The following is a 72,089-nucleotide window of genomic DNA, read 5'->3' as shown; positions in this document are numbered from 1 at the left end:
AGCTGAAAAGCGTAAAGACAAGAGGACCATAAAACCATGACGAAAATATGCAACTTCATTACCAAATCGTTAGCAAATACTCTAATTCATTTATGTATGGTAGAATTATGTATAAACACATTGCCAAGCAGTCCTTTTATAACCGATTATTAAATTAGTGTTGATAACAGGCTAATGCAAATCCGCAGATAATAGCATTTGCCGTTTTGTAAAAAAGCAGTTAATTTTGTCATTATAGCGAATAAGTTAACAGACTGGAATAAGGATTATGGCAATAACAGGCACTTTTAAGCGTTTCAAAATATGTACAAGATTTAATTGGTTTGTTAAATTTTAAAGAGTTGTTACCGTGCGATCTACGGTCCAAAGTCATCAGTGTGAAATTAAATGACTTCTTAGATATTATTACAGTATGAAAGATGCATTTAACTTTACATTAATTATTTATTCCTGCAAAATTGCTTTTAAAAGAAGCACGATGTCCCCAGATTTTACAGTAGATACGCATAAACCATAACTTATTGTTGTCTTTTTTAGTTCTGAGAAATTTAGCAATTAGAATATGATATTCATGACTGAGTTAATGTCAATATGTACTCGTATTGTTATTGACTAAAATGATAACAACACTATACAAATGTTATGAATTCGAAGCGCTTTTCTGGAGTTACCTTTATTAGAAACGCCCGAACTCGAATGTTTGAAAGACTAGTTTGTATAAGACGAAGACTAGCTTTATGACAACAAGAGGGATAAAGAAAATAGCAAAATCCATCAAAGGTCTTAATTGCCCGAGGGAGTTGAAAGTTTAGTTTAATTGTAATAAGTTTCGAAAATGTATTTAAATATCTAAATTTTAACAATAACGATAAATTCAAAAATCTTATTTACTGCTTTGTTAATTTAAATCGAATGTCTCTGTCCAAAAGCAAGGCATATCTTCTATGCGTTATTTAGTTTATAGACCTTTATGAGTTTGATTGTCCCTCTTGTATCTTTTGCCCCTCTTTTAAAACCAACCTTCGTGGATACTTAATATTTCATGTATAATCAAACACTACCGGTACTAATTTTTCGGCACTAAATAAGCATTTCGTCAATAAATGTATGTATTGATGCTCAGGGCAAAAATATTTAAAAATAAAATAAAAAGATATATGAAGAGCTTATAAAACAAAACTGACAAAAGTGTATTTTCATAGTTAGAAAAGAAATCAGAACTTTTCGTGTGGGAGACATACTTCTTAATTTAAAACAAAATCCCAAATTCTGTACCATCAAATTGTAATAATACAAAATCAGTATTTTCATACTTATGCTGGAGGTCTTAGTACTTGACTGGTGATACCCTCGAATGCTATGATTTAAGCAGTAGAGGTATTGGTAACTGATAGCCCGTCAGCTCTGATGTTTGGAAATTAAATTCCCCAGGTATTGTTATTTGTGTTGACTCCTATCTTAATTGACAAGGATTGTAGGTTTTCATGCCGAAGGTTGATGGTTGTCAGAGCATCCTATACCTTTCAAAGCCGACATGAAAACTCACGGGCGCGTTAAACACAACATACAAAGAAACAAATTGGTTCCCGGTTTTTGCAATCAGTTAAAAGTTTCGTCTAGTTTGGAATAATTGAAAATAATAGTACTAGCAGGCTATGTTGTTAATAGTACTAGTATTTCCACATCAATTGGGTTTGTTTACCAACCTTAATGTGTTGACTTTATATTCGAGTATAATTCCATTTATTTTTGTCCCTTTATATTTTAACTTTCAGTTGGAGTGAAATTAAAGTCACAACAATACCGAATTCTGAGGAAAATTCAAAATGAAAAGTCCCTTATGTTTGTCGTTTTCTTTTGTAGCCATAGTATTCTTTAATTTGTCAGTTTATATTGGATTTATTGGTTTGAATGTCCTTCTGGTATCTTTTGTCTCTCTTGCAGTATATATGATATAGGGAAATATTTTTTGTTTGAATGCAAGTACCTGACATAACTGATTTAAGGTGAAGTAAAACAATTATTCACTGACTGGACAGTTGTGGCGGTAAATGTTATACAAGTGTAAAAGTTTTCAAGACTAATTAACACATTTGTTCATATTAGTCTATTTTCAATTGGGTTTACATTCTCCTTGATGCATTGTCATATTGGTAACCCGCGAATTCATGGAAGTATATTTGGCACATTATCATTACTTCGTTGCACTTACTTAAATGAAAAATGTTCAGTCTAATATTTTTGCTTATTCGCTTATTCTTTTTATGCATTATACATATACATGTGACTTGCTAATTGTTAAAGCCCATACGATGATGTAGATTTCTAAACACATAAATTTCGCATGATTTGATGGACACTTTTTTCATTGACACTCGCTTTATATTTTGTTTTATGTAATTCTTTTTATTTGTATATTCTGCATATACAAACCATACTGCTGGTGGGAATATTCACATGTTTACTATTTCTCGTTTATAAGTCACAAGCCTCGCATACCTTTTGACTGAATCTTACCCTTTCACAAAACCTATTAGTTAACCAGTATTAAGCATATGCTACTACCTATAATAACTCAGTAAATGAGTTATAAAATTATTCTATTGTCAGGTACTAATTTCATCAACCAAGCGACAAATGTTTCCTGTGTGATATGGATATTTCCCTTTCACCTTTTCAATAATGTACTGAATGAACCCCAATTCAGTACTTATTGCAATTAAAATAAAGTTTTTTCTGTTATAAGTTAATATTATTTCTCATATTTGTCATAAAAAGTCAATCACGAGTATAAATGAACAATTTTCTATAAAAATCGAATTTAGACGAAGTACGGAATAACTTGGCTATATGTCATAACGATGGTATTTAATAATTTGTTGTGTATACTGAAAATTATTACAACGCCACATTTTCAATTAGCATCTTTTGAGTTATATAAAAGATCGTTTGGGAAAATTGTTCGAAGAAAGTTAACCAGTATAGAATGTTTCAATAGAACCAAGGCTTCCGTTTTCATCGAAGGTTGACTTCTTAAAATAACATCATCTCCAAAACACCTTTCTTTGAAACAGGATTACACCATTTCCATCCCATTCTCCAATACCTTAGAACGATACCATTTTTCGCTACATGTTATAGATATCTTACGCTTCACAATTTAAATATTTTTTTTTTTTTATCTTAAATGATATTACTTATTCCTTACAAAGTCCCTCAAGACATCAACTGATCACACAAAAATAAAACATATAGTCATCCAACAGATTCAAAGATTGTTAAATGATTAGGCATACTAAAATCAAAAAGGTAACTATCAATAATTTAAAAGAAAATATTTTCAATAAATGGTTCTTGAAACCATATACCTCATTTTCGCAGATCAATGGCTGTCAAGGTTTGCGAAATTACATAAAACTTGTAATCAATTCCGACATATATAAGTCTTCGACTTTGTACTTTATAACTTTTTTGATCTGAACGTTACTAATGAGTCTTATGTAGACGAAACGCGCGTTTGACGTTTAAATTTATGATCCTGGTACATGTGATAACTATAACGTAGAAGTTTAGATATCAAGTCAAATTGAAGGTTTCTTTCAACAGATCTGTGTTGTTGGTTTTCAACATCTTTATCGATGATATTTGTTTGATTGTTGATTTAAGTACACCTCTCTGTGAGTGAAACACCTATATGTGAATGCATATGTTCGAGCTTAATGTGTCAGTTGCAATACATTACATGTATATTCAGGGGACAAACAGTCAACTCTTTCTTAAGCCTGGGAATCATCATTGTTGTCATTTATTAATTTAGTCAATTGTAGACAAATCCTAGATACATGTATAATGTTGCTGTAAAAGAGAAAATCAAATCGGAATGTCCCTAATCACATGGCAAAATCAAATATTAAAATACATCAAACACGAATTGACCACAACTGTCATATTCCGGACTTGATACAGGCATTTTCAAATGTAAAAAATGGTGGATTAAACCTTGTTTTATAGGGCTAATCATATTTTGTTGATAGTCCCATCAAAATACGTTATATTTACAATGATTTGTGAACTATAAACAGACATAATAAATAAAATAAATAAATATAAAAAAGGAGTTGTGGCTAATCCTCGTATAAGGGACAGTAATGTGGCAGAATTTTGCCGTCTTTACCCATGCAGCTTTAAATTCCGTCAGTATATATTTGTTTACTTGGCGTTTGTTTAAAATCAATAAATTCGTTCTACTATTGCTTTCTTAAGTTCTTTTAACATACATCTGCACTAGAGTTATATGCTTAAATGTTTTGAACAAAAAAGGTTACAGGATTAAGTTTGTTTACTATTCGGAACAAAAGATAACATGAATCATTTATGCAGAAATTGTATACAACGTTTTGGTATGCATAAAGCACCAACCCTTAAATTGAAGATAAAAAAGACCAAGGCCAATGATAAAGTGTAACTTTCACACACAACCTGTTTACTCTACCCTGAACTCTTTGATCGATTCAAAATGATAACTCAAACTCTAATGTTTAATTCATCTAATAGAAAGACGTTTGAGATGCAATAAATATGAGAAGTTCTACTCCCCATTGCCTACAACTTGAATCCATGTTTGAAGTTATAACTGAGTTTTCCGTGTTCAATTTTCTTAATACTATGGATACTCTGATCCCAGGTATAAATAACCTTTGCCGTTTTAGGCACAACTTTGTAGAACTTTGGGTCATCAATGCTTTTCAACTTTGTACTTGTGCGGTTTTCTTTACTATTTTGATCTGATTTTCACTGGTGAGTCTTATGTAGACGAAACGCACGTATGACGTATTAAATGATAAGCCTGGTACATTTGATAACTATTAGCATTTCGAAATGTCCTCCTGTAATGTTTATTTGTGTATTTCTCTGTCCTGATTGTTCTTGCATTTATTTGTACTGTATACCTGTCACGTAATGTTGTCATTTAAGTGTTATATTTAACATTGCCATAAAAGCTCGCTGTTTGGCTAGTCGAAAACCAGGTTCAAACCACCATTTATGTCTTAAAATGCCCTTTACCAAGTTAGGAAAATTGCAGTTGTTATCTTATAGTTCGTTTCTGTGTATACATTGTCGTGTTTTTTGTTACACTTCAGTGTTTCTGTTGTTTCGTTGTTTTCCTCTTATAGTTGATGTGTTTATAAAACCAGGTTTAATCCACCATTTTCTACATTTTAAATTGTATGTACCAAGTCCGGAATATGACAGTTGTGGTCCTTTCGTTTTTTATGTATTTTGTCATTTGATTTTGCCATGTGATTAGGGACTTTCCGATTTGATTTTCCTCTGAGTTCAGTATTTTTGTGATTTTACTTTTTACCTCAGTTTTAGTTTGTAACCCAGATTTGTTTTCTCTCAATCGATTTATGAATGTCGAAAAGCGGTATACTACTGTTGCCTTTATTTAACTTCGTTTGACCCCACCGCCTACCATTGGACTGTATGTATCACGTAGAGCATATTCATTGTTTTAGATTCCTTTGATAGGTCATTGGTGCTGACAGGCAGGAGCAAGGGTTCACAATTGTTAGATTATGTAATCATTTTGAAAATTGACGTAAGCAAAAGGTCACACACGTTATGCGGGAACGTGTTCAGGGTCAACTAACAATAGTATATGAAAATAGTATCTGTTGCAAAGGGTACTTAAATTATCTTACCAAAAAGAAAATCTCTGTGTGAATATTAATGGAAAAGAAATTATTAATCTACATTTCCATTTCATTAGTTCAAATGTTCACCCGCTGCGTCACACATGTCAAAGCACAGGCATTAAATTTTGATTTTTTTTTAACTCCAAATTTGAATAGACTAGTAGAATCGGCAGGTTAAACTTCTCCGTGTGTTAAAGAATCATCAGTTTGTTTTAACTAATTATAAAAAGCAACAGTAGATACCATAAACATTTAAGATCTAGTTTTATAATCTGTTATAATACAATTCAGATTTCTTACAGGGAAAATGTTTCCAAAAACTATAAGATACTGAAGTATGGTAATTATTTAAAATTACATAATACTCATGAATATAATTATTTTCTGTGACTGTATCTTGCATTAATTTGTAGGATCCTTAACTATAGATAATTGAGCTGATCTGTAACAATAACATCTCCATGCCTTATATATCATGTACTGTAGTACGCCGCTAGATTAAAACTGACGAGGAAAGGTAACACACGGCCACTGAAAGCTTTATTTTTGTAGAGCCCAGGTGGTCGTGTGGTCTAGCGGGACGGCTGCAGTGCAGGCGATTTGGTGTCACGATATCACAGTAGCATGGGTTCGAATCCCGGCGAGGGAAGAACAAAAAATTTGCGAAACAAATTTACAGATCTGACATTGTTGGGTTGATGTTTAGACGAGTTGTATATATATAAAATATATATATATTAAAGGCAACCTACTGGTAGTTCAAAGATTTAAAGGGATGGGTGGCATTTGTCTAAACAAGTAGAGATCCGCAAATTACAAATATATCTAGACATTTTAAGGATGTATACCATTATGCAAACGTCTGAACTTGTTTATTCACCAGAAATCCTCATTTATGACAACTTGTAGTTTTCTTTGATTCCCATGTTTAAATTCAGCGAATTAAGTTAATTTAAACTACACTACATTTGTTTGTATTTAACATTTAACATAAATCATAATTTCGCGTGAGAACGCTTCTGTTAATGCAAAAAAGGGTACGACACAGCTGTGCGGATTTCAAATAATTTGATTACTATTTTATTAATTGAATAAAAAATAAATACCCATATCTTGTACATTTAAGTTGTATCTAGTTCCATTAGCATAACAACAAAAGATATTAGAACCTTCGTCAGATATATTAACCTAACAGTTACCCTTACGCATGCTTTCTACTGCTAATTATTTCGTTCTGCATGTCAGAGTCACAATCCATATTAAATACGTAAGAATGAAATAGATAATATTTTTGAAATACATTTAAATAGATATTCATTTATTGTATAGTTTTATATACAGCAAAGATCATGTTTAAATATCTAAAACGATATCAAAAGTCTGAGATGGCTTAACTTCTAAAAGTAAAATTTGTGAACCGTTTCAAAAAGAATTGTTCGGATATATCCATTTCGTTTTTCGATTATATATTTGATAAAGTAATACAAGTTTTTTACACTATGGACACTGTGCTACCGCTGATTTTCACTGTTTGAGTTTTATTTTTCTATTAAGACTCTTTTTGTTCGTCTAAAATTTTAATGAAAATGATACTCTTAATTTATTCATGGACATGAAAACGAAGAGAACGATTTGAAAATTGAAAATCGACGTGAATCGTGTCATTGGAGTTAAATAAACAAATCTTACAAATTTTGGTATAAAATGAGTTTATTTAAGTAATACAACCATTTAAAGTGATTAGCTTCTTCATTGAATCCGTCCATATAATATCTCCATTCACGTCTTACGCTGATACTCGTCACAAAAAGTCGTTTATACCAGTAGAAAGGATTATACAAGTTAATAGACACTGGCATCTTTTGAAGTGTCACTTTAAAGCTGGTATTGACTAGGGTTTTGGTATGGGAAAATCAGATCCTAATTTAGATTAGACAGTTTAATAAGTTGAATGTTGTTATTGGGTGATAACATGTTATGGTGCACGTGCATCTTACAAGATATTATTAGATTGACAGTTGATCTGTTCCGAACGCATTACAGATATACGCACCAGGCTTCATATCTGATAACGGCAGAAATTCAAGACTAATGCTGAAATATGATAAGATTATTACCAAACATAGCTAGGTCGTTTTAATTTGACAGTATTGCTCACTTTATACAGGCATGTAAAGTAATGGCTTTCATAGGTTCAATAAAGTGTAATAATTATCGTATAGACTTCAAATCGAAAAATAAACACGTGCCATGTCTATTTGTCTTACAAATAAATGCTAAGGTTGGGAACAGTTTAAAACCCACCTTTTTTTTCTTAAAATGTCCTGTACCAAGTCAGGAAAATGGCAATTGTTATCTTATAGTTCGTTTCTGAATGTGTTGCATTGTCATTTGTTTTGTTGCACTTCAGTGTTTCTGTTGTTTCGTTGTTTTCCTCTTGTAGTTGATGTGTTTCCCTCAGTTTTAGTTTGTGACCCGGATTTGTTTTTCTCCCAATCGATTTTGACTTTCGAACAGCGGTATACTACTGTTGCCTTTATTTATATCTACCAGAACTATTTTATGTTCCTTACGTCGTAACTACAATCCCCTTCCCTTTCATGAATGTGACCTACCGAATTAGACTATTTACCGGATGTGTAATCACATAAGCAACACGACGGGTGCCACATGTGGAGCAGGATCTGCTTACCCTTCCGGAGCATCTGAGATCACCCCTAGTTTTTGGTGGGGTTCGTGTTGTTTATTCTTTAGTTTTCTATGTTGCGTCATGTGTACTATTGTTTTTCTGTTTGTCTTTTTCATTTTTAGCCATGGCGTTGTCAGTTTGTTTTAGATTTATGAGTTTGACTGTCCCTTTGTTATCTTTTGTCCCTCTTTTATAGCAGTCTCAATAGAACAGATTTCTAGATTCTGGCAGTTCTATTTTAGAACAGCTCTATAGGGTAAAACAGTTCTAACAAATAAAATAAATTGATTCGTTAATTTTGGAAGCTGTTGTGTGTTGTGACATACTTGCTTCTTATTTCATAGATTTGAATGGGAAACTGGAGCCCATAGCATATCAGAACTTTGCAATCTCTTCAATAACGAATATACAGAATTCTGTTTGAACAGAAAAGATATGGGATGATGTACATAAGGCAACAACATCAGGAAAAGCGATTAAACAAATATATCGGAAAAGAGTTTTTTACAGTTAGTACATAACCAGTCTCGACTACTGAATAATTCTACAGTTGAACAGTCACTAGTCTTAAATACTGACTGTCAAAATATGTGAAATGATAGTAGATATTTGAAAAACGTAAAACAAATCCAACACTCAACGATGCAAATTTGATCATAAGACAATTCTTCTGCCAGTAAAGACTTCATACAAATTAAGTACGTTCTTTAATTAAATTCAACCAATTATGTCACATCTACAGCTTTATTTATTTAAACATGTGGGTTCTTTTCATTCTTGATTGGAACAAATGAAACATAAATATATTTTAAATAAAATAAGATAAAAGTATGCACTAATTTACCACCCATTTAGATTCAACATGCCGATGCATATAGTGCATGTTTAAACATAATTAAAATAGTTTTTACAGATGAGAAATATCTACCTAGATTCATATCATAAATAGGTAATTAAAATTGAACCCATATATTATATGTAGGGTAACCGTTTACGTTTCTTAAGCAGGGAAACAAAGTTCTCCTTAGCATACAAATATGTTCATGATTTATATTTTTACGTCTGTATTGTCAAAGACATGTGCAATAAACTGTTTGGGTTTTAGCATTGCAAAGTCAATTAAGGACATTATTGTGATCTATAAAAAAGAAGATGTGGTATGATTGCCAATGAGACAACTGTCCACTAGAGACCAAAATGACACAGACATTAACAACTAAAATAACTTCAATTTTTACAAAAATGATTTCAGTTTTTCAACTTTATGTCCTTTTTAGCTCTTCAATGTTTGTATTAGGTTTTCTATTTTTGAATATTTTGGCCTCGAGCATAAACTTATTTTAAGGGACATTTATTGTCAAAATGCTTGTGTTGTCAAAATGCACATCTGATGCAGTAATATTTTCCGTTTGTACTATATTATCACAGCTTTTATATTCTTTATGTGTTTTTTTTTTTGTAACAGACATCGGGTGCATTGAAAATATTGCAATGAAATGATTGTAAAAGCCATCATTTAGACTCGTTAAATAATTTAATAGAAAAATTATTTCATGTTGAGAACCAACATTCAAATTTAGCTTTGTAAATATCATTCAGAAAAAAATCAATTTGTTACAGAAAGTAAAAGTGATTTCTCTAATCACAGTAGAATATGAATAATTCCAATTTAAAGGCTAAATTATAGAAAAATAGAAATTATATATAAAAGCAAACCATCATAATTAACTACTATGTTTCCGTGTTCATCAATAATTACAGAAAGATTATGTTAATTTTGATGCAGACACTGTATGCGTTTACGTCATGCGTGCACAAATCGTTAGAATTTTGAAGGTCATATGAATATATGCAAGCAAGAACGTCAGAGATATCTTGACTCCTTTGTAATCAATGTATTTTAGTACATATTGGCTAATAGCAAGTAAAAATGTAACAATAAGTTGCATTTAGTGAAAATCTATGAACGATAAAAAACAAATTTACTACAAATGACTGCAATGTCTGTACGACAGATATTTCTGTAACGGTAAACCAAATAATTATGGCATCACTAAAACTTTGGAAAAGATGACATCAACCATTTTCAATAGCTACCTTGTGAAGAGCAACCTTCAAATATACGGAAAACGTGATAGAAATGGCTCTGCACAATAATATCAAGAAAGAGATCAGGAGTAATACATGTTCTGCATGTGTTTACACCTGTCCTATCAGGAATCTGATTTTCAATGTTTGTCGTTTGTTGATGTGGTTTTTCATATTGCCCGCGTCACACTGTCCCGATTTTTATATACGATGGACACCCGAATGCGAAAATTGTAAGTTCGTACGAAGTTGATCCCGATCTCGTTAAAATACCAAAAAGTGACAGAAGCAAGTACGATGAATAACGAAGTCTATACGATGGTGCCGAAATTATATACGATAGCAAAAGATGGACGTACGAAGGTTAACCGAAGACGGGTATTTAAGCTTCATATCTCAGCCGAAGCCTACACGATGGATCACGACGGCTACACGATGGATTACGAAGGCTACATGATGGATTACGATGATGGCGCGATGGCCATACGATGTCTAAAGGTAATGGGTTCGTTGATCCCTTTTATTCAAAAAGAGCTCTTTCCAGGAGAATATCATAATAATATAGACAAAAGGAAGGATGTGGGGAAAGCAACAAATGCGGCAAAATATGACATATAGAAAACAAAATGGTTATGGAGTAAACATTCGTGTGACAACAACTCGGACGATACATAAAAAAATCAGAATAATGAAGAAAAAGTTGGTTTCCTTATATACGTGTACCTGCAGTGTTGGTGTACGAGGCGCGTTTATGATTTTCATTATGTTACTTGATATGAAAAATTGACAAAAAATAATATTTTTCTTGTAAAAGTAAATCCTGAACCTGTAATAGCTGCTCTTCTTATTCCATTTGAATTTATAGAAACAACGCTGTCGCCTTTCTTGTTCTCATAGAATCATATGATATGAGCTCCATGTTTTGTGAACGTCTTTCTTAACTGTCGTATTAGACTGACCAGTGCATATCGCGCATGGCACTTTAAATGTATTTTAGCGCGAAAATTAACTTACATTTAGCTGGATTTATTGCCGTCGGAGTTCCATCTTGTCGCCTTCGTACTTTTATTCGATAGCAACACGGCGGGATTACGAGGTCTTCACGAAGTCGTGTTGCCATCGTAAGACCTTCGGGTAGCTTCGTGATTCATTCGTGTAGACATCGTAATGTCAAAACTGCCCGATGGAAACGATGGAAACACGAATGCAATACGATGTTCAATGATGCATTCCCGGTGACATTACGATGGTGAGGATGGTGATACGAACTCAATACGAACCCTCAACATCGGACGCACCTTCGGGGATTTTTTAACATGTTAAAAAAACTAGAACCCTTCCCGAAGTTGTCCCCGAAGGCTAGAAAAAGTGGCCGATAGTTCTACGATGGATAAAGATGGGACTACGAATAGCCCGATCCGGATACGATCAGTCCCGATTTTTAAAATTTGCATAATCGTGTTGCCATCGGCGTAAAAATCGGGACAGTGTGACGCGGGCATATAGATTAGACCGTTGATTTTCCTGTTTTAATGGTTTTAAAACTACTGATTGTTGAGCTCCTTTATAGTATGTTGTTATGTGTGAACCAAGGCTCCGTGTTGAAGACCGTACTATGACCTATAATGATTTACTTTTTACTAATTATGACTTGGTTGGAGAGTTGTCTCATTGGTACTCAAACTACATTTTTTATATTTATCTTCAATAGTATTTAGAGTTAACAACACCAGTCTTTCTTGTGTATAGTCTTAGTTTGTAATAACAGTATGCCGAATGTATAGTCCGTATCCAATAGTATGTCAATATCACAAAATATCAACCTTTTATAATTTGGCTAAAAACTCGAAAAAGGGCCTTCAACTCCTGTGTGTCATAAACCAAGAAAGGGATAATTTCATGGCGTATTAAATTATAATACTGGTAACTTTGAGGAGTAATTGCTTACAGCAACAGTTTCAAATGGCCACAATAAAAGCTAGTAATAAGTTAATCTGAAATACACTTTTTTCCACTCCTAGATGAACCTCCTCTGTGAAAAGGAGTGTTTGGAAAAAATATTGACGTAGTTCAAATTGACACTTTGTTACTTAATTGAAGCGATATACCACAGGAAGTGTTCGAGCAGCAGTGTAAACTTTTAAGAATGCATGGGCACTGACCAGGAAAATTAATTGGTTTCAAGAAAGACTATTCATAGGGAAAATACGCTTTACATATGGACGAATAACATCATATACTGTTCATTAAAATACGCTTTACATATGGACGAATAACATCATATACTGTTCATTAAAATACGCTTTACATGTAGACGAATAACATCATATACTGTTCATTAAAATTGCTTAAAACAATAAATTTTCTAAAGTATGAGACAATTTGTTTTGTGAGATTATTCACTTTGCGATAAAATGACGATTTGCATATTTGTCTTTCTTTTTCTATGTTGTGTTTTGTACCCTGTTATTGTCTTGTTGGTCTTTTTTCCTTTTTTGCCATGACAATGGCATTATCAGTTTATTTTCAACTTATGAGTTTGAATGTCCTTTTAATATCTTTAGACTCCCTTTGTCAGTATATCAGTATATCAGTATATCGGATCAAATTTGCTACAGAATGTAGTGTAATTTATATAGAGGAACATAACATATAACATTTCTTAAACACTATAAAGACAATAAACTTATATTATTATTTTTTATTATTAAATCGGTACAACATTTTGATACAAATAACTTGGCGAAATAAATCATTGTTTATAATAATCTTTTCAAATAGATATCTTGAATGTTTCTGAACTATCACAGATTTCGACATTTTGCCATGAATCGAGATCTTTGTCATGTCATTTTCGGTAACATTTTGACTTTTGTAATCTTCTGAATAAGAACATAGAAAGCAAGTTCGGTACTTCGTTCTTCTAACTTGATGATGGAGGATACATTCGTGGCATAGATAGTGGACGACTAGGAAAAGACGGCACTTCCGGTCGAAGGTAGTAAGCATCAAGCCCAGTCATTAACCTTGCAGCGTGTTGGTTAAATGACGACCAGTAAGGCCCTCCTTGAAACATCCGGTTGAAGGCAGATAAATTACCAGCTTCTGCTAAAAGTTCTAAACCGACAGCTGTTTGCCTTTTCCATTTTGTTCTGAAAAAAATCAAATATTTCAGGTAAGCGAATTTATAAGGGAGTCACACAATGTTATTTGTATCACCTGATTTTGATATCGGAAATTTTATTAAGAGAGGAAAACAATTTGACTACACCCTTTTCGTCCGGTTAGAACATATTTTTTTTTTGTATTTAAGAAAGCAGTGATTTCGAACATTCCAAAACTAATAGCGTGGACAGAATTATGCAGCAATATTCAAATAAACTGTTTTGAGATATAACTTTTGTACTAGTTAATGCTGGTTTACCTAACGTATTATGCACACGATGGTTAAAAAAACATTTTAGTGCCCCCTTTTTTTTTATATATTTTTACAAATATTTTTTTTTAATCTAAACAGTATAATTAGACTAAAACCAATTTCTAACGTCAAATCTTGAACGACTATAACTTAAATATTTTTATTCTTTGATTTAAATTTTTGATGACATTATTAATAGACGATTCCAGTGGGATTAATTAGATCATTCCATAAAATTTATAAAGCCATTTACTTTGTTATATTAAACGATCAGTGACAAAACAACGGTATCACTTGTAATCACATTTAACATGCCAGGAAATTCGCCATTTAACGATGGTAATTTGTGAAGCATTTGTCGCGCATTTGCTGTGGGAATTCAGAGAATGTCATGTGTCTCCGTGGAATTACACAAATTTACAAACATCATCTTAATTTGCCAAATAATAGGATGTTGTCTCAGCAATTTGCTAGATTCCGGTTAGAGACGAAATCAAGTAAAAACTTGAAACAATTGATTCGCTTTGTTAATCAGTATTCATTAATGCAATTTCCTCTTGTCCTAAGATAATGTTCAAGCCATTTAAGATTTGAGTAATTTTATACTCAACCGGAAAATTTCCAGTTTTAAATGCCGCGGCTTTGTGGAATGAAAATGGTCGTGTTACAAATGATTTGTATTTCTTGCTCGTCAAAATATCAAAACGTCATCAGTTGTTTGTCATCAAATCAAACATTAATTTTTGTATGAATCAGTCAAACAAATAAAAATCACACAACTTAGTCCTTGGCTCGCAGATATTCGGCTATGAGCGATCCTGAAGAATACAAGTCTAGTAACGCGCTTGGGACGCAATAAATTTATACAGTGCTGTCTTTTTTTTTACAGTGTAACAATCCGCTTATCGTATAACGCGACTTTGACAAAAATGTGTCTTTACATATGTCTCATCATGATTATCTATGTGGGTTAAGTGAAATAATTTTGTGAGAGGTTGCTTGATTTAACCCTTTTAATTAAGAGTTATTCTAGATTCTCAAAATTTTTGAGAATCTAGAATAACTCTTAAAAATTTTTATCTGAAGTTTTACATGAAAAACGCGTCTCATTTATATTCTTAGTTCAAGATATTAGAATTTGATATGGGTTTTCCTGTATCAAACCCAATCCGCTCGTAGTCATGAAAGTTACTTTATAAAAAAGAAGATGTGGTATGATTGCCAATGAGACAACTGTCCAAAAGAGACCAAAATGACACAGACATTAACAACTATAGGTCACCGTATGGCCTTCAACAATGAACAAAGCCTATACCGCATAGTCAGCTATAAAAGTTCCCGATAAGACAATGTAAGACAATTCAAACGAGAAAACTAACGGCCCTATTTATATAAAAAAAAATGAACGGAAAACAAATATGTAACACATAAACAAACGACAACCACTGAATTACAGGCTCCTGACTTGGGACAGGCACATACATAAATAATGTGGCGGGGTTAAACATGTTAGCAGGATCCCAACCCGCCCCTTAACCTGGGACAGTGGTATAACAGTACAACATAAGAACGAACTATAAAAATCAGTTGAAAAAGGCTTAACTCATCAGATGGACAAAAATACAAGTGGAAGTTAACCATACAAAATATTTTGAAATATGGTATTTTCTCAAGTTGCTCCATTTCAGTAGAGAATGGAATCGTAGAATGGGTCAAAGAGATTTTCTTGTTATAATTACCTTCTGTTTTGATACCAAGTCTTGACTTGTGTGTCTGTAAGATTCAGTTTTGATGCCAACTCCATTCTGTCTTGAACACTCAAGTATTTCTGTGTTTCAAAATGTTTTTCTAAACTATTTAATTGATGGTCTGTGAATGCAGTTCTCGCTTTACGAGGTTTCCTGTGTTGTTTGGAACACATTGTAGAATTTTCAAAATCACAGTCCATTTTGTCATCTGTATCTGTAATAAGTAAGATACATTTTAGAAATATGATAATATTGTGTTGAACTTTGTTTATGTTTTATGTACAACAGTCATCATCATTTGAATAAAAAGATATGGGAGAAAATGATGCAGATACCCGAAAATTACCATAGAAACTCTTAAGTCAAGAGAAAACGTCCACGCCATGATAAAACTCGAAAGACGACGAATAGACAAACACGTAAACAAAACACTACGAAGAAAACTAAAGACAAAACAAAATGAACCCTACGAAATTTTACTGGCATTAAATAAAGAGACAGGAAACGGAAAATACATATATAGTAATCAAAACAAACCATCAAGACTTCATAACAATTTTGGCGTATACTCTAATGTATGGAAGAAAGTACCCAGAAACCTTTAACAAGTAGAATCGTTAAACTGAGACCAAGACGTAAAAAGACTGTAAAAACAAGACACACGTTCATCAATGTCTTTGACATTTTATAAAATATCTGACATCTTTATTATGACTTTTACAGATTCCAGGTGAAAAATAATTTTTAATGGACTTTGAACTGCAATACATTTGTCCGGAGGCCAGAGATCTACGAGAGAGATAGAGACCAACTAAAGAACCATACGTTGACCATTCGGAAGTTAATCAACCATAGAAAACGACAATTAAGTTTTGGAAATAAGTCCTTTTTTCATTTGATACTCGCCAGGTGAGGGTATGTTCAATAGAAATACACAGAAGGTTAATTTGTTGTTGTTGTAAAAGATATTTCAATTATTATTTTGTAGCAATGTCTGTTTTTCTTCAATTCTAGAATAAAATATTTATATTCATCGGTTTGATTAAGCTGTTGTTAAGTCATTCAAGCGTAGACAAATTCTATTTTTTTCCATTTGATCATTTAACGCATATTTCCTATTGGTAAATAATTTAGCTATTTGCCTTGAAAAATCACCAATTCATCGCATTATTACAATTTTAGAAAACATCGGTTGGACCTGAAAGAATTCATTTCTTATGAATGAGAGAAAGAATGTAGAAATGATTTGATTAAACCACTATACAATCATCAGTAGTCCACTTAGTGCATGTCTATAGATCGACATTTTTTATAAATGTAATCCCACTTTTACAATAGAAACATTAAAGGAATATTCTGGTTGACTTATAATATACAGCCACACCATGTGTTATACAAATAGCCTAGTCAATAATATATTTTATAATAATATTGCACATCTTGTTTTATAATATTTTTCTATCAACTTTGTATTGGTTTTTGGAAAACCCATATTTTAGCAGGGTAATGCCCTTCAATCTAAACGAAATTATTGACACATGTAAAAAATAATTATTTCCTCATACAGTATACCAGTACCAATATTATAATAATAAAAATCCTATGTCCATGAAGGTAATACAGTGATATATAGTTGCTTACAGCCACGCCATTTGACAGACTCTGATGTTGTCTAAGTAGAAATCATACCACATCCTCTTTTTTATATTAAGTCGAATATTAAAGACAGTCAATGTTTCAAAAAGCGGTTTATTGGGTATGATATTCTCATTCTGTATTGAATGAGTAAATGCAGATAATAACGGTTAGACTTTACTTTGTTCATTGTTGAAAGCCGTACGGTGGACTATAGCTGTTAATTTTTATGTCATGTTGTCTCTTTTTGAGATTTGTCTCATTGGCAATCATAGCGCATCTTATTTTTTTATATTTACTTTTGTTTAAGTTTGTCCGTTTCTAGAAGAGTTTGGGAAAACTATAATTTAAGAACTTAAGATAAATTTGCAGAACGACAGAGAGAGCTCAGAGAGCAGTTGTTTATATACATGTATGCCATTATGCCAACACCATTCGAATTAATAAAATGTAGGGGATGATATATTCAAACGTATAATGATATTACTATGACATTGTCTGTAATGGTCAAGAGATACTGAGACTAACGACATAAACAACAAACTAACGTAAAATGAAAGTAAAAAAAGCATATAATAATAAAAACAATAATTCACATTTATTTATGCTGAACATGACATAGTTTTATTAGCTTACACCATCATCCCTTCATTATATGTATTCCGCCAGTTTTCCAAAACAAAATTGATATTTTTTTAAGAAATGAAATCGTGATATAGAATTTTTAAGAAACATTTTTGAGCAGAAAGGGGGAAATTAGACACGGGAAATAGAACAAGGTACAAGGACACATAAAAATAATATTCGAATTCACCGTTATATACTATAGTAGATAATAATCGGTGAGGTAGATCAACTTGCTTGTAAAATAAAAAAAATTAAAAATAAGAAGTATATCATTCAGTGTATAACTAAAACATTCCTTTTTTTTATTTCTACATTTTTGTATTTGTAAACCTTGTTTTGTAAATTTATCTAATCTATTTATTTCTATATTTATGTACTGGTAAAGCTTTTTTAGTAATTTCATTTATTTATCTATCTTTTTATCTATTTTTTTTTTTCATTTCATTTTTTTTTTCATTTTTTCTATTTATTTATATATATTTTTTTTTTTTTTTTGTATTCATTTGTTTGTTTGTTTGTTCTGATATTTATCATCTAATTGAAGTAAAATATTATACATGTATGTATATATTTCGTTTTCTATTTATATTTCATATTGTGCTTAAAAAACAAGATGTTTGTTAAAAAGTATTTAAAGAAACAAATTTGAAAAACGTACCACATTTTTCTTTTGTTTATGAATATGCAAATATATCAAATGTTTAAAATTTCTCATGTACTGCAAATAAAGTTAACATTTCCCTACTTTGCGCAATATACCAGGAATAACAATAAATAAATTGCTCATTCGGTTTTATATATTTATACATGCACACAATTCAAAATTGATGGCAAGTTTAAATATTATTGAGACTTTTATTGTTAAATTATTGTTCAACCTTATGATACAGTTTGATTACAGGATGTATCAATATAGTATATAAATATGTATATCTCAAACATACTTCATTTCTAAAGAAAGCGTTATGACAAAAAAATAAGTTCACATCCTTGAAAAAAATACGTTTTATACCTCCCCATCTTATTGAGTCTAATATCCCCTATCCCAAAAACAAAAACCTGTAGTCTGCATTGGCTTAGATATAATATAATTACCACTGTCATCTCTGTGTTTTGAATATAAGTCTGTATTGTGTGACACTAGCTGTCTGTCTTCACATCTTTTAGGTAAAAAATGTCTTTGATAAATAATAGAGTCTCTGTTACATTCGGCATTGTCCGGTGGCACTCGCGAGTGTGTTTCGGCAAGAATGTCTGTGATAAAAAATGAACATTTAGCTCTGTTTTGTTTAGGAGGCTCTGGTGATGGCGATTTTTCTGAATCAGAACTTTCATGTTCAGTTTCTGGTTTTAATCTGTCCTCACACGAAGAATGCAAACTGTCCTCGCTATCTTCAGTTACACTAATTCGGAAGTCCTCTTTGTCTTCACCTTTACTCATTTTGAATTTTCAGAAATGTACTAAATTGAAAATTTATCACACTTTCGAATTATCAACTCAATGTACTAGCAATAAGGATTACTAGAGTAAAAATACCACAGGTATCAAGGTTTGCTGCGTGATTATAACGACATCAAATTATTTTTCAATAATATCAATGTCCCGTGTACTTGTTTATTTGTGAAAAAATGTTCACACAGCGGGCATTTGTCATTGGTTACAAATTGAGCATCAACCAATGATGTCAACACAGAGGCGTGACTATTCTCCAAATCGATAACGGGCTTCTTTTCAGAATTGATGAAACATCTAATAATGGAAGTGCATTAATATTAAAAGGTTAATTATATGAGCCGTTTGAAATTAACGGTTTTTAATTCTTCAGAAACAAAGAAAATGAGATTTTAATGATTTTAACGAAAACGTGACAGATGCTGGTAAAAGAAAGTTATAAAAATGTACATTTAATAATTATTTCGTTACCAATATTTTATCTGTTTTAAGATTTCACTCTTGATCAATTATACATTTGGTGTTATATTATTTATCAATGTTAAAATTAAGATGGTAATAAAAATAAAGTTCAGCGAAAAAGAAAACATTTTAATGTATAGCGATGCTCAAACAAAAGTTGCATAGTTATATTTGTTGTTAAAGAGTAAATTGTATAATGCTTTTAGAAGTCTTGAATAATAAATCATGATTATTATTATAATTGTTATTATTATACTTATAATTTATAAATTATGATTATCATAAAAATTATTATTTTTATTAGTATGACTATTATTGATATTATTATTATTATAAGTTATTTTTATCCTTTCTATTCTTATAATGATTATTATTATTATTATTATTATTATTGGTTTTTTTTTTATTATTATCATTATCAAACAATATTGAATTCATGATATTGTGTAAATGAGAGAGGAAAGAGTAATTAAGTACATTGCAATGCGTTCAAACATGTTTATATAAAACAAACATAGAGGAAAAAATATATCAAAAAATTACTGCTAGAGTGGTCCTACACATGTTTTGAAAATATATAGACGTGCACATATCTATATTCATAAACAGGAAACATAATATCAGCAGTGTTTTATCATATTTTTTTATTTATTTTTTAATTTAAAAAAAAACTAATTTAACACGTGATTTAAATTTGTAAAAGATTAGAAGTAATCAACTTATTAACAATGATTTTGTGTTTTCACTACAACTGTAAAAGTCAAAAGTAAATTCATTTAGATCATACCAGGAATACAGAAAACCCTTCCAAACAGACATGTTCGGAAAGTCGTATTGACATACATTTTACCGACACCGCCTTAACAAATTGAGGGAGCGTATCAAAATGACGACATTTTCTGAAAGAATATTGATTGAATTTCGACTACAATTTGTCGTCATTCAAAACAGTAATTTTTTTCAAACATTAGATTTTTGGTTGTGCTGGGAAAAGGGGTGGTCATAAAAAATGCTAAATGGTTGCTTCCGTAACTATTTTTTTTAATACTGTCGTTCTTTGTTTTTCCACTCTCTCCCACTAAAAGATAGAAATGTTTGAACCAGAGTTTTGCAGCGTATAAACACACAACGAAAACTTAGTACTGTGTTGTATTATCTTTTTTACTGTATTAAAATTCTATACACTCACTGCTTCTTTCGAATATTTTACTATTTTACTATTTATCTTTTCATTTATTCACAGGATACATTATGAAAATCGGGCAATTTTGTTGTACTGATCAGACAGTTTAATACATTACCTCTCGTCGTATGAACATGTGTATATGTGTAAGGTGTCTATATTGCCTGTTTTCCAAAAATGTCTTAGAATGCAAAGAGCTGTCTATAAATTTCATTATGTTATTCGATAAGGTATTGTGGAATCACATATATATTGCTTAGATTGAATATAGAACTCGCAACTTTCATATTGTTTTAATTCATGACTGTTAAGTGCACCAACATGATATGCCTAATCGTTTATATCTGACTAGATTATTGGTGCTCTTATTATAACATTTGACAATCTAACAATTGTCGTAGGAATTATTATGAAGATACCATACCTTGACGCTTATCTGACTTAGTGTGACATGTTTTGATTCTGTATGTAATATCTTTCAAAATGAAAATAACATAAAAAGACATACATGTACTAATGAGGGCTACAATGTATTCTTCTGTCTGAACGGGATGGATGGATATACAGACACATCTGGTCAGAATAAGGACTTCAAAACCAATGTCTTGTAGAGAGAGTGTAACAACTCTTTGAGTGCTCCTTAGGTTTTATTGTGCGACTAAAAATTTGAACCCTTACCAACACACCATCTCTTTTATTTCACAGTTCAAATTGCCTACCCTTCAAATTGCCGATATATATTACAGAACCTACGCTTTTGATTTATTGTTTTGATTTGTTTTCGTCCTGAATATACACGAAATACAGCGTGCATATCAAAATCCGGTATGTTTATACAATGTATATTTAAGTGATATATAAAATAGTCAATTTTCTCTTTATACATTTTTGCTATACATCAATTAAATGTGGTTTTTTTTTCTCTCAGAAAAGCCTTATTTCACCAATTACATATATGAGAATTAAGATGTGGTAAGAGTGCAAATGAAACAACTCTTCATCCAAGTCACAATTTGTAAAAGTATACCATTAAAGTCAAAGTACGGCCTTCATCATGGTATCTTCTAGAGTTTCTCTTGAACAAAAAAAAGACAACGATAAAACATTAGGTTCTAAACGAAAAAACCAACGCAGTCAATTAGAACCAGTGCAATTTATAATTTAAATTATATTCCAAACACAGTGAATTATAATCTGTCATTTTTCATATAGATATTCCAGAATACGTCAAGTTTTACCTAGTCATTGTTATTATATTTTCCTACTATGTAAATTTTTGCTGCTGGGTACTTCGGACAACCCCGTACTACAGCTTTGTTACCGTACGCAAACGATCATGACGACGATAAACAATTTGACAAGGGCATAACGTTTCGAAATTAGGAATCAAGTTTTTACGTTAAAACCACGACAAGTTTATTAAAATTAGAAGGAAAAAAAACCTTAAGGTGTATAAACGAAACGAAAGACTAATTATGTGCAATAAATACATTATTCTTTTCAGTTTCAGGACATAGATATTATAAAGCATCATTTTATAGACTCAAAATTGAAGTTCTCTGATCGTTCGCCAAGCTCACTGACTAGAAAATCGTTAGATTATGCTCGCTGCTGGTTGTCTTTACTTCCAATTTTTGCATGATGACATACAATTACTTAAGTAATAGAGTTTGGACAACTCATAGGAAATATAAGATGACCATTCAAACCCTTAAGAACAGTAAATACTTAGAATCAATCACCTTTCAGTAATTCACTGTATCAGAATATAAACCCATTAATGATAGTTTCCTTGTGTGTACACAAAACTGAATATAACGTTTTACCATTGGAGGAATATCCATTTGTATGCCGTTGTTGACCATTACGACCTTTTGGTGTACGCTTTTAAAAATATTACCCAAAATGAATTAGATTCTTTAACGATGAATTGTGGGAACACTTCAATCAAGATAAGTCTATTTTCGAAGGTTTTTCGTTTTTTATATATATTTCGTTTTCCTCTCACGCTATTATCGCAACTTGAATAGGGGAGAGATGTTGAGCACCGAAAACGTGTTGTAGCGCAGCACATAGTGTGTAAACTTATAAACTTATGTTTTAAAGCTTGTCGGTATCTATTTATTACTTATTATATATCTAATTTCTAAACTGTTATGCACCCTTTATGTCCATCTGTTAGCTACAAATTAGAGGGAACATTGTTTATTACTACAAGACACAAAATCCATAAACGCCCATAAATATAAAAAAAACAAAGAAAGGTTGCTTAAATTGCTGTTCTAAATCTTAGAGTAACAGTGTGGCCTTCAACTTTGAGTTTATGCTCTCACCTTTTTTTCGAGTTTAAGACAACCCATAAAACCAGTTTGACCTACCATTTGTGGATGAGTACTTTAACAGTTAGATGTACTAAGTTATAATTAGAATTATCCTGGTGCATCAAACGAAAAGAAAACTAATTATAATTTCTGAATAAAATATTAAAAACACCTTATAAATGATTTTACATCCATGGGTAATGTTCTGTATTGATAAAATTAAACATTGCCATGTTTCACCTAGTTTTTTAACTGAGAAATAAGAAAATGTGTTTGAAAAATTAATAGAAGAATGCATTTGGGAATACATAATGTACAGAAAAAATACACCAAAAGGAACTACAGGAGTTAATGTTTTGATCAGTTGAGTTGTCGGGATTGTAATGTAATGTTATTATCACCATAAAGGGTCGACGTTTTAGATCACACCAATACACAAGAGAATACTTAACTTATCACGGAACTTATATCTAAATTGTCCCTGATTTTGTTATGTATGAACATTAGAGGATCCAAATTTGTCAAGACATTAATTTTGACAGTATATAATAAGAAGATATGGTATGCTTGCCAATGAGACAATTATCCACCAGAGATCATGCCGTAGAAGTTTACAACTATGAGTCGCTGTATATATATGTGATGCATTCTGGTAAACTTTGAATGTAAACGTATGGAGATGTGGTATGTTTGCCAATGATACAACTATCCACCAAAATTCAATTGCTGGCACATATAATGTGGCTTCGCTGATAACTTCGCCCACTTTTTGACTGCGCTGATAAGTACCCTGACGTCTCAACGTTGTGATACCGTGACTACCCACATGTAGTGATTACGTAGGCTAATAAAAGCAGAGGGAAGTAGGATACACGAAATAAGTGTTACTTATATGTTTGTCACTAACATAATAAAACTCATACCGTTACTGCAAATGTAAGAAGTTAATCGCCACTATGGTAAATTTGTAAGCGTCGTCCATTTTTCCATTATCTCACTAAATAAAACATTTAGAAAATTCATCAACAGTACAAAAACGAAGTTAATGAGTTTTAAATGAGGCGAAAATTTATTGAAACCCTATCTTTTGTTTCGAGTCTAGTGTAAAATTTGACATTAACATTTCGTTTGATATCGTTTATTCTGCTGTTTACCGATATTATGACAATATTTCCAATATATTTATTTAAGCTCTAATCAAACATTCGGCTACGATATCGTCCTTTGTGACCTTTAATCCTGCTAAGAATTTTGCAATAACTGCTGAATGATAACCAGTATGAATCGTTTAAGGAACAAAACACAGTAAATATATTAAATACAATTTAACGAATGAAGTGAAGAAGGTCCATTATTTATGGAAATTGTCGTCAAGTTTATACATTTCAAACAAATATCCGTGTTAGTATAAACGCAGAGATGAAAAATTGTTGCTACCTGGTCACACAATATTCAAATTTAAAGTGTTTAAGATTTAATATGGTTCCACGGTTTATCCACTCGGTTAATCTGGGTTTTATGATTCATTTATGCAATAAATATATTAAAACGGTGGATAAAGAAACGATTTCCGCATGGTCAGTTCATCACTGGGTGATCGTCAATTCTAGCAATTTAATGAGTCACGAATATGATTTCTATTATTATTTTAATTTTTACTAGTTGACCTTGTTTTTCATACTGCACCGATGTTGAATGCATTATAGTAAATTAATAAATTCATGTGGTTATCAGGTCACTTTTATTAAGTGAATAGAAAAGGGTTTTTAATCCCTCCTATGACCTTCCTCGGTTGCTCCACCTAAATCCCAATTAGCATTTAGTCAGCAAATCTTTTAAGCACATTGACCACCATGCACCGGAAACCGCAGACATTTTGGTTTACTATTCTACATTCACAATGAAGTATTTTTCACTCCGTTTACTGTAACGGGATTATGAATGTAATATATACCGGATGTTTACAACCAGGATCTTTAAGTTTCTGCAATCAAACATGAATATTATTGTTGAAAGCGTTGGACAAATTAATTAATAAAAAAAAATCTTATTCATATTCTTTGTTCGATTGCTGTCTCATAGACATATCCCATACATTTTGTTAAATTCTTAAATGGAGAAGTTTTCCTTCATTTCATTAACTAACTTTTCTTTCTAAAGACCTATACAGACAGACGCGTCCTTTCAAGCAAATTCCAGATTAATCATATCACTTACACTAAGATGGAACTGTGTTAAAACACTATGCTTTTGAAAGTTACTACGAATTAAAAGGATTATTTCCTTTTCTAACGTGATAACTACTGCACAAAATGTTACCGGAAATTGAATGATATTTTTAATGGTTAGGCAGTTTAAGAAATTTTCTGCTTAACGTCGGAAACCGGAAATTGACTATAAAGCAGGACGAACCGCTGGCCGTCATTTAAACTTAAACAATAGTATTTTACACGCTTACGTGGCCATAGATAAGGACATGTTGGCCAATTATGTATTATAGTAATTATTGTGTGTTAACACGATAGGGTAACGAAGCTGTCTATTTCCGGTAGTGTAAGTAGCAAGTACATTCATCCATGTAAATATTGAAAATATCAGGTCTTACGATATTTGGAAAATAACGGAGTACGTTCCCTTATTTTTCATGTTGTGAAATTTCTACTGATAAACCTATAATTAGTCTATTCTAATGAATTATTTGTTTAATGCTGTGGATTTTGAATCCATGCCTACTCTCTGGATTTCCATCTTTGTTTTTTTTTAAATTGCAGTCTGTTTTGGTAAACTCAAATTTTGCCAAGCAAGTTAACATTTGTTGGTTGTTTTACCCTCCCAATAGAAAAATTACAAATTTTTAACGCGAAAAGCTTAAAAACAATTTGGGTAAAAGTCAATGAAACAACAACTTTTAGACAACACAAAAACTAACATTGATTTCTACAGGTCAACTTAAGATCTTTTATAATAGATAAGCGTCCTTGTTGCACTGCATGTACCTCCTGATCTGTCTTGTGCTTCTTCAGCTTATTATTGAAATAAACAGACACTACAAAAGATTAAGTCATTTAAAACATTATTCTTTAAAGTCTAGTCTAGTGTCAAGAATACAGTTTACATAACTCGATATAAATCTGCTTGCTCGATCTTTTATTCAATAAAAAGCACAATTATGACCTATCGCAACCATTTATAAGAAACATATTATAATACAAATTACTTGAATCATTATAAGACAAATGAGTAAATGAAAATAACACATACTAAAACTGTCTCCAAAACGCTTTTCTGGATTAACTTTCAACAACAACGATCAAACCTAAACATATTACTCCTACGACAAGGTAGGTGTTGTTTATTAAAATTTAAAATCAGAATATTTCACAATGTATATCTTTATGAAATGCTAAGGTTTGTCAATACTGAAATATGATTTTGATTTTGTTATAATTTTTAAAACTTATAGGCATTTACAATGATACCCTTCAGATTTTAAAAAACTGCGGTCTCAATTGATCCTATCTGTTTCCATACTTTCCCTTACCTGATATGTTAATGATGCTATATAATGTTTTGATATGTAGATTTCGCCTATATAATGTTTTGATATGTAGATTTGACCTATATAATGTTTTGATATGTAGATTTCACCTATATAATGTTTTGATATGTAGGTTTGTTTAAGGCCGTACATTGACCTATAATGATTTACTGTTATAAATTGTTATTTGAATGGAGAGTTGTCTCATTAGCACTCACACTACATCGTCCTATATCTATTCAATAAAGTTATAGTATCTTGATAAAAAGTAAAATAACAGAAATGCCAGAACTCTGAAGAAATTCCAAACGGAAAGTCCATAATCAAATGGCAAAATCAGAAGCCCAAACACATCAATTAAATGGATAACAACTGTCATATTCCTAACTTGGTAAAGACATTTCCGTATGTAGAAAAGGGGGATTAAACCTGGTTTAATAGCCAGACTAACTGATAGGTGTTTGTATGTTATATGATTCCGGATAAAATAACGCATCGTACATTGTTTGAAGGGTTCAGACTTTTTAATCTACAGAGGTATGACTAATTTTCTATATATTTGTTCTGTAACTTCTTCATATTGGAAAGTTAGTGAAACCTAATGGAATTGTATATATGTACATTAAAAGATAAACTACAACTTCTTTGCAGATGTCAATCAAATTGTTATTCTCAGTTTATCCAAATGTAAAGGAACTTTATGTATCCAATCTATACACAACCAAACTGAAATTATCAGAAGAGTATTCCAATTTAATTTGAAATGATTTATTTAAGTAAGTAAAAAATGCTCAAATTTGCCATTGTTTATTTCAAAATACAGTATGAGTAATATTTAATCATGGGTTATTAAAACATGTAGACAGTTGCACTAGAATTTCACAGAATATGTATTTGACATTCAACGAGACTGCCCATGCAGTAAAAATATTGTTATTATGCTTGACTAGTGATATTTACACCAAATATTATGTTTATAATCATAATTTCAATTATGTATGGAAAGATTGACAGTTCAATAGTAGACAAGCTACCAGAACAAAAAACATAAAAACATAACACTAAAGAGTAGTACAGTGCACAAACGTCAAACAATTAAAGTGAAGGATTCAAAAGATGATTCAATACACATTATATTTTTTTGTGTTTAGGAAATGAGCAATCATTCATACACAGCCAAACCAGAGTTTTAAAATGCAATTGTATTTCATGCATGTCTCTAGTAAGTAAAACGAAACACATTTATTTTCGTTATTTTTTTGTCGTCAACGCTTGGGTCCTTTTTGGTGTAATGAGATATCAGTTCATTCTAAAATATGTACAAAATATAAAAATAAATTGTGATATACTGCCAATGAGACCACTATATACAATTATAGACAAAATGACACAGAAATTAACAACTAAAGGTCACCGTACGACCTTTAACAGGGAACAAAAGGTATTTAGGGCAAACGTAAATGAGTCAACAATCAAACAACAAAACATACCGACAGCTAGTGGGCAAATAGTCTTCGACAAAAATTCAGGTGTCTATATTTCCAGCTGTTTATAGTCCCCAGTCTATGGTAGTTTTGGGTCATAGATCTGCCATCATCACCAATTTGTCAAAAAAAAACCAAAGAGCATCAAATCAACTTTGTCATCATACAAATACTGACGAGTACCTTAAAAGACAACGTATTCTCTCAGCAATTAATTCGGTAACCTATATTTTTTTATCAATGTTTTCGAATAAGCTGTACATAAACTAAATAATTGTAAAATTTAAGCGATTTCTGTAATTTAGTTCTTTTTTATTTCGATTTAACCGCTATTTCTCCTATTAGTTCAACATAAAAAAAGGACATAAACAAAAATGTATGCTTCTTTCGAAGGCAGATTGTGAGCGTAAATGAACGGTGACCCCATTTTTTTTTCATTTTTCTATTAAGTATAAGATATATTTATAGAGAAATACTAGAACACACCCGTGATATCACGGGTCCGTGACTGAATTAAAGTATATAACTATGCGCAAGCCTTATTTTAGTATTAGTATTGTCATCTGATAAAGTCATGTCGATTATAAGATACACAGTTTTTCTCTGCTTTCAAGTCTTTCTGTTTGAACCCGTTGAACTGGAACTTATCAGTTATTGGTAATATTAATTATTTGGAAAACAAAAGGTCTTGGAATGGAGTATTTTTTAATCAACAGCATTGTCCTATATAAGTTATAAATAAAGTTGAATTCTTTGCTTTGCTGTTTTACGTCATGCCCACTAACAAATTGAAAACTGTACCTATACGCCTTATTTTTAGTCCAGATTTTTAGTATTTGTATTGTTATTTTAGAAAGTCTTACTGATTAAAATACTACAATAGGTAACAATTTTACAATTTAGTAGTGTCAACCCTGTGGTTATGACCCGTGTATATCATTCATGTCCAGTGAAGGATGTTTATTCAATATTGTCGACATCGCGATATCTACAATGTTAACACGATATAGTGTCAACATTGTTAACATTGTTTGAACCTTTATATAATGTATACATTGTTGACATCGCGATGTATACAATGTTAAAACGATGTTGTGTCAACATCGTTTACATTGTTTGAACCCTTATATATTGTTTACATCGTTGACATCGTTAACATTGCGATGTATACAATGTAAACACGATGTCGTGTCAACATCGTTGACATTGTTTGAACTCTTATATATTGTTTACATCGTTGACATCGTTAACATCGCGATGTTTACAATGTTAACACGATGTCGTGTCAACATCGTTTACATTGTTTGAACTTTTATATATTGTTTACATCGTTGACATCGTTAACATCGTGATGTTTACAAGGTTAACACGATGTCGTGTGAACATCGTTGACATTGTTTGAACTCTTATATATTGTTTACATCGTTGACATCGTTAACATCGCGATGTACACAATATTAAACCGATATCTAGTCAACTTCGTTAACATTGATTGAACTCTTATATATTGTTTGCATCGTTGACATCGTTAACATAGCGATGTATACATATAAGAAAAAGCGGTATAAGTTCAAATGAGACAAATTTTTATTTAAGTTACATCTTTTATAAGTAAAACTATAGGTTAGTCATTAATACGGAGTTTTAGTTTTTATCGAGTAGCAAGCTATGAAAGGCACAAAAAAACACTAGTGTAAAACTATTTGAACAGGAAAAATAAAGGTATAATGTAAAAAACATGAAACCAGAAACACGTATGAACAATTCAACAAACGACAACTACTGAACGACAGATTCCTGACTAAGGACAGGTGCAAACAAATGCAGTTAGTTTAACGTTTATATACGTACCATAGACTTAATATAAAATATAAACACGATTTTGACACAATATTGTTAGCATTGTTATGTGAACAATTTAAACAGAAAGGTATATATAAAAAAAGAAGTGGTATGATTGCAAATAAGTAAAATTTCCAGTACATACATACTAACTGGCACATCTATAGATAACCGTATGGCCTTTAACATTGAGCAAAGTTTATATGGCATAGTTAACAATAAAAGACGCCGACATGAAAAATGGAAAACAATTTCAATTATATAACTAACTACTTAACTTATTTAAAAAAAAACGAAAAAAAAATGTATATACAACAACAACAAGAACGTTGACACTATATTGTTAACATTACGATGTATACGATGTGAACGATGTAAACAGAAAGGTGTAGACACTATATATACAATATAAACACGATGTTGATACGTTATTGTCAACATCGCGATGTAAACGATGTGAACGATGTAAACAGAAAGGTATAGACTTGATATATATAAATACAATATAAACATGATGTTGACAAAATATTGTCAACATCGCGATGTATACGATGTGTACGATTTAAACGAAAGGTATAGACTCTATATATACAATATAAACACGATGTTGACACAATATTGTCAACATCGCGATGTATACGATGTGAACGATGTAAACAGAAAGCTATAGACTTTACATATATATACAATATAAACACGATGTTGAGACAATATTGTCAACATCGCGATGTATACGATGTGAACGATGTAAACAGAAAGGTATAGGCTTTATATATATATATGTATATATACAATATAAACACGATGTTGACACGATATTGTCAACATCGCGATGTATACGATGTGAACGATGTAAACAGAAAGGTATAGACTTTATATATATATATATATACAATATAAACACGATGTTGATACAATATTGTCAACATCGCGATGTATACGATGTGAACGATGTAAACAGAAAGGCATAGACTCTATATATACAATATAAATACGATGTTGACACAATATTGTCAACATCGCGATGTATACGATGTGAACGATGTAAACAGAAAGGAATAGACTTTATATATATATATACAATACAAACACGATGTTGACACGTTATTGTCAACATCGTGATGCAAACGATGTGAACGATATAAACAGAAAGCTATAGACTCTATATATATACAATATAAACACGATGTCGACACGATATTGTCAACATCCCGATGTATACGATGTGAACGATGTAAACAGAAAGGTATAGAACATATTGATAGGATACAATGTAAACACAATAACGACACTATAAAGTTGACATTGCGATGTTGACAATATCGACAAAACATCGTGCACTGGACATAGTTCGTGTATATAGCATATTAGTCCTGAATACAACATTTGATGGTGCGCCTGTCAGATGCGGAACGTACAGATAAGGTAATAGGTAACAGGTGAATATACTATTGGTATCGGTAGCGGACTCGACCCTGAACTTCTTAAGGGAAAACGGTACTATTTATTCTGCCATTGGCGACAATGTTAACATTTTCTAAATTTACCACTTTTTAAAATAAAAACCTGGATAAAACAGTTATATGTTGTGTTAGTACTTTATTACTCTGTTTTAAAAATTAAAGCCAAATAGTATCATGACCAACTTCCAACGGAGCTTGTTTATGTTATCCATGCCCACCGTCATTTTGTACCAAATTTATGAAATTTTGCAAGTCTTTTCGAATAATTCTCTAGAAAATATTTCAATAGGTTTTAAAATTTATATTGTAAATATACACACTGCAGTTATTCATAGATAAATAAAAAATATATTGTACCCTTACATCCAATCACAGCGCTCCTAATTTGACTTCCTTCACCTGCCTTGGGTACACAAAAGGCCAACCTAATGCTGGGAAAATTAAATACTACCGTTTTCCCTATATTAATTATTGGCAATATTAATTACGTGGAAAACAAAAGGGCCTGGAGTGGTGTAATTTTTAATCTACACCTTTGTACTATATTAGTTATATATAAAGTTGAATTCTGTGATTAGTCGTCTTTACGTGATGACGGCTGACAAATAGGACCTCGTAATTTTAGTATAATTATAGATAGAGAAATCCTATATGAACAATTTCTTTTTATTCTTTGGATAATGTACTAACAAATTACATTGATTGTTTTTTTTTCAATAAATCCCAGATAAATGGTACTATAAAAAACGTATTTCGATGTAAATTACCAAAAGAGAAAGAAAGAAATACAGAATTAAAGATAAGGGGAGTTACACAAAACATATTACGAGACAATTACGGCACTCAAACTTGACAAAAAACTATCACTCTCTCTCTCTCTTTATTCTACCTATCTATTAGTCTTTCTCTAACTATCTCTATTTATCTTTCTCTCTGTGGGTTTGACTTTTCCGATTTAATTAGATATGTACTTTTGAGTTAATCTAATATAAATTGGAAGATATAAATGATAATTGTAATAGTTTCGTACAGATAAAAAGACGTTCCATTATAAAATGACTTTGTTTATCTTGACAGATTTCCATGAATTTAAGACTAAATACCTATTACGAGTCGTCTTCATCATTACTGTTTTGCCCTTTAATCATTGTTTTCCTATTAATTATTCACTTGTTGTAAGAATACAATTAAATTATCAATTATCTTCCTTGGTACGAACACAAGCCTAATCATCTACATTATACAAACCAATGATCTATATCAGTAACCATTAAACTTTTATGTTTAACACTTATCGTATATGTTCCACTGTTCGCTCTTTAGTATTAGCAGTTCTTCAACCGTTTAAAACTTCGTTAACACCACTATGTATAATGTGAAAGAGCATATTAATATTTAACTTCACGTATCTGGTGACATTTTGTGATTTTCCGACTCAGTAATCATTATACGCACAAGGGACTAACGGTTTACGTACTTTTTATGTTTGAGAAAGAAACAAATGTTATGTTATATAAATTATGAAACAGGCTATTAATTTGATTCAAAAGAAAATCGAGAAGTCATTTGATAAACGAACCATATCTAAAGAAAAAGCTAACAGAAATTTGTAGCACTCAAGTTTATAAATTCACAATGTATCATGTTTTGTCAACGGTTATGCTGTTTATTTCAGCAGTGCTTGTCAGAGAAGACTGTTACTCACAAAGGGAGGGTGGACAGCGGGTTGACCAGTGGGGGAGTATTGCAGAGTAGACTGTCACTCACACAGGGAGGGTGGACAGGGGGTTGACTGGTGGGAGAGTATTGTAGAAATCATACAAAACTAAATAAATAGAAAGAAGAGAGAATGAGGAGACGAACATGGAAGTGAGAGAGACGAATAAGAAAATGCTGTGTTATGCTTGCTTGTGATTGCAATTCTAGTTGATTTTCGCAATTTTTTTTTATTGTTCTTGTCCTTTTTTTCAAAAAGGGAAAGACAACATGGGAACAATCAAAAACTGTAAGTTGATTCAAGACAGATATAATACAGAACAAACATTAAAACAACAGTCCACAAAACATTATAAAGAAAACAAAAGATTAACAAACCCGGTAATGTGCTCCGGAAGGGAAATTGTTCCATTAGTACATCCGTCGTGTGTCTAGTGGTTCCAGCGATATCATTAACGCGGAATTCGTGATTAACTCTCAAACAGATATTCTATAAGTCAACAAAAGCTCAAATACTTCAATAATTTAAAAAAAAACATTACTTCAATTTTTATTATAATAAACCCCTTGTTTTCTATTTTATTGTAAGTAGCAATTTTCTATCAAGGTAGCTCCGAAAGGAAAAAAAATCATGTAATAATATATCAACTGCTCTCAATATACATGTACTAAATAAAATATATACATGTTGTGTAATAGGACTTGCTTTATATCGCTTGCAGGTTGATACCTTTAGAGCAGAACACCAAAATGACATAAACAGAACTGTCACCAAAGTCAAAAGTCACTTCAGGCACCAACGTCTAAGGTCAACTTTACTTAATGGAGTATCAACCTTAGTTTTATAACAATTATCTGATTTACAAATTTTTCTATGGTCATATAGCTCTTAACAGAAGGTCGAAAACCAGAGGGACTTTTAAAAGAAGTTAGAACGATACCAGAGGGAAATTCAAACGCATAAACTCAAAATAAACTGACCCCGCCATGACTAAAAAGGGAAAGACAAACAAACTAACAATAAAATGTACAAAACATAACACAGTCAACTAATGACTGAGCGTTAACGTGTCTGTATTTGTAAATACCTGGTTTTCAAATGTTGTGGTTTGAGCGTTCCCGATGAATGTAAATCTAAAATAACTCCCCAGATGAGTTTACCAACACTTAATCGATACAACTGCTGGTAGACCGAGGGTATCATTAATTCAATTGTTAGTGTTTCGGTACTGACATGAATAATAACCTACTGTTTCTTAAAGTCCCTGTTAAGAATTTAAGAGAATCATCAACAAGCTAGGTTCCAACTCCCTCTTCCAAACTTGACTTTAGCTCTTTGTCTAACTTGTTTTTACACCCACCATATTCTGCATAAGAAAATGACTGTACCAAGTTAGGAATATGACAGTTGTTATCCATTCAGTTGATGTGTTGGGTCTTTTGATTTTGCCATTAGATTAGGGGAGTCCCTTTTTGAATTTTCCTCGGAGTTCAGTATTTTTTTGATTTTACATTTTGGTCATATTTGGTTCAACATGTTTCTTCTTATTTATACATTCTGGGCTTTCATATGTTTTGGTTTTGGCGTCCCAAATGAAGGTTAATCAAGAAAAGCACCCATGCAATGTAAGTCTTATTTTCATAAACGGTCGGTCAATGCCACTGCTGCTAGACTGTCAGTTCCGTGTAGAGTGGTCAGCTCTTCGGTACGCACATGTCTTAATTATAAGGCAAAGTTGGCTTCTTCGGGAACGGTGGGTGCGGGAGTTTTTCGCTACATTTAAGACCCATTGGTGGCATTCGGCTGTTGTCTGCTCTATGGTCGAGTTGTTGTTGCTTTGACACATTTTCCATTTACTTTCCCAATGTTAATGTTTGTTTTTATAGCGATTGCGATTATATCATAATGTTGACTGCTGTATCCCTTTTTTTTTGACATTTTCGTCTAGTATGTCTGTTTTGTTCACACTTCGTTGTCAATATTATTGAATAAGATGCGACTGCCATACAAGTGAGAGGTTTAGCTAGGTATAAAACCTAGTTTTAATTTACCATTTTCTACATAAGAAAATGCCTGTACCAAGTCAGGAATATGACAGTTGTTATCCATTCGTTTGAGGTTTTGATTTCACCATTTGGGTGGGGCCTTTTCGTTTCTATTTTTCCTTGGAGTTCGTTTTTATGTTCTTTTACCTTTTGGTTATATAGTTCCTTACGTGTTTTATTATATACAGTCCCAGACTTTTATATGTTTTGGTTTAGCGTCCCTGATGAAGGTGAATCCAAATAGCGGGTACTATTTATTTGGTTTGCTACTACCTCTACTGGTCCATAGAGGGTTAGTAAAATCAATAAGAGGTGAGGCAAAGACCGAATCGCCTATGGATTTTATTCACCTGGTCCGTAGTGAACCGTATAACGTATTTATATTTATCGCAGACGAGACTTTTTCTAATAATACCGAAATAGTTAATTCTAGCTGGGACTGATAATCAGGACCACGTGATAGTAAAATCCCATGGGAACTTGTAATACCAACCACGTGGTAGTTAATTCCCTTGGAAATTGGTTATATCGACTACGTGGTAAAAACGGTCCTTGCAAACTGATTATATCGACTACGTAGTACTTAAAAACACATCACTGTTTTTTTTAGTGGTAGACCTTTTTCTTTTATTTTTAAAGATACATTTTTTTTAAATACAGTAAATTAATGGTATTGAAAAATATAATTCGGAAGACTAAATTGTATCGTTAAGAGAAAATATAAAACAAAGATTAATCAGACAACCTTAAATATTTATAACAAGATGCGTTTGGAATCACATTTTGAAAACGAAATTATAAGGTAATCGTAGTATTTGTTTCGACTTTCGATCTTTTATGTGTAAGATTGTATTGTTCTACTCTATGGGCATTAATTTCACTAATTACTATTTTATCTGAGAGTGAATGATTCATTCGTAATTGTTTAATACTGCATTTTACAGTAATTATATTCTGTTATTTCCTCTTTCCCACATCTTACTCCAAAAGTAAGTGAATTTATTCTGCCAACGTTGAGGAGCCATTCGTTTGCATAATAAAATTTATATAATGGTAGTACAAAATAATAAAATAAAGATATCAAAATAATTTGTCAAAGCGCTTTCCGTGACGTATTTCATCAATGACAATAGCAGACCATTTCAATTCATCTAACTGATTAATTTCCAAAGACCATTTTGATATATTTGGCCGTTAATTCAAAATGATTGATGCTTAGCACAGTGTCTGATGAAAAGCCGAAACGGGGGAATAAACTGTTAATTAAAAGGAGATCGACGGATCCAAACGAGCTAATTATTCATAGCAAACGTATTGAGAAAACTTATGTCGTTTTCATTTTTTAATACAAAAATGGAATAAACATGGCAATTATTTCCTTTGAAACTATAGAAATGAGATTAATCCTTTATTTAAGTTGCCAAGGTGAGATGATTCGGTGGAAAGTTAGACTCGAGGGATCAACAAATGTTTTATAGAAAATGAATCTTGATTAACGCCACGCAACATCATATGGTGTTAAACATTCTCAAAGGACGTTTCCAAAAGTCTTGTCAATTCAATTCTACATTCAGTCGCCATTAACGGAAGTACATAGCACATTTAATTCAGTATTGCTAAAATAAGGAGCGCATTACCAGTATAATAGCCGATTGTGCTCAATCAGTTGATTTGGAAGAGGAAGATCGTGGCAATATATTGGAATATAAACATTTACATGTTTATAAAACACAAAATTTAAATTATGAGGGTACTTAGGGTTAGAAGAACTGTCAAATAATTGGGTAATATTTTCGCGTTTTTTGTTGGGTTTTTTTTTTGTTTGTTTTTTTATGTATTTAATAGTTTAAACAGTATGATAAATATATATAGAATTATATATGATTCACACGTTTGATAAAAATGCTTAGATTGCTACAACTGAAGAAACTTTTGGTATAATTCTGACATTTTTCATAAGTGTCTTTTGATTTGTTTACCATTCAATCCAATGGCTGAAACCTAAACTAAAGATTCAATTATCATGTCCAGATAATACTACATTTTAAGTCTTCATAACGAAATAGATGTATACTTACTGAAATGAAAATTAAAGTCTTGTACTTGAAATCATCATTTGATTTTAAAAAGGGGTGAAAATAAACTGACAACACCATGTCTAACACAGAAAAACACAAACAAACAAATAAAGTACACAAGATACAACATAGAAAACTAAAGACTAAGCAACACGAACACCACCAAAAACTGGGGTGATCTAAAGTGCTCCGGAAGAGTAACCAGATCTTGCTCCTAATGAGAAATGTTTTAAATGCTATGCTTTGATAAACCGCGAGGTCTTAAAGAAGTTTCAATCGTACTTGGTCATCTAAAATATTTTTTTTTTAAATAAAACTTAGTTATAACTTCTACTTTCATATTTTTTTTATGATACCTCATTTCTGCAAATGCTTCAGAATGATAAATCCACAAATAATAAAAAAAAAATATAATGTTAATAGTTATCAAAGGTAGCAAAATTATAATTTAGTAAACCAGACGCGCGTTTCATCTTCAAAAGATCCATCAGTGATGATGATATCAATAGTTATCAAAAGTACCAGGATTATAATTTTATACGCCAGACGCGCGTTTCGTCTACATAAGACTCATCAGTGACGCTCAGATCCAAATAGTTAAAAAGCCAAACAAATACAAAGTTGAAGAGCATGGAGGACCCAAAATTCCAAAAAGTTGTGCCAAATACAGCTAAGGTAATCTACTCCTGGGGTAAGAAAATCCTTAGTTTTTCGAAAAATTCAAAGTTTTGTCAACAGAAAATTTATAAAATGACCATATAATTGATATTTAAAAGCCATACAAGTACACAGTTGAAGAACATTAAGAATAAAAAAATCCAAAATATTGTGCCAAATACGGCTAAGGTAATCTATGCCTGGGATAAGAAAATCCTTAGTTTTTCGAAAAGTTCAAAATTTTGTAAACAGGAAATTTATAAAAAAAATACATCATTATTGCTATTCATGTCAACACCGAAGCGTTGACTACTGGGCTGGTGATACCCCGTGAATCTTGGACAATGTTATCAAACATTTAAACCAAGGAAAAATATAACCTATTTCATACAACTCTAAAAGAAATGATCTTAAATAGAATTTGGTTGTTTGTAAATTTGTTTTACCGTTTTAACATATTGATCACGAGGTCTAGACTATGTCAGATTATTTTTATAACTACATATGCTAGTTACAAAAGCACACACTATATTTAATATTACTGGTTTGTTGTTGGGAAAATTGAAAATGTTTTGCTAGGATAAAATGTTATACATACTGGTTATAAATATTGTTAGTTACTAACAGAATTACCAGAAATAGCTTTTGACTCTATTTTGTATTATTTGTGCATCCGACTTCTGTAAACAATTTATTTTATAGCGAAAATGCATAAAACGACAAGGCTTTCATGAAACCTTGATTTAGACCCATAGCCTTTCGCAAAACCGGAAATACAAGCGTAACAACCGGAACATAACTTGTTACATTGATTCACACACGGAAAGTAGTACTTAATGGCGAATCTTGTTGTCTGATAGATCATCAATTACCGTGGAATAATATTCCTACTGCTGTGATTCCGATATAAAACACAAAATAATCAAAACGGAAATTTCACTGTACATTTAATCTTATCGAGGTCCAGCGCCTGACCCATGACGATGTTTTACAGAATATTCCTGTCTCCATACGTATGAATTACTGAATTATTTGAAAATTGTGTCATGTTTTAGAGAAGAAGGTTACTATTAAACTGTAAATAAATAAAGATAATTAGAAAATGTTTCTACTTCAATGGTTAGTTAAATTAAACTGTAATGTTCATTCTTTAAACCAAAACCCAAGCTCTTAACTTTGCTTTTTATCTGAAATACAATACATAGAGTAATTCGAAAAGCAAAATTTGTTTTATCAAAAAAATAGTTTTGATGCCTTTAATCTGAAATACAATAGAAATCAACAATAAAGCAGTCGTGTGCAACTTTTTTAAATATCAGGTAAAATTGTTTGTAAGAGATTTTATATTGTTTATATATTATATGCTGGTTTCATATAACTTTAATTCATATTTCATGTTCATGCTGCATCAATGTTTTAATTTTCTAATAGGAATTGAAGATCAAAATAGATGTCATAGAATGCTTATGAAATGCATTTCTTAAATACAACAGATATTAAAGTAAATTCAAAACTAAGTCTTGAAAACGGACAAGGTGAGACAATGCATTAAAGCGTTTAAAAAACGAACTGCAAGGAAAATACAAAACGTAAAATTCCTTATCAAATGGCAAAATTAAAAGCTCAACTACATCAAACGAATGAAAAGCAACTATCATAATCCTGCCTCGGTACACCCATTTCCTTATGTAGAAAATGGTGATTTCAACCTGTTTATATAGCTAGCTAAACCTTTCTTTTATGACAGTTGCCGAAAACTACATTATATTGGCGTCAATATTTGATCTAAATAACATACATGATAGGTAAACTTTAAAAAAAAAATATGGGATACAACAATCAACATTGTGTTATAACTTTAATCACCATCAAACAAACAACTATATCAACTGAAACAAAAAAATGGCATATCGACACTATATAGAGACAAAACAAAACACAAAAAGAATACTAAAAATGTCCATAGAACAATAACACAATAGCGGGATATACGAATACCGAGCCACGTGAAAAGCACATTACAAAACATCGATGAAACAGACAAAATACATATGAAAACGAACGATAGAAAGCGTTATTAAGATGATAAACAACGCCAGTATCTGAAAAAAAAAGTAAAAACACAAAAATACTGAACTTTGAGGAAAATTCAAAAAGGAAAGTTCCAAAATCAAATGGCAAAATCACAGTTCAAACACATCAAACGAATGAATAACAACTGTCATATTCCTGACTTGGTACAGGCATTTTCTTATGTAGAAAATGGTGTATTGAACCTGGTTTTATAGCTAGCTGAACCTCTCACTTGTATGGCAGTCGCATCAAATTCCATTATATTGTCAACGCTGCGTAAACAAAGCAAACAGACACAATAGGTAAAAATGTCAAAAACAAAGGTACAGCAGTCAACATTGTGTTATCATCTTAATCACTATAAAATCAACAAATGTAATGAAGAAGCACAAAAAGGCATACATCAAATTTAACATCCACATTTTGCTTATATTATACGATTGTATTTATCTATGTAAAATCCACCCATAAAGGATGGAAGGTTTTAAGTACTGATGTAAAATTGCGCATTTGAAATTCGCACAGGTAGACATAAAAATATTTTTAGTCGTTTAAAGTGTGACGGGATACATACATACAGAGTCACGTAAAGTAGATATGACAAAAATAGACTTAACAGTAAAAGTAATAATAATAAATAAAATAACTGTGTGGTTCAAAGTATGACGGGATACATAAGTACAGAGTACAGAGTCACGTCAAATGTATATCAGAAAAAAACAGACTTAACAGTAAAAGAAGTATTAATAAATAAAATAGTTTTGTCATTCAAAGTATGACAAGATACATAAATAAAAGTAATATTAATAAATAAAATAATCGTGTATTATTTGTGAAGTTGATACGGAATATTAATCAACGAGTTCTTGGTATCTTCCGAGGACATTATTTTAGATAAAGGACGTGACGTTTTTTGACATAGCACTGGTTCATCATCTTTCTGCTCAGACACTTGGGATGTTTATTAGGTCGTGAGAAAGACAGTTCGTGGTTCTGCTGTTAGTTTTTGTGTGCTGTCCTCTGTTTTTTTACGTGTTCTTTTTTATTCTGTGGTTGGTATGTCGAAATGCTCTATTATATTGTTTATTTGTTTATTTGTGTATTTCTTTATCTTGAAAGTCTTGCATTTATTTGTACTGTATTCCTGTCAGGAAATGTTTTCCTATTAGTGTTATATTTAACATTGCCATAAAAGCGCGAGGTTTGGCAAGCCACAACACCAGGTTCAACCCACAATTTTTCTTAAAACATTCTGTGAGGAAAATAGCAGTTGTCATTTTGTGTTTGTTGCATTGTCGATATTTTTTTTGTTGACATCAGTGTTTCTGTTTTTTGGTTGTTTTCCTCGGACTCGGAGTCTATAACCCGGGTTTTCTTTTAACCGATTTATGATTTCAAACAACGGTCTGCTATTGTTACCTTTATTTACAGCTGCATGTTCGTTTGTCTGTTTTAGATTCTGGTCCTGAGATTACCTTTTTGTCAAACTCAGAGTACATGACTGTATAACAATTAGGCGGAGGAGTTCCTAGTTGTGGAGATAAACTCATCATAGATACCAGGACTAAATTTTATATATACGCCAGACGCGCGTTTCGTCTTCAAAAGACTCATCAGTGACGCTCGAATTCAAAAAAGTTAAAAAGGCCAAATAAAGTACGAAGTTAAAGAGCATTGAGGACCAAAATTCTTAAAAGTTTTGCCAAATACAGCTAAGGTAATCTATGCCTGAGGTAGGAGGTTATATGAAAGGGACCTAACCAGAAACTTATCAATATATTTGAATGGGAAATTGATCTGGTTTGTTTGATCTTGTTGCTGTGACAAGTGTATGAAGGAATCACTAATCATTTGAAGTTCGAAAAGGAGAGACGCCCAGTTCTTTCCCAAAGAAATGCCGACAGATAGTTTGAAAACTATACCCCCTAATTCAACAACTATATTGTCAATCAGAGACTCAAGCATACTGATCACTTCTTTCTCGGTGTAGTCTATTTTACATTTTGTTCACTATTAAGTTAACAGTTTCACAGTATTTCATAAGACCCACTTTAACTTCGGACATACATTTTGGCAATCTTATAAATAATTCCTTTCTAGAACATGTACATGGGCCGGCAGTGTACCGCTGTTTTGTACTGAATTATGCGAAGCTTAGGTATTCAGTACCAACAAGGTAAGTCCTCCGATTTGCTGTTGAATGTCATGTCCATTGAAGCCATGAAGGACCTATAATATCATTGACAAACCATTTGTATTTGTACGAGGGTTAACTTGTGTTTCCGTTTATCGCCGAAACAATAAATATCGAAAACTTTAAAATTTCAAAAGGGCTTTTTGATATTTAGTTTCATTCATTTTTTAATGAAAACTTAATACTTTTTTTAAGATCAAAAGCATCTAATTAAATTGATGATATAAAATGAATTACAAAACTATAACAACCATCGAAATATGTTTTTCTTTTTTATATTTAAGAACTGTCTCAACCATTAACTGGTAACAAATAATTATGAAATACTAACTTCATAAATTTCTGCGTGAGTAAAAACAAATCTTTAAGTTCATTAAGAATATTAATTTAAAGTCATATAAAACTTCAAATTGAAAAAAATTGATGAATATGTGTTTTATAACTAAATGGATAGTTTTCATTATAAAAAATCTATGTACATATACTTATTTCTGAAGAAAATTCTTTCATTTGTCGCAAGTTTACTTTTTTTTAATTGCTTGCTTCGAGGAAGCAATTCGCAGACATATTTTCCGTATGAAAAGTGACATTAGCGTGACCCATCTCGTAAAAATCTGGTGATCGCAATACGCATGAATCTGTCATTAAAATAAACTATTATCTGATTAAACATGCTATACGTATGGTCAATATCCATGCTTCTTTGTTGATTGTTTACTATAAGGTGACAATCGGTAAACTCCGACTTCAAACGACGACTAATAATTAGCCGTCATATATTCACATCATAACAGACAGAGAGAAAAGAAATTGACGATTATACGATATTTTTGCGTAAAAATGATAAAATCGTGCACAATAGACTTAATTTACGATAAATACCCGCATTGGTTAAAAAATTGAATAAACATTATTTTTCACCAATCACTCGTTTCATATTACTTTAAAAGTAAAAAATGGAAACGAATTATAAGTTCAATTATTAATCAACAATGGTTCTAACCCCTGCAGGTAATTTTGACTTTCATTTAGGTTCATTCTAGTATAGTTCACTAAAGAATATACATTTTACAATGTTTACCTGTTTTCTTATCATATCTATTGTACATGATTGATGTGTATTTGCCGTTAGTTTCTCTCTGTGTTTCGTGGAAGTTCTTTATTTCGTTACATCTTCTTCTTTTCAATTCAACAAAAACACCAAGTTGGAGATGCACGGTACGGTGTTTGATCTCCGTTCTTCTTAATTACAGATAATTAATAATTCAAATTGAAACCGATTTCATAAACACATATCACTGGCATTGATAGCATCGTAACCCGGAAGGGTACTTTTATTAGTTTCATTGGACATTGAATTTCAAATCCAATGAATTCGAATGACAATTCTAAAGATAAAGATAATGAATTTTAAATCCTCATTTCAAACCTCGTATTTTAAGTCTCGTGTTTCCGATTTGACTTAAGAATGATCCTTTTGGACTTATGTAAAAAGGAAAAAGAACAAAAAAGATCTTGAAAAAACAATAATCACTAAAACACAAAAGTAAGAATAAATAAGATACATTAATAAAGTCCTACAAAGAGCGGTAACTGTGGAAATTAAGCAGCAATAGCGAATTTATTATAATAGCCTATTGTTTCGAATGTGACAACACAATACGACTGTACGAGGACAAAATACAGGTTTAAAACACCCAACCAATTTGATGGGACCTTTATTAACTAATGACTCAAAATAACCACCAAAAACTGGTCAAACAAAAATCTATCACATTTACATCTACTGTAAACGGCTATATCGGCAAATTTCTCCACACGAAGCTGAAATTGCGGTACAATAAAATGTTCTATAAATTTTAATACAAATACAAAACAGAAAACCCCCTTTTCAAATGCCAATATCAAAAGCTCAAAAATATCAAACGAACGGAAAACGAGTGTTAAACTCCTGTCTTGATACAGTCATTTCTCTATAAAATGGAAAACACCGTTTTATCATGATCGTCTTCAAACTTTCATGACCTTCTATAAATACCTGTGTTATATTCAGGTGAAAATAATATCAGATATGTTTACTGTTTATTCCAATGTTATCAAAATGTCCGTGTTGTGATTATACTAATATAAATATTTGTGACTGATTTAGAGATTACAAATCTTGCTATCTCATTCAACAAATGTTCGATAAACTATATACAAGTTAGGTTACTCTTGTGTACCATTCTGCAAGTTTACCAAAAGTTGAAATTTATTTATGTTTATCTTGTTGTATAGTTGTTTCCTCTTAATTTGTACCATTTTGTCCGAACGATGTTAGCTGACTCTTAACTGTTGCTGCATTAGATAGGTCTATAAAATCCTTGCCAGTCATATCGGTAATGTTTGTACAGCTAAATAAATCTTCATTTGAAACCTGTTAATATACGAAAATGTTGTACAATTAATTACATGTTATATAATTACTGGCCAAGTGTTTATAAGGTGAAAAAAATGTACCAATGTGTCCAAAGTGGACGATGCCAAACTATACACGAGAGAAGTGGGTGAATACTTAAATGTTCACAACGATAAAAAAAAAAACAACAAAAAAAAAACAACAAAAAAAACAAAAAAAAAAACAACATCAACAACAACGTAAAACAAAAATAGTAAAATGAACTTTCCTCGCTTCTACTGGTGTTTCAGTGCTCCAACAAGTTCATGTCCTGCGTGCATAGTACACCCGTTAATACATATTAAAATTTATCAAATGGTTATGGTCAAAACGACGCGAAGTCGTTAACCGTTTGTGACATGCTAATTTAAAACGACTGACTATTTTCTGATTTTTGGTTTCCCCTACTCGTAGGAATGATTATGAAGACAGTAATGAGAGTCACTTAAATGGACAGCTGTGATAAAATTAGTTTACTGACATGGGAATGGCAAAGTCTTTATCAGGATTTCTTTTATCTTTTATATGTATCACAGGCTTACAGAAAGAACAACAAAATACAGTCAAAATTGCTTAAGAGACCACCTGTATTAAGCACAAAAAAAAGAGGGACGAAAGATACCAAAGGGACAGTCAAACTCATAAATCCAAAACAAACTGACAACGCCATGGCTAAAAATGAAAAAGACAAACAGAAAAACAATAGTACACACGACACAACATAGAAAACTAAAGAATAAACAACACGAACCCCACCAAAAACTAGGGGTGATCTCAGGTGCTCCGGAAGGGTAAGCAGATCCTGCTCCACATGTGGCACCCGTCGTGTTGCTTATGTGATTACAAATCCGGTAAATAGTCTAATTCGGTAGGCCATATTCATGAAAGGGAAGGGGATTGTAGTTACGACGTAAGGAACATATCCGATATCATTTGTGAAACGGTTATTCCATAACGGTCAACCAACTCGTGATGGCGTCCGTAAAATTTACGAAGGGATGATTTCAACTTCACCATTTGGAACTCTTGGTTTAATAGCTTCCTTGTGAGCAGCAAACCTCTATCAAGAAAATCATGATAGGAAATGCAAGCACGGGAATATCGTATCAACTGGGAGATATATACCCCGTATGCAGGTGCTGCTGGAATGTTGCTACTTGGAAATGGAAAGTTCACAATTGGAAAGCTGAAATCATCTCTTTTGTCGTAAAGTTTTGTTTTCAACCGACCCTCATTGTCAATTTCTAGATGTAAGTCAAGATATGAAGCCGACTTAACTGTATCTGTAGTATCCTTTATCTCTAGTTCGATTGGATAGATGCGTTCCACAACCTGTGTTATAATACCATTTATATAAGATCCCTCTGTTGTGCATTTTGTATAGATATAACCTGTATTAAAAGACCGCTGTCTTATGAGACCACTGTTTTGCTCTCCTATGAGGGGTCTCTTGAAACAGGTTTAACTGTATATATAAGAATAAGGCATTTCAACCAGCGTGATCTTACAATCTATATTAATCAGATGTAGACTATTGGTCATCCTAACGTAGCATTGGCTACATTTATAACCTACAATTAAGAGATTACTGTCTGTAACGAGCATGCAATATGTCTATGCATTCTAACAGACATAGGATAAATATATTTTTTTAGGATCGACAGTTTTAGTATTAATAAATCGTTACAATATTACCTTGCTTATCGGAGAGTACGGCGGATGGTGGTGTTTCTTCGTTGGACTGTTACTTGCCCTATTGTAACATATTGGAAATCCAATGCGGCGTTTGTCACTTGTGTTAATCTCACTCATATGTAGGACATTGCAATGGAAGAAAACGGCATCACCTAGATATGGAGAAAAACATATACAGCTTCGACAATTCTAAATGACTAGGCTATCAAATTATAGGTTTCAAGAGCGCAATTATTTGTTTACATTTTACCGGCAAGTTTTTTACCCCAAGATGGTACTCAGAATAGAATCCTTTACTGCTTCTGATTGGTTGATACAGGATTGGAATTACATTTAATCGAAAGCTTATCCAATTAGGTTTAACAATTGCCGAAAATCATATTCACATTTTACGAAGTATAGAAAATATCTTCCATTTCTGCACGTCGGACCCATTAAAAATATGCCTTTTTCATTAAGCGAAAACAGTAGACGATCTTTTTCAACTGCATTTTAAGTCAATTTGAGCCGCATGACCCTATATATTTTTTTAGTTGTAATGCAACACTGGCATTTCTAGTAACAGGAACTGCTACCCGTTTTTCCCTAATTTGTGTAGTCTTCGAGAGAAAAAAAAATACGGAACACTAGTGGTACCCTATGGAAAATGCATTACGAATAATTGCGCTCTTGTAACCTATAGAGAAATGACACTTTTTTTAAATAAGGCTTGGTACTCAGAATAGAATCCTTTACGGCTTCTGATTGGTTGATACAGGATTGGAATTAAATTTAATCGAAAGCTTATCCAATTAGGTTTAAAAATTGCCGAAAATCATATTCACATTTTACGAAGTATAGAAAATAACTTCCATTTCTGCACGTCGGACCCATTAAAAATATGACTTTTTCATTAAGCGAAAAAAGTAGACGATCTTTTTGAACTGCATTTTAAGTCAATTTGAGCCGCATGACCCTATATATTTTCTGTAGTTGTAATGCAACACTGGCATTTCTAGTAACAGGAACTGCTACCCGTTTTTCCCTAATTTGTGTAGTCTTCGAGAAAAAAAATACGGAACACTAGTGGTACCCTATGGAAAATGCATTACAAATAGTTGCGCTCTTGTAACCTATAGTGCACTATCAAGTCGTTGTTAAACAAATGAAAATAGAATTTATTAAATTGTGTGCGTCCGTGGGGCTTTCGTGTATTTACTTTCACCAGTAATACTCAAAACCAAAATCAACCGACAAAAACTTGAATAGTTGGGAAGCAATATGAACAAAAATGAACCTAAAATAGCAAGATTTGTCTCAAGTCAACTGTACAGAAGGTGAGTTGGCCATTTCTATATAATTTGTATCGTCATGTTATATATTTTTTGATATTATAAGTTAATCAGCTGTTGTGTAGATCAGTCTCTATAGTCGCCGTCACGTAAAATTGGCACCATGTTTTTTGTCAAAATTTTCTTAAATATCGACCGCGTTTACTAAAGATCATGTTTTTCAATTAGCGGAATCAAATATGATTCCAAAAATCAACTACTGTCCTACCTTTTATTGTGTTTGCACTGTATAATCCTGACCTTCACATAATCCAAGATTAATTTGAATGGTGGAATCTGACATTGTTATTACCGGAAGTGTTGCCGTGGAGTTCCACGTGCTCTCCATTTTCTTGCGTCTCTCGGAGCTTTTCGTCATCTTTACGTAAAAAGCGCTGGAAATTGTATCATCAATGACAATGATATTACCGGAGAGTAACGAATGTTATGGAATAAGGGACCCTCATAGAAACCAAGATGGCGGTTATGCAATGTAAATAATCTTGAAAAATGTGAAGGTCAGGATTATACAGTGCAAACACAATAAAAGGTAGGACAGTAGTGGATATTTGGACAGGATTTTACTTCCGCTAAAAGAAAAACACTATCTTGAGTAAACGCGGCTGATATTTAAAAAAAATTTAACAAAAAACATGGTGCCAATTTTACGTGACGGCGACTATAGTATTTTGTTTGTCTAGTTTTCTTTTTTTTTTTTTTACATTTCTTTGGGATACATTTATACATGAAAAGAACACTTTATAAATCTCATTAGTCGGAAGCGTTGTCTTAATAAACCTAAATCAGGAACACTGAAACCCAATAATTTGAAACGTAGAAGCGTTACGATATTATAAGTTATCTACGTTCATATCCGTAGATATGGATATTTTAACACTGAGGCGTAGGGTGTACTGGGGTACTTCAGGGTGTTAAAATATCCATATCTACGGATATGAACGTAGATAACGAATTTATCCCCGGTCTTAGTCCAAATTGGACGAGTTTTATGGAAATTCGGGTACAAAGTGTAACGTGAAAACAACGTTTTTTTTATTATCTAAAAAAGTTTTATTGAAATTTGGAAATTTTACATATTTTTTACGGGGTGTAGGGTTCTATCTTGGTAGAACCCTACAGGTAATCTAATAAAAGACGTTTTTAATACGGTGACAGAGAAACTGGATTGTGTCAAATTTGGCGCTCAATGTTGTGAGAGTTGCGTCATAGATGGTTGGACGTCAACGTGTGTCATTTGCATAGCTAGGTCAGTAGTCCCATTCCTTGAAAATGTGTCAGTCAAGTGATGCATTTAATGAAATGGGGGTAAATGATCGGCATAATAGGATAAAATCGTTAATGAATTAAATATTTAATTACAAACATCATGGATAATCTACAGAATTCAATATTTCACAAGGAGCAATCATGGAACTAAGGAAAACTTGCGTGAAGTTCCCCGGGATAATGGTTAGCAACGTCCGGGGATATGGGTTAGCAACACTCAGGGGCTATGGGTTTTGTACCTACGTGCGTTAACCAATCAAAATCCTAGATATATACTAAGCCGGGGATAAAAGGTATTCTAACAATCATAGCCAAATTATTCATAAGGTCAACCTTGGCTAAGGGAGTTGGAACCTTAGTTTATTATATGAAATTTCACAATTTATCAACCGGTAAGTTTGAGGACAATTATAATATAAATCGTATTGGTTCCAACGAACTCACTTCTGAACTGATAACACCCCTCAGTACTAACAATCCACCGATTGTAGCATCAACCATTTGCTAAGAAACGAATATACCCCTAAATAAATGTTGAGCTTCCAAAACGCTCTTCATCAGGAAAATTCAAACCCGAACATTTAAAAATCCCTTCGTATCGTCAGTTCATGTGCCACAATGTTTTCAACATTGTTTGTTAATCATCACCTATATATTAAGTTTACTAGAAGCAACCGCACAGTGATCAAATGTGTATTATAGAAATATAAAATTTGTTCATATTCTGCTTCTTGTACAATTGCATTTACTAGTAATCAAATAATGATTTACCTGATTTCATTTCTACAACATCCAGAGGAAGTATTTGTTTTAAGAATTCCAATCTTTCATTCGAGGGAGAGAATTGTCCGTCATCTTTAGTGTGGTCCAGTCGTCCACATTTGTGAGATCCACGGAGAAGCTATAAATATATAGTCTGGCATGTGTATATTTAAAATCGTTTCCAGCTTTCTGAGCTTTATGATGTAAAAATGTAGACAAATTGACTATCACCGTCTGACAGTTATACAAGGGTTGGGGTTGTGTTTAATATATAATTGACAACATCTGTGTCATTTTGGTCTCTAGTGGAGAGTTGTCTCATTAGCAATCATACCACATCTTTTTTTTTATATGTTTAAACGTTACATACAATGCCTCGTAGAACTATTACAACAACACAATCAGTAGTCCACCATTATTTTATAAAATATTTTGTACCAAGTCAGGAACAGTTGTTATCTGAAGTCCGTTTCTATGTATGTACGTTTGCTTTTGTTGTATTTCAGTTGTTTATCTTCTATAGTTGATGTGGTTCCCTCTGTTAAAGTTTGTTACTCGGATTTGGTTTTGCTTTATCGAAATATGACTTCTGAACAGCGGTATACTACTGTTGCCTTTATTGTTCAAGACAAAATTCGGCAATTATCAAACATTACCTTATGTTCCATTAAAACCCAAATTTTCCGGTTGATGCAGAAAATTTCAGTTGTAATTCATATTTTAATGTATTATGTATAACACGAGGACAACAAAACTAGATCAATCAAAGACACGAAAACTATTTTTCAAAACATGGAGAACGGGAGACAATTCATATTAGATTTATTTCAGATAAAGTCATACCAGGTACAACATCTAATGTTTCCGTATTTTTTTTATTTTTTGTTTTGTCGAAGTAATTTTGCACAGAACATTTTTCATAAGAGCATTCTTATCTTTCCGTAAAATTTACAAAGCAGTAGTTTTTGGGAATAAAGATCAATTAAATCATCGCAAAGCGTCAGATCTAAAACTAATTCATAAAAGGAACAGCTTAAACTTTCTATGACCTACTTTTTAGAAGGATTTGAAACTTAAAATTAATTAACACAGTATTGGCAAGTGGAACCAAAGCATAGACTACTGTCTGGTCAAAGATACACTTTTGGACTGTTAATCTATCTGCTGATTCGAATGTAGAACGATTGATTGATTGTATTTGCTATCCTCAAGTTGTTTTAATATTTCATACGTATTCAAAATAAGAAAAATCCAATTATAACATTATATATAAAAAAGAACATGTGGTATGACTACCAACGATTCAACTCTCCACAAGAGACCAATGACACAGAAAAACATAACAACTATAGGTCACCGTACGGCCTTTAACAATGAATAAAGCCCATACCGCAAAATCAACTATAAAAGGCCCGAAATGACAATGTAAAACAATTCAAACGAGAAATCTAACGGCCTAAATTATATACAAAAAATTAACAAAAAACAAATATACAACATATAAACAAACGACAACCACTGAATTATAGGCTTCTGACTTGAAACAGGCATATACATATGTATGTTTCATAAGATGACATACTTTCGATAGGCTGATACAATTCGATAGACACTCCAAAATTATAAAAATAACTCGTTAGTTCACGAATGCATAAAATATGTAATTTTAAGAATTAAATGCTTCTTTGTTGTTATTTTATACTGTTATAAACGTGATGAACAGAGTAAATTGGACAAAACAAGATGTGTGTAAAGCATTGCACGTTAAAAATAGTGATATAAATGATGGTTTATAACAGGTCTACAAACAATGAAGATACTAGTAATTCTTAACAGTTATGTTTTTCATACAGAAATTGTGACATTCACCGCAAACGGGACATCATATGTATCGTACCATTCTAAGTGTTTTTAATGGATGTATTTCAGGTGATCCAGGTATGATGCCAATTAAGTTATCTCATTTCCATTCTTAACATCCTGAAATCTTTGTTTTTTTTGCAATCGAGTAATGACTTTTGAACAGTGGTATACCACTGTTGCCTTTATTTAAAGGGTTTTACTTCAATATTTATTTATCTGGATCGTGGAAATTCTATGATGACTTTAGGATACGACCACCATATTAAGCAAGCCTCCCAGGTAGTACGAAATTAAAAAGACCTTACCTGTAAGCATCCATTTTCCACAGTACACTCATCGACTGCCACAAAGAATGTTCCCATATCAGGATACAGATTTCCATAATCATACCAATATCTTTTTAAAAAATCAGAGGATTATAAAAGTCGGAAATTGTCAATATTCTAGTCAAATATGTTTAATAATGTCATTTTTCTATCAGATCATCGATAACCTTAATGTGATTCAAAATATTCAGAACAGCTAAACAGACTTTTCTCTTTTCATATAGTTATAGTTTATTTGGTAAAAGTTTCGTCTATTCTTTGTCATGACAAACTTGTTTCTTATTCAAGTTCTAACATTCAGTCAAGTTCTATGGTTGTACATATTTAACACTGTTTAGGCTGCTGGACCCCAATTATGGTCACATTAATCTATTATGTCTGTTTGGGTTGCTCACTAAAGTTTGTCAATTTAACGAAACCATAAACATCTGTCATACCAGTAAGTGGTTACCTAATAAACATTTTTTTTTCTTCAGAAAATGCCTGTACCTAAATTGCCTTGCAGTTTGGTATATATGTAAAGATAAATGTGCATTTGCCTGACCGATGGTTTGTTGATTTTAATGATGTCTTAGGGTTAAGTAATACTAGTAGTCAATAATCAATCCTATATTGACCGATGTCTAAACGCTTAATATAACTTATAAGTGTATTTTTAGTAGCAACAAGACGCGCGTCGAATGTGAAGTTTTTAATACCCTTCCAGAGTACATGAAGTATACCCCGATTTTTATGCGGGGCTTATGTTGCTCAGTCTTTTTTATATACTGTTGTTTGTATTCTTGTGGGATTTACAACCATGACTATGTCTGTTTGTTTTCTACTTGTAAGTTAATATCCCGTTGGTATATGTTGCTTCTCTGTTATGCATGTGTACTTTGTAAATGTACATAGAAAGATTGTTAAATAGGATCCCCGATTAACAGGTATTTCGGTTTCCCTTTTAGTGACATCAATCTGGGGTTATTGCTTTGAATAAGTTATTATTTACGAATGCTCACTGCAAACGATTTCGTCCATAAAATTTAACTGCGTACAGCGGCACAAATTGAGGACAACCATAATGATTTATATATTCAAAACAACAGTTCATCGACTTGTTGCTTACTTCACTTACCCATAGTCCTGATGCCAATGGAAACCTGCTCCATTCTTGGGCCACTTTATGGTGAACTTCGAATGGTATAAGTACACTTCTCCACCAAGACACTTAAACAAAAGAAATTCCATTGTTCTTTCAACGCAGAAAATTTATTCAAAATTCAAGTTTCCTTTTAATAAACAAAAATTCAGACAAGAGAAACCCGAGCAGATATCTACTAATATAAAATAAGGAGATGTGGTATGATTGCCAATGAGGCGACTATTCAGAAAAGTTCCACCGTAGTAGGTTATTATAAGCAACCATGTGAACTGTAACAACTTTTACCGTATGGTTGGTCATGAAATGCCCCGACATTAAAAATATGAAAAAACTAAATTGAAAAAACTAGCAGCCTTATTCATAGCAAAACAGTTTTCAGAAACAGACATGACCAAACAACAACAACTGAACTACATGGTCCGGAATAAAAGGTGACGTGGTTAAACATAGTTTGCTGGCCAAACTGTTCCCATAACCTTAGACAGTGCTGTAAAAGTACAACATAAGAACAAACTATAAAAATCAATTAAAAAATCTTAACTCATCACATAATACAATGCAGAAAACATCAAACGAAAACTCAGACCGGACTTTGATGCGCACACTCAAAAGACACGTCTAGTAAGTTAAGATTTGAGAGTACTTGCAGCTACTAACAACTATTAATATAAAACATCATGTATCTAAGACCAAAATAATTATTTAGTCCACATACAACATCCAATGTATTTAGTGTCATTAACGTTCAGAGAAAACATGACCTAGTTTAATGCACAATTTATTACAATCATTTTCGTTGGTATTGTGCAAATATTTGACAACTTTGATTCGGTCTGTGTAGTCGTGTTCTTAAAAAAATAAAACTGGACAATCATCCAACTGGTTACATAATTAGAATATGATTATGGACAGCCCACTTTCAGTTATTGGGAATTTTCATAAAATGTTCTTTGCAACAGGTACATTTTGTTGACCCGTATCGTGAAGGAATGATATCGTTTGAACCAGATATATTTTATGCATTCAAAATTTGCAACATGGAGAGACTGAAACTCCGAATCACAATAGTGACGTTGCTATTCTTAAGAAAGCTCGTTTGTCATGTTTTGGAATTGTGTTCAGATTTTAGGAATCCTCCGGTTTTATCCATTTGAATGCCTAATCAAATTTTGCCCGGTGACCCCCCCCCCGACCATTTTTCTTTTTATAATATTTAAATTGACATGCATAATAATTAGCTGTCTACAAAAGTCTTATAAAATTTTATTTATTTTTTAACAGTTTTTGAGAACTTCAACTTGTCAATGATAAAGCTATGAAACGTCAAGAGAGAATATTTTCCCGCCAAAATTTCAATGGTTTATAATATCTCGAAAACAAGCACGGTGACCTATACATTTTTTTGCTCTTTGGATTCCCTTATCAATCCCCTATCAATATAAACTAGTGTTTTGAAAAGTTAATTATTTTGAAACTGAGAAGCGAACTCCCTTAACTTCTGTTGCATTAAGTGAAACGTCGACATAATTACATTTCATGAGTTATGCATTTGTTAAAACTTTGTGGTATCCTGTATGTAGGCCTCTAATGTTCTATCTGAAGATTACATCTAAAGGTACAGTTCTAAAAATATATAGTACCTCTAAAATACAAAAGTTGTCAATTTGTCATAAATTTTTATTCGTTTTTATCGTGGTTTTTTCAAGAAGATCTTAAGTTTAAATGAAGCGGACAATTTTGAAAAAAAAATGTGATCATATCATTTTTCAACACATACCATTTTAACAGATCACAACCTACCTTTTCAACCAGATTTACAACTTTTTCACATCTTGCCATCATACCGCTTACGTCATTTCCAGCTTGGTTCCAAGCTATCATAGATGACACATGACCATCTTTGTCGGGAATCTGATTACATGAAAAGAATGTCATATCAGATATCATTTTATAATAAGAATTGTATTTCAAATATTCAAACAAATGCATTTGTGTACATTATGTTTATATGTGACCATTGAAAGGTTGTATTGATCTAGTTAGAGGGGCGTAAAGGGGTGTATCTGCTTAAATATTTACGTCTTTTTTAATTCAAGGATGGAAAGATAGTTAATCTGACATATTTTTCTATCTTCGCTACTCGTTTAGCTCAAAATGTATTCAAATAGTGTAAGAATTAGTTTATTGGAATACTGTTAATCTGTTTTAGATTAGTTGCTGATTAACAATGTTATCAGCAGAAATTGGTAAATCCATATTTTGGTATGTTAAATTCAGATTCTAGTTTAAAGAACCAATTATTTCATTTTGTTTTCTTGTCCTGAATATTATGGAGAACGTTGTCAATTGAGGTTTAAACTTTTGTACAGTGCATGTGTAAAGGTGGTCTCTACCTGGTAAACCGACCGTGCAAGGGCTGTATCACTGTATCACACCATATAATATAATATATATAATAATATAATATAATTGAAGAACTTATCCGATGAAGACCATAACTAGAAAGTGGTATATTGATTAGATTTATGGGAGTGTTTTGGGCTGTAATGTCAACGAGAAGGGAGAAAATGCAGATTAGGGAACATTTGACAAATATTTACTCGCATCTTTCAAATTATTTGCAATAATAATGTAGACAGTACATGCATGACATAAACAGTATATTTGTTTTCAAATTGATCAGATGTGTGTTAACATACGTCACACTTATACTTAAGCATCTGACCATTGCTCTGTATCATTTCCTTTACTCTATTTATCACGTCAGGCTCAAATAATTTCCTGCAAAATACAACGATTAATTTAATTTTTTTTGTTGCATCTTAGTTATAAAACTTGAAATATATAAAAATCGTGTATGTGTTGCATTTTTTTGCACCTGTCCTAAGTCAATTCAGTACATCGTTGTCGATTTTTGATATGGTGCATCAGTGTTTCTCATTTCTGGTTTTTATATATGATGGACCGTTGTTTTTCCTGTTTGAATTGTTTTACACTGGTCATTTTTGTGTCCATTATAGCTTGTAATTTTGTGTGAGCCGTACTTTGACCTGTAATTGTCGTTAACTTTTAATACATTGTGACTTGGGAGAATAGTTGTCTTATTGGAAATCATATCACATTCTTATTTATAAATAATTATGATGTGTTGGTTAAGCGAAAGAAAAGAGTGTACCTTTAAAAATGCAAATAACGCTCAACGACAAAACACGTTATAACCGAAGAAGTAACACATTTTGTGAATTTAACCATGCATGTTCTTTTTTTTCAATATTCGGTAGCACGACCTTAGCAACAACAACTAACATTTTGGTTTGTTTAGTTTTAAATTTATGAAGTACCTGACTAATATATATCCATATTCATCAAACTTCTGCTTTATTTCATCATTGATCTCAAACGATGCATTATATACGTATTCTAAAAACAAACCATTAAAGAAATCAAATGACTGTAAATAATCAATGTATATACCAAAAATAGAGGATAGAAGACACCAGGAGGACAATTTAATATTTGAAATAATTTTGAAGAAAATGTTAAGTGAGTGAAGTTTAATTTAAATGCACTATTTGCTAAACAGCCAGTGAATCGTGCCTTTTCGACTATCGGTTAGTTATTTATAATTAGTATAAAAATTAATTGAAATAAGTGTTATATATGGCATATATTAATAATGCATAAACTTATTTCTGGTAAGATATGAACAGCAAGAAATCTGCCATCTAAATGATGAATAGATATTAAAAGAATTCAAGAATTGAAAATCAAATTATTGGTAAGCCAATTGAACTATATTAGAAAATCCTACCCATGAATAGCAAACGTAACAAAAGTATACATACAATAAAACTCAAAATGTTTGTGCATATGGTTACAATGTAATTATATTTTCATCTTCTGGTCCTAAGCTGAAATGCACACTTTATAAATGGATATTGACACTTCATTTATGTTTGTAAACATGTTGCAATAATTTATTATGATTTATGAGATTGACGACATTTCTGATGTCTATCACCCTTGTGATGCTGGTTTTTATTACATTGGTTGCAATGATTAACATAGATTTCTCAGTGAAAAAAACCCCAATAATTTCACATTTGAAATAAATGTAATTATGTCACTCCTCTAATTTTATCACTACCAACCATTAAAGTCTGAAATGGCCTATATCTGTACTCGACTGTACTGATTTTTACTCGACCAGTCTGAATTGGTCTGACTTTTACTTGACATTACTCGACCCCAGTCTGAACCATACTCGACTGTACTGAATTCTACTTGACCCTTATCTTTGCTGTGGAAAATAGTCTGAACTATTACTCGACCAGTCTGAAACAGTCTTAACCCATTCTTGATCTGTACTCTACCTATTTTTCCAGTCTAAACCATATTTAACCAAAGGTCTGAACAATACTCGACCAGTCTGAACCATACTAGACCAAATAACCTCTAGTTTTAACTGTTAAAATAAATTTCTTTTTAACTGACATATATAACAACAGCCAACAAAATTTATAAATTGTTTAACCTTATATTAGAAATACATCTTTTATTATATTTAGGATAAAAAATAATATACTATATATAATTTATATCAAAAGGGATAAAATTAAATAAATAGATAAAATTGTTTTTCTTAGTAGTGGTGAAATATTAAGTATAACCTCTGCTTGGGGCAAACAAATAAGATCACACCTGGTCAGAGGTATTAAATTCTAAATAACATTTATTCAATATTGCAACATCCTGTTTAACTTTAAAAACAAGGCCTTTCAAATATACAAGATAAGTAATACTCGAATTTAAGAAAATAGGGCTTTCTTTTTACCTACAGGTATAACACTCATGTACTGAGGCAATAAGACCATATTAAAGTGCTTTATGAATGCCATGTCTCTAATTTGACAAAAAATACTTAAATCAATTGAAATAAATTTGTACTGTTACTTTGGAACACATTTCCTTTTTTAAAAAGGTTATCAAGGATCGATATGAAAATTCCATTATCATGATTATATTGAATTCCTTGTTTAATAAAACAAAACAATTGAGGTCTCATTTTTGTTTTAATTTATTAAGTTGTTTTATATACTATTTTATATCAATATTCATTAAAAAAAACATTCACTGCATTAAATAGCTAAAGGCAGATGTGGTGTGAGTGCCAATGAGACAACTCTCCATCCAAATAACAATATAAAAAAGTAAACCATTATAGGTTAAAGTACGGCCTTCAACACGGAGCATGGGCTCATACCGAACAACAAGCTATAAAGGGCCCCAAAATTACTAGTATAAAACCATTCAAACGGGAAAACCAACGGTCTAATCTATATAAACAAAACGAGAAACGAGAAACACGTATATATTACATAAACAAACGACAACTACTGTACATCAGATTCCTGACTTAGGACAGGTGCAAACATTGCAGCGGGATTAAACGTTTTAATGGATCCAAACCTTCTCCCTTTTTCCGAAACAATAGCATAACATCACAACATAGAAAAACATACGATAAAATATCAATTGGCAGACTTAACTCAATCAAAAAACGTATGATTACACAATGAACGAATAAAGCCTAACTGACAACATAAATCTATACTAGGCTTAAGTTAATGGTAAAAATAGTCAAGTTAGCATAAAATACTTCAGAACTATTCATACAATTTTGAATAATATTGAAAATATTAGTCACAACTCATTGTTTAGATTATTTGATCAGCTTGTTTTATTTGTATTTTAAGGTTGATATATATTATTATGTAAGTGTTGATTAATATTGTGTTGAAGTTATTTTATGATTGAATATTGTGAAATTATAATTTCAACTATATTAAATACATTTTTAATATCAAGTTGTTGCTCAAATTTCATTTTTATTAAAAATATTTCCTAAATTGATAAAATTCAGTTGATAGATACAAAGAATAGGTCTAAGTTGGTTAAGACTTGGTCGAGTATGGTTCAGACTAGGTCAAATATGGTTCAGACTATAGGTCGAGTACGGTTCAGGCAAGGTCGAGTATGGTTCAGACTAGGTCGAGCATGGTTCAGACTCGTATAAAATGGTTAAAAACTGGTCAAGTACAAATTCAGACAGTTAAGTATGGTTCAGACTACAGTCGAGTATTATCAAGTAAATTTCAGACCAATTCAGACTGGTCGATTACAAATCAGTACAGTATGGTAAATATATAGGCCATTTCAGACTTTAACTGGTATGTAGTGTATACAACAATAGGCGTTGTCACGATGTCGATAATGTCGGATCAAAACAATATGTGAATGCATAGAAAAATATACAGTTCCTTACATTTTCTAATTTAATTTTATAAAAAAAATATTTGCCAATGTAATGAAAAGAATAACTAATCAAAGAATTCAAATAGAGAAATTATTCAACTAATGACCGAACAACACTGATAATTAACTCATGCGCTACGCGCATTCGTGAAGTAATGTGTTGTTCGACCACCCGTTGAATATTTTTCTCTATTTGAATTATATATTCAATAGATAAAGAGGGTTAAATCCGTACCTACACTACTTATCTCCTTGATGCCCTCTGAATAATTCAAAACATAACAACAATATACTCCGTATCATATACATGCATACAAACAGCTTTTTATACAAAACCAAAACCGGCGAAAAACATACAAAATCGTTACATAAACATATTTTATTAATGATATACATGTACAAGACAAATATATGGATTTTTATTTAAATATAGATAAAGGAGTAGGTCCGGTCAGGGCCGATTTTGGCCTCAAATTTCAAGTTCATCTAACGAAAGATTTTAGACACTTTTTAAACACTTAAGTGTCTATTTCAATTGATTCAATAAGTATATATAAAATATTTTGACTGATTGACTCATTTAAAACGCTCCGATTCTAGCTTAAATATGAAATATATATCAAATATGCCCAGAAATGTCACTGTTCAGTTGGTTTTTGTCAAAAATGAAAGTGGCAGCATCCGTGTTCATCCTCAACCTTTATATATGTTATTTCTTATCGTCAAATACAACTTACATTTCAATATTAAGAATGAACACGAATGCGGCCACTTTCATTTAAGACGAAAACCGTCTAAAATTTAACTAAAATGCTAACATTGTGAAGATTTCAGTAATTTAGAATGACTTAATGATGCTAGTATTCGATATATATGTGCATCGTATTGTCAAAAACAGCCCATATTTATGTAGCAGAAGCATTCTACTGTCCAATAGATAACTAAAAGTATACATTTTTACAATTTTGTAAAACCGCTATATTTTGGGGCCAAAAAGGGGTCTTACTGAACCTACTCCTTTCATACTTAGTGTACGAACAAGAAATTATAATAACTTTGTTTGAACTGTTCTATCGTTTCTATCTTTTTTTATTTCTACAGGAATACTTTCCAAAAAACTGTACCGAAATATCGAAATGCTAATTTTTATAAAATTTGTTCTTGGATATGGTATAAAGGCCCGGTCGGAAAGAACATACAAGAAAGTAGTACATATTTTAAACAAAATAGTACCTACGCATAGCTGTATCTTTGTCAATATTGGGAATATTTTGGTAGCTTTTGTATCAAATGAAATCTTAGGCACTTGGGATCACTGCAGAACCCTTGTTAAAAGTTTTACTTGAATCATAAAGAAGTATATGAAATTGTAATAGGAGGGCACATTTGGCCTGTTGTTCAGATCAAAAGTTCCTGCTTTTGTACTATCAAACTTCGGGAAACAAGTACGCTCTAATATGTAATTAAAGGTATGTTGATTCATTCAGCACAAGTCAGGATAATGTACAGTTTTGACATGAAATAACTGCCACTTTATTTGAACTTAAGACAAAGTAGCCATAATGCTTGAAATTGCAGAATTTAACATAGAAAGCAATGGGGCTGTGAATTAGTGGTTTTATACCTGAAAAGGGAATTACGGAGTTAGCATTTGATTTTTATTGGGAAAAGGGGGGGCTAGGATAAAAAATTCGGTCCTGCATTTTTTTAAGTTGTTATCTCTGTCCTGCCTTTTTATTTTTCACTCTATTCGGTCCTGCCTTTTTTAATTATTAGTTTATCCTGACCTTTTTTTACCTAAATTGTCATCCTGACTTTTTTTTGCAATTGTCTCATCCTGCCTTTTTTTTACTCAAACTCCTGTCCTGCCTATTTTTTTCAAATTTCATCTTAGCCCTCCCACCCTTAAAAATCAAATGGTAGCTACCTTATCGTCCGATGAACGAAAGAATATCTTGCATTAACATTTTGGTTATTGTGAAATTTTAACAAAAATAATCAGATGCAATATTATTTACACTCTTATACATTTTAATACTCATTTGTGATATGTGATTCTTTTTTTAAAAGTTAACCATTCTGATTGTTTGAATACAGGTTTTGACGGTGATCAGAATGATTATGGCTGCCCAAATAGATAAATGATGTACACCCCCAATAATTTTGCAAATTGTAATATACTGGAGAAAATACAAATATTAACATGGTTTAAACATTAAAATAGGACTCTTAATCCTGGTAACTTTGATAACTATTAAAACTGAACATTTTGTTAAAATGTTGAAAGATGACCTTACCATTCATTTCCCCTATTTATCTGTATTGATGATATATCAAGTGTAGTATTGATAACCATTGATCTAAAGGTTGAGTACTTGTTTACTTATTGTAACAGGTCGGGACAACTACCTTATATGGAAATGCATAAATAAGCATACTTATGTTCTCGCACATGTAATTGTTTATCTACATGTGACGCAATTTATTTATACCTAGGTTTTTGACCAATCCACTTAATGATTAATAATGCATGGACTACTACGTGTTTACAATCAACCGAAAACACGTGTTATTATCTGAAATACAACACATTTTTTCGTGCAATGCGGGATTCACAATTTCGCTTAGTTTTTCATTTTGTGTGTCCTCATTTATAGTTCGTGTTACAAAGTATTCCTTCCATGTTCAGATTAACGACGAGTTGTTTCTATGCGAAGAAAAAAGAGTTTGAATTACCAAATATATAGCCATTTAATATGTTTGATAATAGCACGGATATTGCATGTATTCGTCCACCAGACAACAACGAAACAACAGCGAAAAACACAATTACCCATGAGACAAACTTACTGGCGTAACGTAAGCCGTCGATAACAGCCGGTGCTAATATTCACGAGTACAGCAATTTCCGTATAGAGAATTAAAGGCAAATGTGTGATCCTTGAATTTTGTGTTCGTAAAAAAGGCGAAGAAATGTTAACATTTTCGTTTTTTACACAACGTATTTGGCACAACCTTTTTCCACTTTTGATCCTCAGAGCTGTACAACTTTGTACCCTACCCCTTTTTTTTGACTTTCGAACTTTTATATCTGGGCGTCACTGGTAATTCTTGTTTGGACGAGGCGCGTTTTTGACGTAATGAATTTTAAACCTGATGGTTTTTTTTATCTTTTGTTCGTGTGTTTCTAATACGTTCTCCTATTTGTTTGTATTGTGGTCCTGTATTATTATGTTGTCATTTTGATATTATATTTAACAATGCCATCAAAGTGCAAGGTTTGGCATGCCACAAAACCAGGTTCAACCCACCACTTTGTTCTTTAAAAATGTCCTGTACCAAGTCAGGAAAATGGCCATTGTTATATCATAGTTCGTTTCTGTGTGTGTAACATTTTTACGTTGTGTTTCCGTTGTGTCGTTTGTTTTCTCCTATATTTGAGTGTACTATAAGACGTGTCACGGTACTTTTCTATCCCAAATTCATGTATTTGGTTTTGATGTTATATTGGTTATTCTCATCGGATTTTGTCTAATGCTTAGTCCGTTGCTGTGTGTGTTACATTTTAATGTTGTGTCGTTGTTCCCCTCTAATATTTAATGCGTTTCCCTCAGTTTTAGTTTGTTACCCCGATTTTGTTTTTCGTTCATAGATTTATGAGTTTTGAACAGCGGTATACTACTGTTGTCTTTATTTAACGTGCTCGGACATTTGCCATTCTGACAAAAATCATTACAGCTGATTTCCTAATGCTTGCAAAGTAAAACTTTGGTTGGCTTGCTTGCTTTGTATGTATAGTTGTTTACACAAGCTTTGAAAATAAGATTGACATCTTTAAACGATATATATAGGCATAGTTTAACTTGTATATGTTATATTTGAATTTAATTGGTTGTTATCCTAATATGATTGTACAATATACAAACAGAGCAAGAAAGCTAACTACATGCAATAGGAAATAAGCTGTAATGGTGTTATCCATATGTATGTGCGATGAGGTGGAAAATTTTATATGTTTTGTGAAAATTGCAGCGTTGGATCTAATATATAAAAGAAGATGTGGTATGATTGCCAATGGAACAACTGTCCACAAGAGACCAAACTAACACAGAAATTGACATTTATAAGTCACCGTACGGTCTTCAACAATGAACAAAGCCCTACCCGCATAGTCAGCTATAAAAGACACCGATATGACAATGTAAAACAATTCAATCGAGAAAACTAACGGCCTTCATTATATATATAAAAAAAAATGAACGAAAAACAAATATGTAACACATTTTATATCCTTTTGGAATTTAAATTACCCTGTAAACTTTTAAATATAATTCATTTTATGTATGACGATACAACATGAATAATTAAATTCCAAAATAGTCTCAGTGAAGAATTTGTTTCCAGTCGTGGCGTTAAACAAGGAGATATTCTCAGTCCATATTCTTTACATAAATAATTTGGTTGAAAGTCTCCAAGATGCTAATACAGATCTCATTGTAATTGGATATACAACAATAAATTCCCTTTTATTTGCAGATGATTTAGTTTTATTATCAAATTCTGTCAAGAGATTACAAACAGCTTGAAATGGTCTTAGTGATTTTTGTAAATGCTGGAAACTAGAAGTTAACATAAACAATTCAAAAGTTATTATATTTAACTGAAATGGAAAAACCCATAATATTATTTTTAGATATAATAACAAATTCCTGGAAACTGTCAAATCATACTGCTACCTTGGCATGACACTGCAGCACACAGGAAATCTAAATCTGTGCAGCTCATTGCTTGTTGAAAAGGGTAGAAAAGCACTTTTTAAAATTAAAAAAAAACCAATATGACAGAATAACCAATGCAAGCTTTTAGAAAATTTATTTGACTCCCTAGTTGTGCCTATTGCTCTATACGGTGGTGAAGTATGGGGAATAGGCAAACAACACAGGGATTCAGATCCCTCTGAACACTTACAGTATAAATTTATTTAAGAAATTCTAGGAACACATTGTAAAGCAGCAAATGCTGCATGTTAAGTATTTGACTTTTCTACTCTTTACACAAGTATTCCACATTCCAAAATAAAAGACAAATTGAAAGAGTTGGTATTACTTTGCTTTTTAAAAAAGAATGGCCAACGTAGATACAAGTATCTTGTCTTAGGGAGGGATAAATCATACTTTGTAAAGAATCACTCTGATTCAAACAAAAAATTCTCTGAAACCGATATTATCAAGATGCTTGATTTCTTGAATGACAACATATTTGTTACGTTCGGAGGACGTGTTTTTCAACAGACTGTCGGCATCCCAATGGGAACAAACTGTGCCCCTCTACTTGCCGACTTGTTTCTTTATTATTATGAGGCTGACTTCATGCAGGAACTTCGTAGGAAGAAAGATAAGAAGTTAGCAATATCCTTTAACTCTACTTTCCGCTATATAGATGACGTTCTTTCACTAAACAATTCAAAATTTGATGACTATGTGGAACGCATCTATCCCATCGAATTGGAGATAAAGGATACTACAGATACAGTTAAGTCGGCTTCATATCTTGACTTACATCTAGAAACTGACAATGAGGGTCGGTTGAAAACAAAACTTTACGACAAAAGAGACGATTTCAGCTTCCAATTGTGAACTTTCCACTTCTATGTAGCAACATTCCAGCAGCACCTGCATACGGGGTATATATCTCCCAATTGATACGATATTCCCATGCTTGCATTTCCTATCATGATTTTCTTGATAGAGGGTTACTGCTCACAAGGAAGCTATTAAACCAAGAGTTCCAAATGGTGAAGTTTAAATCATCCCTTCGTAAATTTTACGGACGCCATCACGAGTTGGTTGACCGTTATGGAATAACCGTTTCACAAATGATATCGGATATGTTCCTTACGTCCTAACTACAATCCCCTTCCCTTTCATGAATATGCCTACCGAATTAGACTATTTACTATTTACTGATAATTAACTCATGCGCTACGCGCATTCGTGAAGTAATGTGTAGTTCGACCACCCGTTGAATATTTTTCTCTATTTGAATTATATATTCAATAGATAAAGAGGGTTAAATCCGTACCTACACTACTAATCTTCTTGATGCCCTCTGAATAATTCAAAACATAACAACAATATACTCCGTATCATATACATGCATACAAACAGCTTTTTATACAAAACCAAAACCGGCGAAAAACATACAAAATCGTTACATAAACATATTTTATTAATGATATACATGTACAAGACAAATATATGGATTTTTATTTAAATATAGATAAAGGAGTAGGTCCGGTAAGGGCCGATTTTGGCCTCAAATTTCAAGTTCATCTAACGAAAGATTTTAGACACTTTTTAAACACTTAAGTGTCTATTTCAATTGATTCAATAAGTATATATAAAATATTTTGACTGATTTACTCATTAAAAACGCTCCGATTCTAGCTTAAATATGAAATATATATCAAATATGCCCAAAAATGTCACTGTTCAGTTGGTTTTTGTCAAAAATGAAAGTGGCCGCATTCGTGTTCATCCTCAACCTTTATATATGTTATGTCTTATCGTCAAATACAACTTACATTTCAATATTAAGAATGAACACGAATGCGGCCACTTTCATTTAAGACGAAAACCGTCTAAAATTTAACTAAAATGCTAACATTGTGAAGATTTCAGTAATTTAGAATGACTTAATGATGCTAGTATTCGATATATATGTGCATCGTATTGTCAAAAACAGCCCATATTTATGTAGCAGAAGCATTCTACTGTCCAATAAATAACTAAAAGTATACATTTTTACAATTTTGTAAAACCGTTATATTTTGGGGCCAAAAAGGGGTCTTACTGAACCTACTCCTTTCATACTTAGTGTACGAACAAGAAATTATAATAACTTTGTTTGAACTGTTCTATCGTTTCTATCTTTTTTATTTCTACAGGAATACTTTCCAAAAAAGTACCGAAATATCGAAATGTTAATTTTTATAAAATTTGTTCTTGGATGTGGTATAAAGGCCCGGTCGGAAAGAACATACAAGAAAGTAGTACATATTTTAAACAAAATAGTACCTACGCATAGCTGTATCTTTGTCAATATTGGGAATATTTTGGTAGCTTTTGTATCAAATGAAATCTTAGGCACTTGGGATCACTGCAGAACCCTTGTTAAAAGTTTTACTTGAATAATAAAGAAGTATATGAAATTGTAATAGGAGGGCACATTTGGCCTGTTGTTCAGATCAAAAGTTCCTGCTTTTGTACTATCAAACTTCGGGGAACAAGTACGCTCTAATATGTAATTAAAGGTATGTTGATTCTTTCAGCACAAGTCAGGATAATGTCCATGTACAGTTTTGACATGAAATAACTGCCACTTTATTTGAACTAAAGACAAAGTAGCCATAATGCTTGAAATTGCAGAATTTAACATAGAAAGCAATGGGGCTGTGAATTAGTCGTTGTATACCTGAAAAGGGAATTACGGAGTTAGCATTTGATTTTTATTGGGAAAAGGGGGGGCTAGGATAAAAAATTCGGTCCTGCATTTTTTTAAGTTGTTATCTCTGTCCTGCCTTTTTATTTTTCACTCTATTCGGTCCTGCCTTTTTTAATTATTAGTTTATCCTGACCTTTTTTTACCTAAATTGTCATTCTGACTTTTTTTTGCAATTGTCTCATCCTGCCTTTTTTTTACTCAAACTCCTGTCCTGCCTATTTTTTTCAAATTTCATCTTAGCCCTCCCACCCTTAAAAATCAAATGGTAGCTCCCTTATCGTCCGATGAACAAAGAATATCTTGCATTAACGTTTTGGTTATTGTGAAATTTTAACAAAAATAATCAGATGCAATATTATTTACACTCTTATACATTTTAATACTCATTTGTGATATGTGATTCTTTTTTTAAAAGTTAACCATTCTGATTGTTTGAATACAGGTTTTGACGGTGATCAGAATGATTATGGCTGCCCAAATAGATAAATGATGTACACCCCCAATAATTTTGCAAATTGTAATATACTGGAGAAAATACAAATATTAACATGGTTTAAACATTAAAATAGGACTCTTAATCCTGGTAACTTTGATAACTATTAAAACTGAACATTTTGTTAAAAAGTTGAAAGATGACCTTACCATTCATTTCCCCTATTTATCTGTATTGATGATATATCAAGTGTAGTATTGATAACCATTGATCCAAAGGTTGAGTACTTGTTTACTTATTGTAACAGGTCGGGACAACTACCTTATATGGAAATGCATAAATAAGCATACTTATGTTCTCGCACATGTAATTGTTTATCTACATGTGACGCAATTTATTTATACCTAGGTTTTTGACCAATCCACTTAATGATTAATAATGCATGGACTACTACGTGTTTACAATCAACCGAAAACACGTGTTATTATCTGAAATACAACACATTTTTTCGTGCAATGCAGGATTCACAATTTCGCTTAGTTTTTCATTTTGTGTGTCCTCATTTATAGTTCGTGTTACAAAGTATTCCTTCCATGCTCAGATTAACGACCTAGTTGTTTCTATGCGAAGAAAAAAGAGTTTGAATTACCAAATATATAGCCATTTAATATGTTTGATAATAGCACGGATATTGCATGTATTCGTCCACCAGGCAACAACGAAACAACAGCGAAAAACACAATTACCCATGAGACAAACTTACTGGCGTAACGTAAGCCGTCGATAACAGCCGGTGCTAATATTCACGAGTACAGCAATTTCCGTATAGAGAATTAAAGGCAAATGTGTGATCCTTGAATTTTGTGTTCGTAAAAAAGGCGAAGAAATGTTAACATTTTCGTTTTTTACACAACGTATTTGGCACAACCTTTTTCCACTTTTGATCCTCAGAGCTGTACAACTTTGTACCCTACCCCTTTTTTTTGACTTTCGAACTTTTATATCTGGGCGTCACTGGTAATTCTTGTTTGGACGAGGCGCGTTTTTGACGTAATGAATTTTAAACCTGATGTTTTTTTTATCTTTTGTTCGTGTGTTTCTAATACGTTCTCCTATTTGTTTGTATTGTTGTCCTGTATTATTATGTTGTCATTTTGATATTATATTTAACAATGCCATCAAAGTGCGAGGTTTGGCATGCCACAAAACCAGGTTCAACCCACCACTTTGTTCTTTAAAAATGTCCTGTACAATGTCAGGAAAATGGCCATTGTTATATCATAGTTCGTTTCTGTGTGTGTAACATTTTTACGTTGTGTTTCCGTTGTGTCGTTTGTTTTCTCCTATATTTGAGTGTACTATAAGACGTGTCACGGTACTTTTCTATCCCAAATTCATGTATTTGGTTTTGATGTTATATTGGTTATTCTCATCGGATTTTGTCTAATGCTTAGTCCGTTGCTGTGTGTGTTACATTTTAATGTTGTGTCGTTGTTCCCCTCTAATATTTAATGCGTTTCCCTCAGTTTTAGTTTGTTACCCCGATTTTGTTTTTCGTTCATAGATTTATGAGTTTTGAACAGCGGTATACTACTGTTGTCTTTATTTAACGTGCTCGGACATTTGCCATTCTGACAAAAATCATTACAGCTGATTTCCTAATGCTTGCAAAGTAAAACTTTGGTTGGCTTGCTTGCTTTGTATGTATAGTTGTTTACACAAGCTTTGAAAATAAGATTGACATCTTTAAACGATATATATAGGCATAGTTTAACTTGTATATGTTATATTTGAATTTAATTGGTTGTTATCCTAATATGATTGTACAATATACAAACAAAGCAAGAAAGCTAACTACATGCAATAGGAAATAAGCTGTAATGGTGTTATTCATATGTATGTGCGACGAGGTGGAAAATTTTATATGTTTTGTGAAAATTGCAGCGTTGGATCTAATATATAAAAGAAGATGTGGTATGATTGCCAATGGAACAACTGTCCACAAGAGACCAAACTAACACAGAAATTAACATTTATAAGTCACCGTACGGTCTTCAACAATGAACAAAGCCCTACCCGCATAGTCAGCTATAAAAGACACCGATATGACAATGTAAAACAATTCAATCGAGAAAACTAACGGCCTTCATTATATATATAAAAAAATGAACGAAAAACAAATATGTAACACATTTTATATCCTTTTGGAATTTAAATTACCCTGTAAACTTTTTAATATAATTCATTTTATGTATGACGATACAACATGAATAATTAAATTCCAAAATAGTCTCAGTGAAGAATTTGTTTCCAGTCGTGGCGTTAAACAAGGAGATATTCTCAGTCCATTATTCTTTACATAAATAATTTGGTTGAAAGTCTCCAAGATGCTAATACAGATCTCATTGTAATTGGATATACAACAATAAATTCCCTTTTATTTGCAGATGATATAGTTTTATTATCAAATTCTGTCAAGGGATTACAAACAGCTTGAAATGGTCTTAGTGATTTTTGTAAATGCTGGAAACTAGAAGTTAACATAAACAATTCAAAAGTTATTATATTTAACTGAAATGGAAAAACCCATAATATTTTTTTTAGATATAATAACAAATTCCTGGAAACTGTCAAATCATACTGCTACCTTGGCATGACACTGCAGCACACAGGAAATCTAAATCTGTGCAGCTCATTGCTTGTTGAAAAGGGTAGAAAAGCACTTTTTAAAATTAAAAAAAAACCAATATGACAGAATAACCAATGCAAGCTTTTAGAAAATTTATTTGACTCCCTAGTTGTGCCTATTGCTCTATACGGTGGTGAAGTATGGGGAATAGGCAAACAACACAGGGATTCAGATCCCTCTGAACACTTACAGTATAAATTTATTTAAGAAATTCTAGGAACACATTGTAAAGCAGCAAATGCTGCATGTTAAGTATTTGACTTTTCTACTCTTTACACAAGTATTCCACATTCCAAAATAAAAGACAAATTGAAAGAGTTGGTATTACTTTGCTTTTTAAAAAAGAATGGCCAACGTAGATACAAGTATCTTGTCTTATGGAGGGATAAATCATACTTTGTAAAGAATCACTCTGATTCAAACAAAAAATTCTCTGAAACCGATATTATCAAGATGCTTGATTTCTTGAATGACAACATATTTGTTACGTTCGGAGGACGTGTTTTTCAACAGACTGTCGGCATCCCAATGGGAACAAACTGTGCCCCTCTACTTGCCGACTTGTTTCTTTATTATTATGAGGCTGACTTCATGCAGGAACTTCGTAGGAAGAAAGATAAGAAGTTAGCAATATCCTTTAACTCTACTTTCCGCTATATAGATGACGTTCTTTCACTAAACAATTCAAAATTTGATGACTATGTGGAACGCATCTATCCCATCGAATTGGAGATAAAGGATACTACAGATACAGTTAAGTCGGCTTCATATCTTGACTTACATCTAGAAACTGACAATGAGGGTCGGTTGAAAACAAAACTTTACGACAAAAGAGACGATTTCAGCTTCCAATTGTGAACTTTCCATTTCTAAGTAGCAACATTCCAGCAGCACCTGCATACGGGATATATATCTCCCAATTGATACGATATACCCATGCTTGCATTTCCTATCATGATTTTCTTGATAGAGGGTTACTGCTCACAAGGAAGCTATTAAACCAAGAGTTCCAAATGGTGAAGTTGAAATCATCCCTTCGTAAATTTTACGGACATCATCACGAGTTGGTTGACCGTTATGGAATAACCGTTTCACAAATGATATCGGATATGTTCCTTACGTCCTAACTACAATCCCCTTCCCTTTCATGAATATGCCTACCGAATTAGACTATTTACCGGATTTGTGATCACATAAGCAACACGACGGGTGCCACATGTGGAGCTGGATCTACTTACCCTTCCGGATCACCTGAGATCACCCCTAGTTTTTGGTGGGGTTCGGGTTGTTTATTCTTTAGTTTTCTATGTTGTGTCATGTGTACTATTGTTTTTCTGTTTGTCTTTTTCATTTTTAGCCATGGCGTTGTCAGTTTGTTTTAGATTTATGAGTTTGACTGTCCCTTTGGTATCTTTCGTCCCTCTTTTAAGCCGAGCTGAATAGATTGCCTTTATATACCAGAATTGAATTTTCAGCAATAAAATATTGGCTTCATATACTTGAGTCAAATAATTCACTTGCCCTAAAAATATATAAAGCAACTGAAAAAATAACTCTTGGATAATAAATATGAAAAATCTTATTTCAAAACTTGGATTTTATTTTATTGATCTCAATCAAATTGATATTAAAATGTATATAAAACCCATTCAAGAGAGAATCCACGATTTAGCCTTTCAAAAGCAAGAGACTGATATCAATCAAAATAAAAATTAAACTTTTTCAATATACTATATAAACCAAATAGTAGACCCTTGTATGTTGATCAATGCAAATCCAAATGTGATAGATCAACATTATGTAGATTGAGGTTAAGTGCTCATACTGTATCTATTGAAAGAGGGCGATATCTAAAAATATCAAAGCAGAGTAAGGTATGTCTTTGCTGTAACAATGGGGACATTGAAGATG

At 32.0% G+C, this 72,089-nt stretch overlaps 2 protein-coding genes across 2 annotated transcripts; both read right to left on the bottom strand.

Annotated features, from left to right (window-relative positions):
* Positions 1–13,165: 13,165 nt before the first annotated feature.
* On the bottom strand, positions 13,166–19,495 carry LOC139510458 (homeobox protein ceh-30-like). Its single transcript, XM_071297040.1, has 3 exons — positions 19,000–19,495; positions 15,634–15,856; positions 13,166–13,628 (listed from the first exon to the last, which is right to left on the bottom strand). Exons 1-3 carry the CDS (start codon positions 19,343–19,345, stop codon positions 13,400–13,402), a joined length of 798 nt encoding a protein of 265 aa, XP_071153141.1. The 5' UTR covers positions 19,346–19,495; the 3' UTR covers positions 13,166–13,399.
* Positions 19,496–44,479: 24,984 nt separating this feature from the next.
* On the bottom strand, positions 44,480–61,900 carry LOC139511279 (L-proline trans-4-hydroxylase-like). Its single transcript, XM_071297893.1, has 9 exons — positions 61,851–61,900; positions 56,580–56,658; positions 55,938–56,019; positions 55,039–55,149; positions 53,212–53,303; positions 52,074–52,164; positions 49,915–50,044; positions 46,547–46,698; positions 44,480–44,830 (listed from the first exon to the last, which is right to left on the bottom strand). The coding sequence occupies exons 1-9, from the start codon at positions 61,855–61,857 to the stop codon at positions 44,702–44,704; spliced, it is 873 nt and encodes a 290-aa protein (XP_071153994.1). The 5' UTR covers positions 61,858–61,900; the 3' UTR covers positions 44,480–44,701.
* Between the last annotated feature and the right edge of the window lie 10,189 nt (positions 61,901–72,089).

This window comes from Mytilus edulis, chromosome 2, assembly GCF_963676685.1.
Source record: "Mytilus edulis chromosome 2, xbMytEdul2.2, whole genome shotgun sequence".
NCBI classification, from domain to species: domain Eukaryota; kingdom Metazoa; phylum Mollusca; class Bivalvia; order Mytilida; family Mytilidae; genus Mytilus; species Mytilus edulis.
The sequence above is the reverse complement of the archived record's forward strand: the minus strand, read 5'-3'. Positions and strand labels throughout refer to the sequence as shown.

Bases quoted from the DNA above. Each gene is read 5' to 3' on its own strand.
- LOC139510458 (XM_071297040.1), bottom strand. From the start codon at position 19,345: ATGAGTAAAGGTGAAGACAAAGAGGACTTCCGAATTAGTGTAACTGAA. The intron at 15,857-18,999 runs GTAATTATATTA...TACTTATTACAG, and splicing joins AAAACACAGAGATGACAGTG to ATACAGATGACAAAATGGAC. The intron at 13,629-15,633 runs GTAATTATAACA...GATTTTTTTCAG, and splicing joins ACTTGGTATCAAAACAGAAG to AACAAAATGGAAAAGGCAAA.
- LOC139511279 (XM_071297893.1), bottom strand. The intron at 52,165-53,211 runs GTAAGTGAAGTA...TTTTTTAAAAAG, and splicing joins CATTGGCATCAGGACTATGG to ATATTGGTATGATTATGGAA. The intron at 44,831-46,546 runs GTAATATTGTAA...GTATATTAACAG, and splicing joins CGTACTCTCCGATAAGCAAG to GTTTCAAATGAAGATTTATT.